At 46.7% G+C, this 72,089-nt stretch overlaps 1 protein-coding gene across 1 annotated transcript; it reads left to right on the top strand.

Moving 5' to 3' along the window:
* The first annotated feature begins 41,139 nt into the window (after positions 1 to 41,139).
* On the top strand, positions 41,140 to 49,757 carry LOC127340127 (uncharacterized). The gene is made up of 7 exons (XM_051365905.1): positions 41,140 to 41,315; positions 41,536 to 41,591; positions 42,837 to 43,022; positions 47,046 to 48,102; positions 48,207 to 48,634; positions 48,737 to 48,909; positions 48,990 to 49,757. The coding sequence occupies exons 1-7, from the start codon at positions 41,140 to 41,142 to the stop codon at positions 49,755 to 49,757; spliced, it is 2,844 nt and encodes a 947-aa protein (XP_051221865.1).
* The last annotated feature ends 22,332 nt before the right edge of the window (positions 49,758 to 72,089 follow it).

Raw genomic sequence — 72,089 nt, 5'->3', positions numbered from 1 at the left:
CCAGTGGACAAGCTCAATCTCCCGGCTATCCCGCATCCCCAACCGCGGTGAGCTCCTCCACCCACGCCTCTGCTCCGGCCTCCATCGGCCGAGCTAGAACTCCCGCGCCCAAGCCCGAATCCCCTACTACACCCGGACGGGCGTGCGCGCAGATAGCAGAGATTGAGTGCGGCGGTTTGAATTGGGGAGAAAGAGGCCGCGTTGCCGCGCAAGTTCTCGTCCGCTACGGCGCTTCCATCCACAACACAGCCCGGATTGTGAGGAGGGGGACGGGACCAGAGTACCAGACCCACTTCGCCATCTGCAAGGCCACGCGCCGGCGAGGGGCGAGAACGACGTGCGCTGCCTCGCGCCGCCACGGCGCAAGCGGCTTCAACCACGGCGGCCAGGACCTCGCTCGGCCGCCCGCGACGGTGCAGCAAGAGGGGGAGGAGCAGCTGAGCGTGGTGAGAGGAGGGAGCTCCGGCGATACAGAGGCCCTGGCAACGGAAGGCGCGGCCGCCGGCGCTCGCCGACGAAGTTGCGTGCTTCTGTATTGTTTTTTTTCTGACATCCTGCTTTTGCATTGTTTTTTTTTTTTTTGAGGTACCTGCTTCTGCATTGTTGATAAGGATAATAGGCATGGGGGCTATCTCTTTGTTAATCTTACAGTTTAGTCCTTTTTCTTATTTATTATTCGAATTAGTCTAACAGATGGGAGCGGCCTGCCATGCAGGGTCAACCACTTGCCGGTTGCCACTTGCCACGTCAGTAAATACATACCCACTGAGTGACCAACATGAGCCTCTGTGCGTATTCGTTGACCGTAAATCACGTGTCACTATGTACGATGACCAAAGTGAGTAACAGAGTCAAGTCCAATGACCTTTGATGCATTTTACTCGTATATATATTTGGATTACTCTCATATGTACGGTTAATACAGGTGTAGTTTCCCCATGAAAAGGATTATTGCATATCCTATATATGTATACGAGCGGTTTGTCAATATATGTATGCGTAGCTTATATATGAATATGTAGCTTATTATATTATTTAATTCATCTGTTCATAAAATATATTAAATATTTATATAAATTTGAATGTATCTTTATACTAAATAGTATCTAGATATATCTAAATTTATATAAACTTGTGAAATCATTTTATGGAGTGAGGTAGTTCTAAAAACAATATACGAGGGTTTGATAATCCAGATTTAAAAATATAAATAAAAACACATAAGCTCTCAGAAAACAAACTATAAATTTTCATTCAAATATTTATAATTACTTTGCAAAATATAAAATATGTACACAAATTTTGAAAAAAGGCTTTACGAGATATTTATTGCAAGAAAAAGTTGTAACATTGAGTGAATCATAATAAAGTCCATGTTAAACACTACTTAAAATGGGGCGTGTAAAAGTGTTCTATTCAAATTTAACTGGCTCTGAAGGGTAATGTACGAAGCAAAAATGTAAGAACTTTAATCATTGATTAACCTTTCAATACAAAGAAAATTCACTACCTTCTCGATGTAGTACGTGGTACAGATCAAAAATAGCACATGGTACACAAACACGCATGCCCAGCTATAACTGTTGTATAAGCGTGCATGAACGAATCTATAAAAAATTACCCAAATAAAAAGAATTGCTAAGTAAATTCAAAATTATGAGATAAATAACAAGTTCTCAAAAATTAAACTATAAATTTACTTTCAAATATTTCTAAATACAGCGGAAATTATGAAAAGATATACACAATTTTAGAGAAAAATAAATTATAACTTCCCATTGAAGTCGGCACATCCATAAATCAAAAACTTTGTAAATAATAGCAGTAATGTATAATTCATTTCTTTACCAATTTCGGTGTTAATACATTCATCAATCACCAGCATTAGTTTTCTTACGTAATAACTTTACAATTAATGAAAAATATATATATGAAAATATAAATACATATTACAAACATTCGCAAAACTAGAAAGCATCCTTTGACCGATCTAATGGGACATCTTTATAGCTGACTAATACGTAGGTCATCCTAAATAAATAAGTATAACATCCATAGGTACACATCATGTTAAATGTTAGCCTATATTAAACCATAATGCATGCAAAGGAAAATAATATGAAGCATGATATTGGTGAGGTAACATCACTTTTACCTCTAGATATATATATATATAGTATCACATACAAATGAGACATATAACCATTAGTGTGATATTATTGAAATGGCACTGCAATGATTCAATACAGAGTAAAGACGATTAAAGATTATAGATGTTACATGCATATGTGATACTCCCTCCATCCCAAAATATAAGATGTCTAAGGTTTAGCCAAAAGTCAACATCTTCTAAGTTTTACCAAGTTTATACGAAAAACTATAAATGTCTACAATATCAAATGAATATTTTGAGAAACTATACTTTATGGTGAATCTATTGATATTGATTTAGTTGTGACATGTTTATATTTTTACGTATAAATTTGGTCAAAAGTAAAATATGTTGACTTTTGACTGAAGCTTAGACGTTTTACATTTTGGAACAGAGGTAGTATTGTATTTGAATAGTATCTTTTGTAGCTACGAAACCATACAATACCATACCACACTGTTACTAATATTGATATACATGACTATAAATAATTTTAAAGCATATACTTGTGAATTTAAGAGTAAGGATGGTGCCCTCGTATTTTCGAGGGCCACGTTGCTAGTATACGATAAATTCAGGTTGGTTGTGGCGAGGTTAAAATAACAATACTAGCATTGGACTTAGACTTTGCAGTCAGAATCATGCAATACATTTGACATGAGAAGAAGACAGTAGCGCAGCAAACCTGCAGGTGTCCAGACACACGACGCAGTGACATGGCCATGACCAGGACCAACAGCAACAACAGCCTGGGCGCGACCTTTCTCGGCCATGACCAGGACCGGCAAGAAAACCGGCAGCTCCAGTAGGCTCTGGAGGTGGGCGGCGTGGGCGTGGCCGACCTCTCTGCGGCGCCCAGATGGGTGAAGCCCGCTACCTCGCAGGCCGGCATGCCCGCACCTCGATGTTGGCACGATGGATCTCCACGACGCGTGGAACAGCTTTATCACTCACGGCATCTTTAACAGGCGACGCATTTTGGATATAATTTATGTTTACGTCGGCATGAACACAAAAAAAGTTCACATGTCCGCATGTGTCTGTCCCTTCTCCAGCGGCAAGTACGTATTTATTTGACCGTAAGGGCCAGTCATGCATGAGAGAGGAAAAGATTTCATTTGTGTGGCTAGGAATGACTAGCACATGGGTCTGCCTACATTAAAGGAGGAAAGAGAGGTGCATGCAGACCAAACGAACGCAAACGAACGTGCGGACACGTTCACGCAGACGCATTCTTGACGCATATTTGGTCCATGTTTGCGTGAGAATGGACGTTGCGGTTATTTTGCGTCTAGCCGCTGGAGCGTGTTTTTTGTCCGCGCAGACGCAAACGGACGTTTTTAGTCCGTTTGCGTCGCCCCGTTGGAGATGCCCTCAGATGAATGCCAACCTGAGTGGGTGGAGGTGGTCAGCCTTCTCTCTGCCGCTGTTGTGCGTCGCCAACACGCGTTGCTCCATGGATCGAAGCGGACACGGTACTCCAGGAGGTCGAGGAAGAGGGTGCAGGCCACGGTCGGCGACGGACCAGGCCGGTGTTCCTTCTTCTCGCCGGCAGGCATGGCCGAACACCCCGCCCTCACGTGCCGCCACCGTGCTTCCCACAATCGCGTGTGGCTCGCTCTCCGGTGACGAGCTCGACGCACTCCGGCGCGCATCTCCCTCTCCAGCGACGAGATCGACACACCGCTCACCTCAATGATTTCTCCACTAAACCCTAGAGCGATTTGACATGGGAATGGGGAAAGAGAGGGAGGCGGCTGCGTCTCCAGACAAACAGGTATGTGGGACCACAGGCGAAAGGTGTCGGGAACCGGCGACGGGGGGGGGGGGGGGTGGGGACCCAGAGTCTTGAGGTGCTGCTTCTATGGAGGAGACTACATCGCGTCGAAATAATTTGCCTCTGCTCTTCCTCCGTCTCGGCGTCATTCTAACCGGCAGCGTCGTGGGGCAGGTGGCCTGGTCGTCTCGCCGGTCTCTGGATCTGGTGAGAATTGTGTCGGGTGGTTGGCGTTCGGCACTCTCGCGGGTGCTGGTCGCGACGACTACTATAGTTGTGTGTGGCGTCTTGCAGTTGGGCGCGTGGATGACAACAGCCCGATATAGCTTTTTGTATCTCTCTCCCCCGACCTAACCCTCCCCCGGGTGGCGGCGCCGCGCCACTCCGGGGAGTCCCTCCGGCCCGACCCTCCAGCCCCCTAAAGCCTCTCCCTCCCCTCGTCGTCGCCGCCGGAGATGTCGTCGGGCAAAGCCCGCGCGGCATGGCGGCGGGGGGAGGGGGTTGCAGATAGGCGCGATCATGGGGAGTGGGGGCGGCACTCTTGATCCCTCTGGTGGTGGTGGTGCGCGGCGTCGACGGCCGGAAGGCGAGGCGGCGGCGGTGGTGGCGTGGTCAGATCTTGGCCTTGGGGCCTGGAGGCGGCCGGCTGTTGGGATGCTACGTCCGCATCACATGGAAGCTAGGGCGGCGGCCCTGGGCATGGTGGGTGGACGGCCTCGTTGGGATCTGTGGTGGGGGATCTTGGGATCCCACACAGATCTCCGACGGTTAAGATCCAGTCGACGACGAGTTTTGGGTGACGGGGCAGTCGGTGAAAACCGTGCTTCGCTCTCGGGCTTGGCGGACAATGGCGGCGTCGCTTGGCGTCGTTACCTTGTCGAAGGCATCGTCTTTGCTTGTCTCGTCACTCCACTCGGCGAGTTGGAGATGTGCGGCTGCCGGTGAAAATCGTGCTCCGACCCTGGACGTGGCGGGCGATGGCGACGTTACGCATCGTTACCTTCTTGAAGGTATCGCCGTCGCAACATGCATCTACTCACTCGTGCTGCCCCCGGGGGAAACCATAGGTCTGGGTCTCCCGGATCGGATGATAGCGGCGCTACCTGCGTCGTTCTACCTCTTGGGGCATCGTCTTTGGAGCAGCTGTTGGATGTTGGCGGATGTTGGTGGAGTGGTATTCATCTACCACATTTTTGGCGCTGAGTCTTGGTGGCATGGTGCTGCAGGGTATCGACGACGGATGCGGGATGATGTTTGCGTGCAGGATTGTGGAGCCATCTCGCGTCATGGTGGTATCAACGGCAGGTCTTACAAGTTTAATGCGAGGATCTCTCTTGAAGTTGGATTCGAGGAAGATTTCGGTAGCAACTTCTGTGGCATGTGCGTTGGCATGCGCTGAGAGTCTGCTCGGCTGGATGTGCTTCTCACCTGCTATGGGTGGTTTGGGAAGGCATTTGGTTTTTTGGATGATGTGAGTTGGTGTATTGTCACCTCTTTCATCGCACCGTAGGTTTAGTAAGGTGGCTTCGAGGATGATCTTTTATATTGTTTTTGTAAGGTTTTGTGAATAATTTAATAAAAAAGTTGCACCCTTTAGATGCAAAAGCTGGGGTGATATCGAAAAAAAAGACAGCGGCAAGAAGCTTCCCACGTACATAGCCCGGTCCATATATAAATGCCGACTGCTCCCCTACGTGCCGGCCTCGTAGCTTCGGCCCGTTTGCTTCGAGAACGGAACCGACCCATTGTCGTCTTCAAATCGAAAAGGAAATAAACCCCAAGAGAGAATCGACATCATCATCAACAGCAAAAAAAGACACAATCTATCCGATGCAGATGCCGCCGGCGACGCTCCAGCCCTACGACCCCACGAGGGGCATGATATCATGCTTCACCGAGCACGGCCTCGCCGGGCCCGGTGACTCCATCTCTGCCGCCACGGGCCAGACCCTCTGCGACATCCTCCTCGACCACTACGAGGAAGCTTTCCGGCGGCTGCCCGTCGAAGACGTGCCGGATGGCGTTGACCTAGCTCATCTCGTCGACAGCGGAGGCCTCTGCCTCGGCCTCCTCGACCCCGTCACCAACATCGTCCTCAACACCCTCACCCTCCTTCCAAGCGGCTTCGAGACGAACCCTAGCGCCCCGGCTCGTTCCGGCGGTCCCGGGCGGCGCCAAGAGAGGGGCAGGGATTCATGGCGCTCCCTCGCGTGGACGTCGAGCACGTGCCTTCTCGAGTTCATGCGCACCTACTTCGGGCTGCTCACCCAGGAGCAGGCCGGGAGGTACCTCGTCTGGGCTCGCGCCGACCTCGCCATGGCTGTCCTACTCGTCGAGCACGAGCTCTACGCCGCCCGACCCATGCCTCCAGACCCTCGCTCCGGCAGGACGCGCAACTCCCTCCGGCTGGCTGCCACGCACGTTAACTACCCTTGGACGGACTACCTCGCCTGGCTCGCGACGGCATGGCTGCCACGGGAGCGCCTCGAGATGCTCGCCCCCGTTCTGCGACGCGAAGGCAGCATGAATAGGCTCAACATCGAGGATGTAAAGACCATCCTCTACGGGCTCCGCCAACAAGACGACATCTCGACCATGCCACCGTCGACGATGCTTGAAGAAGGCGTAGCACCTGTAGTCGAGCACACTACGAGCTACGCCGACCTTGGAGATGGCCGGATCGCCTACACCACCGTTACTGTCACCACCGTCCAACGAGCCGGTGACAACATCACGTCCCTGAGGCGTCCTCAAGACATGGAATCCGCGCTATCCTCCTACTCCACGCAATCCGCACCGCCGGCGCCGGGCACCACGACGACGAGGCCGCACCCGCACGACTCCCCCTGCGCGTCCGTCCGGTCGCCCGACGCGGACGCCGACACGTGCCCGTACATACGGTTGCTGGAGATGTCCCTCTATAGCACCATCCACGGGTTCTATCTCAAGGCGCTCGCCATGCTGCCCAGCCACGCCGCGCGCCACCACCTCCGCGGCGTACTGCTCGCCGGCCACTGCTACGGGCCCATGGACCCCGTCTCCAACATCATTATCGGCGCTGTCTGGTACGACGCCAACTTCCCGCTCCAAGACGCCGCCCGCCCCACCCAGGCGCACGACATCGTCAGCACACTCCCCATGCTCCGAACGGTGTCCCGTTCCCTGCACGGACTTGTCGCCCTCCTCCATGCCACCTCCGCCAAGAAGCTGCCGCTGCACGAGATCCTCAAGTACCTCTGCTACGCGCAGTGTGACCTCTCCGCCATGTTACATCCACATTTACACGGGCGACAGCTCGACGCCAATCGCAGCCCCTTCGCTGCTGCGGCCACCGCGGCTCAGCACCCGCAAGCGTCTGCCTTTGCAGGATTTCTCACGTCGTTGGCACCGACGAAGCTAGACCAGCTCCGGTCCTTGATGATGAGTGCCACCGCCAACGACGGTCCGCTGTCTCACAAGTCTTTGACCCAGATATATAGCATCCTCAGAGAAGAAACCTCGGCCACGATGATCCCATGGCGGCCACGCCCTCCCAAACTATGCAACGCGGCATTAAGCATTCTCACAAGGAAGAGGGAAGCATATGCTCAACAACAGAGCTTCATCCGCGGCAGGATCGAACAAATATTGCAGGATTATGCCTAGATACCTAAAATCCATTTTATTATGATCCACTGTTGCCCATCCATCCGAACCCAATTACGATCTGGATTTCATATATGGTGCAGCAATGGCTGATTACATGAATCGGCGTTACCATGTTAATTTCATGGCAGCTACGAAATCGGCGTTCAAGAACACACTCTTCTTTGCCGATTTCGGATGGGGGTATCAGCATCAGACAGACTCAGAACCAGCCATTTGCTGCCCTCTCTCCCAACCGTATGATATGGGTAAGCTACTCTTGCACTTGTTATCTTCAGACTTTGCCTCTATATATGTAAGCGTTGCTCATAATATATATTTTGGGGGTTGCAAATATCTTTGAACATTCGTTTTATGCTAATTTGGTCAGGTCGTTTCTACTATGGCCACGACGAGTCTGCACGTACCATCATGTATCCGGATCATTCCTTCGACTACTTCTCGAGCGACATCACTAGTGGTGGACTCGATGACACAGAAGGCGAACTAGACATTGACTTCATGTACTTTGACTCTAAGAGGGATGTGGAGCTTGCCAAGGTCTTGCAAAGGATGGCAAGGAAGGAAGAGGTCATGTAAAGGTCATTTAGCGGAAGTCGTGCTGAATGGGATGGAATGGCGTGCTGAATGAACCACTAGTTTCTATTAACGTTAGTGGCTCTGGATCAACTAGGTTACTTGGTCCATTTTTCTACTAGTACTTCCTCTAATCACATTTAAATCGACTTGGCGATCATAGGCTTGCATGCATACGTGTTTGTACCGTGTCTGTGTCGGCTAAACAATTACGAGCGATATTGTATTAAGTGAGAGTTCATTAGTAATTAGACTAAAACTTGAACTAATTATCCTGAACATAGTCTGAATTGTATTTTAAATTAATTTGTAAAATTGACATCCGTTATCTACCATGCGCTAGTCTTGTAATTGAGATAGAAACACTGTTAAATCTGACAAACAACTTTACGGACTGGTATGTATTGTTAAAGAATCAAGAAATGATTAAGTCCTATTGCAAACTTTTGGTAAACCTCAAATTTCTAAGAGTAATATTTTCAATTAGTACCTAAAATTATCTTGTCTCCATGAAACTTGATAGGTTCTGTTATAAAAGCGACAAGCAAATAACGAAGAACGAAACAAGAACACACGCAGGGGACACAAGATTTAACGTGGAAAACCCCTTCCAACACAGAAGGGGAAAAAACCACGGGCGCCAGCCAGCAAAACTTCACTATATCGGAAGGTGTTTACAAACGCCGTGGGTATTATAATCTGATAAACCCTAGCCGGCGGCTTACAAGATGTATATATAGGCGGTGCCAACGATCCGTACCGTACCGCGGGGGGCTGCCGCCCCCCGCACCCCCTCGCTCCGCTCGTCAGAAGTTAGCCTCCCTTTAGTATATGAATTTGGATCACAATACAACAAACTCCACCTTGAGACAAATTCCATCTTGTAGCATGAACTTCAACAATCTCCTGAACAACAAAGGAAAAATACTTGCTGGCGCCAACAGCCACTTGGGCTAAACAGTTATACCAACCAAGCTTGAGCAAAGCTCAAACTTGGAAACAGGAACTGGCTTTGTCATCATATCAGCAGGATTATCATGAGTACTTATCTTGCATACCTTCAGTTTACCTTGAGCAACAATGTCGCGAATATAATGGTACTTGATATCAATGTGCTTTGTCCTCTCATGGAACATTTGATCTTTAGTAAGGTATATTGCACTTTGACTGTCAGAAAACAAGTTAATGCAAAAATCATCTCCACAAAGCTCAGCATACAAACCTTTCAACCAAACAGACTCTTTACCAGCTTCATTAATTGCTATATATTCTGCTTCGGTTGTAGATTGGGCAACAACAGATTGTAACGTTGCCTTCCAACTCACAGCACATCCACCAACAGTGAACACATAACCTGTGAGGGATCTTCTCTTATCCAAATCGGCAGCAAAGTCTGAATCCACATAGCCTACGAGTCCCTCACCGGTCTTGCCAAACTTCAAGCAAGCTTTAGATGTGCCACGAAGGTACCTGAAAATCCACTTAACAGCTCTCCAATGTTCTTTACCAGGATTAGCTAGGTATAGACTAACCAAACTCATAGCATATGATAAATCAGGACGAGAACAAACCATGGCATACATCAAAGAACCAACAGCACTAGAATATGGAACTCGAGACATGTACTCAATATCTTCATCAGTACTAGGACATTGCAATGCTGACAATTTGAAGTGAGAAGCAATTGGTGTACTAACAGGCTTTGCATCATGCATATTAAAACGATGAAGAACTTTCTGAATGTAATTTTGCTGACTAAGAAATAACACACTAGATTTTCTGTCTCTTGTAATTTCCATACCTAGTATTTTCTTAGCAGCACCAAGATCCTTCATCTCAAACTCACTACTTAACTGTGACTTTAAAGTAGTGATCTCTTTCTTGCTCTTGGCAGCAATCAACATATCATCAACATATAACAGCAAGTATATTGGTGATCCATTAACAAACTTGATATAAACACAACTATCATACTTAGATCTCTTAAACTCATGTGCAAGCATAAACGAATCAAACCTTTTATACCACTGTCTTGGAGACTGTTTCAAACCATAAAGAGACCTCTTCAACTTGCAAACAAGATCCTCCTTACGAGGCACAACAAAACCTTCAGGCTGGTCCATGTATATCTCCTCCTCAAGCTCACCATGCAGAAAAGCAGTCTTTACATCTAGCTGCTCAAGCTCAAGATCACGCATAGCCACAATACCAAAGAATGCACGAATGGAACTATGCTTCACAACCGGAGAGAATACATCATTATAATCAATACCTGGAATTTGGCTAAAACCTTTTGCTACTAACCTTGCCTTATACCTCGGAGGCTCATTAGGAGACAAACCTTCCTTTCTTTTAAATATCCACTTACAGCGGACAACCTTCTTTTGTTTAGGCAAGGGCACAACATCCCATGTGCCATTCTTGTCAAGCGATTGCATCTCCTCTTGCATAGCAGAAATCCACTTCACGCGGTCAACGGATGCAACGGCCTCAGTATATGTAGCAGGTTCAGTATCATGCTCCACCTGTTCAGCACAACTCAAAGCATGATGAACAAGATTACATTCTTCAATTAAACGAGGACGTGGACCTTTGTTACGCCTCGGTCTATCAGCAGCAATGGAACTATTTGTTTGCTGCAAAACAGGTGGTGAGTGCTGAACAACAATGTTATCAATTTCAGCAACATCATTTTCTTTCTCCTCCACGTGCTCCACCTGCACGCTAATCCTCTGTTGTTCATCATCAGAATTATCAGAAAAGTCAACAGCATCAGTAACATCTGTAGATGAACTCTTATAAAACATAACAGCCTCATTAAAGACAACATTCCTGCTATGCAAAACTTTCTTAGTTTCAGGATTCCATAACTTGTATGCCTTAACTCCTGAACCATAACCAAGAAACACACACTTAACAGCCCTAGGCTCTAGCTTTCCATTATCAACATGAGCATAAGCAGTGCAACCGAAAACTCTCAACTGTGAATAATCAGCAGGTGAACCAGACCATACCTCAATAGGAGTTTTCTTATCAAGCGGAATACAAGGTGACATGTTTATCAAGTAACAGGCGGTGGAGGCTGCTTCAGCCCAGAAACGTTTATGCATACCAGCATTAGACAACATGCAGCGAGCCTTGGAGATGATGGTTATGTTCATCCTCTCCGCCACACCATTCTGCTGAGGAGTATATGGGATGGTGTGGTGCCTGACAATGCCTTCGTCACTGCAATAATCATTGAAAATAGTAGAACAAAACTCCATGCCATTGTCAGTACGAAGCAATTTAACTTTCTTTTCTGTTTGCTTCTCTACCATAACTTTCCACTTTCTAAAAGCATCAAACACATCAGATTTATGTTTCAGAAAGAAAGGCCACACTTTTCTGGAGTAATCATCTATGATAGTAAGCATGTAATTTGCACCACCAAGAGAAGTCTTGCGGGAAGGTCCCCACACATCAGCATGTACATAATCTAAAACCCCTTTAGTGGTATGAACGGAAGCATTGAATTTAACTCTTTTATGCTTACCAAAAATGCAGTGCTCACAGAACTTAAACTTACTCAAATTGCAGCCATCTAGCAGGTCTCTCCTGTGCAATTCTGTCATGCCATGTTCACTCATATGTCCAAGACGCATATGCCACAGATTAGTTTTACTAGGTTCATCAGGAATAACAGCAGCAGCAATACCAGACAAAGTGCTACCTCTAAGAACATATAACTTTGCAGAATTCATATCACCAATCATGTGAACGAGAGAACCTTTTGATACCTTCAGAACTCCGCGAGAACCGGAGTGTTTGTACCCGTCAACATCAAGGGTACTGAGAGAGATCAAATTTCTGGCCATGCCAGGTATGTGTCTCACATCTGTCAGAGTGCGTGTCATGCCATCATGCATCTTGATCTGAACGGAGCCAATGCCCACGATCTCACGTGGGTTGTTATCTCCCATACGCACAACATCTCCACTCTGCACAAACTCATAAGAACTGAACCAGTCTTTGTTACAGCAAATATGAAACGAACATGCAGAATCAAGGATCCACTCATCATTACCAGAAACACAACCAGCAAACACAACTAGGCAATCGCCATCAGAATTATCACTGGAAACAACAGTAGCCTTACCATCACCCTCAGATTTGTTTTTCGGTTGGTAAGTACCGTTTCTTTTCTCTTTGTTCTGCAACTTCCAACAATCATCAATATTGTGGCTAGTTTTCTTACAGTACTTGCAGAACTTACCATCTCGTCCCTTGGACTTTGAGCGATCTCTGTCGGTCTTGCTCTTATCTCTATTGTAGTTGTTGTAGTTGTTGTTTCTGTTCTCGGTCCTGCCTCGGACCTGCAGTGCTTCTGCCTTAGATGACGAACCCTCTGCCTGCACCATAGATTTCATCTTTTCCCTCTGCTGGAGGGCCTCATAAACTTCGGCAAGGGTTAGTTCATCACGACTGTATAACAAGGTGTCTCGAAAATTCGCAAAAGAATTAGGCAACGAGACTAACAGTATAAGAGCTAGATCCTCATCATCATATTTTACCTCCATGGATAGCAAATCAGAAACGATCTCTTTAAAGATCGATAGGTGATTCATCATTGACGCACCTTCTTGCAGCTTGTGCGAGAACAACTTCATCTTCACGTGCATCTTACTGGTTAGATCTTTGGACATGCAGATCGATTCCAGTTTCAACCACAGCGCCGCTGCGGATTTCTCAGCCAGCACTTCCTGCAAGATATTGTTGGATAGATGAAGCTGAATTAATGAAAAAGCCTTACGGTCTTTCCTCTTTTCATCGTCGGTCCAGGTCTTAGCATCTTTCTTGCCAAAACCATCAAGAGCTTCATCCAGATCAGAAGATTGGGTAAGTATCGCCCTCATCTTCTCTTGCCACAGAGAAAATCTCGTGGTGTAATCCAGCTGCGGTAGATCGAACTTCAAGGAAGACATGTCGCAAAACCCTAGATTGAAACACGGGCTCTGATACCACTTGTTATAAAAGCGACAAGCAAATAACGAAGAACGAAACAAGAACACACGCAGGGGACACAAGATTTAACGTGGAAAACCCCTTCCAACACAGAAGGGGAAAAAACCACGGGCGCCAGCCAGCAAAACTTCACTATATCGGGAGGTGTTTACAAACGCCGTGGGTTATCTTATAATATGATAAACCCTAGCCGGCGACGGGCCTCGCTCCACTCGTCAGAAGTTAGCCTCCCTTTAGTATATGAATTTGGATCACAATACAACAGGTTCTGTGACAAGCCAACGGGAGAAGGGTCAATGCATAGATTTCAATCGGTTAACGTTAATGTTCTGCCTAGTGATCAACTGCTACCTCCGTTTTGGTTTATAGGTCTTGCGCACATCCCTAGATCACCAATTTACTTAACATAGTACAAGGTATATAGTATAAAATATACCGAAAATCTAATTTGACTCATAGGTGTAGATGCACCTACTTTTCAAAATCATATTTTAAAATGTCTAAAAGTTCTGGAAAAAAATACCCGGGTGTACATCCACACATTCTATGTTCGGCACACGAAGTTTGAAGGAAAAATATTATTTGTTGTGGCTAGTGTTAAAAAACAATTTCTGAGGCTCCGAAATAGCTTTTAACGAGACATTTTTTAATCCTTTTTACATAGTGCAGTAGTGCACACAAAATGTTTTTTCCTGCCATACTTTTGTGAGCTATCATAGAATGTGAGGATGCACACTCAGGATTTTACTTCAAATTTTTTAAACATTTTAAAATAAATTTAAAATTCATTTTTTTATAATAGGTGCATCTAGACCTATGAAGCAAAGCACCATGTCACCGGACGATCAGTGCATAATAAAATTTATATGTTATACTTTTTAATGGTATAATTTTTATAATGTAAAACTTATGTTATACTAATGAAATTTACAATCTTGGGATATGTGTAGGCCCTCTAACAATTACAACCCCCTATTTAGTTAATAAAGTGCTAGCATGACAACATATTAACTTACGGAAGGCGCAAGGCTCATGTCACCGGATGATCGGTGCATAAATCTAGTGGTGTTATAACAATTACTAGTTTATAAGATAGTTTATAAGAGCAACTCTAACATATCTCATAAAACAGCTAAAACTGTGAAATTCCGGCGAGTTTACAATTTGGCTTGGTTTCGAACATCGATCAGATCCCGTAAAATATTCATGGACTTGTAAATGTTTTAGAGCATCTCTAACAGAACCCGTAAATCCCGCCGGAACCGAACTTTTCCGGCGGATTTACGGGTTCGGACCGAATGTGTCGCAGATCAGCGACCGAAAAGATGGGCCGGCCCGTAAAATAAGTTCAGGGGCCCGAATCGGTTCCCGAACGGCCCCTATTAAAAGGGTGCGCGGAGGGGAGTTCGGGTCGCAAACCCTACTCCCCTCCGCCGTTCCTCTCCCTCCGCCGCCGCCCCTGACCATTTCCGGCGAGAAATCCTGCTCGCCCCAGCCACCTATCGAAAGCCCGCCACCACGCGATGTCGTCCCGTGGAGGCTCCCAAGGCCGTGCCGCCGGATTGGGCGGCGGCGACTCACCGCCACGCCCGCCCGTCTTCCGCACCGACGCGGAGCGGCGGAAATGGAACCGGTCGGAGGGCGCGCGCAAGCGCAGCGCCCGCCGGTGGACGAACTGGGGGCTCACGCCCCCAGGGAAGCTCGCCAGGTAGGGGAACGCCGGTGAGGGCTCGTCCTCTGGCCAGTCAAGCCGCGTACCGCGGCTCCCCATCGCGGACAGCAGCGACGACGAGGATCTCATCCTCGCGCGGTCGTCCACCTTCTCCGCCGGGGACTATGTCCACGGCAGCGACGAGGAGGACGCCGTCCTCGCACAGACCAAGGCCATCGGCGAGGCGGAGGCTCGCGCGCGCTTCCGCCGGGAGGAGGCGGAAGCCGTCCGCCTCGTCCGTGAATACGAGGCGGCCCGCCGGGACGCCCGCGTCCGCCGCGTCAAGCTCGAAATAGTCGAGCTTGACGCCGACGACAAGTGAAGCTAGTCGACGATAGCGTCTGCGCCCTCTGCCGACGAACCGCTCCGCCACCACCGGCATCGCCGCAAGCGTAGGTCAATATAGTGGCCGCATTTTGCTTTAGCTAACTAGCGCTCGCCGGTGTACCAGTAACGTAGCTTTAATTTTATGAACAATGTATCTTTTGATGCTCAATCGGAGCATCAATTTGATGTCGAACTATGATCATCGCATAATTTACCTGCGCCATTTCAAATTCCGCTTTTCAGTTCCACTTTTTTGGTTTTTAATTTGCGCCACTGCCAATATCGAAGGAACTATCGTTTTCGAAAGACTGAAAACCACTTGTTCGGTTTGCACTTTTTCGGTTTCTGTTAGAGATGCTCTTAGAGACCACTGAAAATGCGAGCTTCCCACCATTATATATACAAATAAAAGGGTAGTGTATAGGCCCAAAACTGGCCAGATTTTTCATCTATACTCTCGCGCTGCCGTATGTTCAACCGCCTCCAACCGTCGATTCCTCGCAGCTTCGGCAAAATCATCTACCATTGCTCTAAGATTCCACCATTGAATTCCAATTCCGGCAAATAGTGGCAAATCCAGCCCATTTTTTTAGGGTGGGGCAGACCTTACTTGGGCTGGGATTTTTTTATTATTTCCTTATTTTCTATATAATACATATGGGTTGGGCCAAATCTTAGGGTGGGGCCACCCTATTGGCTCCGCCACAGTCGGCAAACTCCTGGCCAAAATCTGGCGAGTTGCGTCGATACTGGTCATTCGGGTGAGCTCCGGTGAGGCAGGCCACCATGCGTGGCGAGGCCACTGGCCAGGCGCGGGCGACGATGCATCCAGGAGGGCCCTGTCGTCGTGGTGAACAGACAGATGACATAGGATGGCTTAAATTGGGGCCGAATGTGCGCTAGAGGATTCGGGGGAGGGTTTTGGTAAAGATGGGATGAGTTCCGGATGAACTTGGCCTTGGCCAGAGGTTGAAGAAGAACACTACTAGCTCTCAATTTCTCAATGTCTATTACTTGGTTAACACACAGTACATTGCCTCTCTCGTATCACGTACCCGCACAAGGGGGTGCTCCCTCTCCTTATATAGGGGAGAGGGTGGCTTACAAGGGAAGAAACTCTAGGAAACCCTAATGGTATCTTTGACTAGATAAACTATTTTACAAAGCCACTTTGGCCCTGCCGGTACCGGCTAAGACTTTAATCAGGGGTGCTGACCTCCGCCGGTACCTTTTACATCATCATCATCTTTTGGCGTCAGGCCTTCATTTAAAGTTGAAGTGCTTCGCTCATCTTTGTCCTCTTGCTCTTGAGAGAATCTTTGACCAGTCTTACCGACGTGCTACAGTGTAGCCTGTACCGGTAATTCGGTACCTTCTTAGCCGGTTCCGGTATATCCCTCCTGGGATACCGGTATAGATTTACTTAGTCTCATGCTTAAGTGCTTAGCCCGGGACAACCTTTAAACCGGTACAGCGATAGCCTGCACAAGGCTTAGTTTGGCATGCCTTTGGCATACCGGGGGTCATCCCCCCAACATTAGTCCCCGAAGCAGGTATAGTCCGGTGGATCCTATCCAATGGAACATGCCAGGTTCCCGTCAGTCTTGGTACCGGTTTAAACCTTTCGACGCCTAGTTCAAGTTTTCCGGCGTCTCTGCCGAACTTATCTCTCCATACCGGGCTTTTCCGGTATCTTTGTCATTAAGACTCTCCTCGGTGAAGTCGAGAATTTCTTGGACACAGTGCCTGTCAGAGACATGCGCACTGTTTCTGGCGCAGCAGTGTCAGGGGTCACTTCCCTTCGACTTCTGTGCTAGCATTTATGGCGCCACACCGGATCCTCGCCACCGTTCCGGATCCGTGTGGCCTCCCTGTGGCTTTTTGTTATCTGCGCGTGTACCAGTGCGCCACATGGCGGCCCACGAAGCGAACCGCCGCGGACCAGCGGTTTCTGGCCCATGAAACCATCTCCCTATTTAAGGGCGAAGCGGTTCCTGCTCCTCTTCTTCTTCGCATTCACCACTTCTCACGCGCTCTGAGCCTTTGCCCCTTGCGCCCCCACCGCCGTCGTTCGCCGTCAGAGCTTCATTCTCCGATGAACCTACGAAGAAGCTCCGCTGGGCTCTGCTCCGCAGAGATTCACCGCGCAGCTTCGCCTTTCCAGCACTGAGCGCTTCGCGGCTCTCCCTCTACTTCTTCTCTGTTCATCGCCGCCGCACTCAGGTTCGCCCAATCTCCGGCGACCGTCGTCTTCGCCATTCACCGCCGCCCCGGGTTAGCCTCACAGACTCAGTTACTTCTTCCTCCTTCGTTGCATTGCTTCTGGGCCGGTAGAGTATTTATCTTTCTTTTTCTTTTGCTTTTTCTCTTACTCGTAGATCTTCTCAAGCGGATAGGTTTGGGGAAAACTGTTTGTGGGTAGATCTCGGAACCTTTTAGGACTGAATGTCTACCGAAGGGTACCTTTCCGAATCCACCGCCGGCAACCATCACAGCGAGACCCCCACCGCATCTACCGGGGAAGAAATCTCAGCCGACCAGGCCTCCGACGGGCTCGAGGCTGAACTCGCCCAGATGGATGCTTCATCATCCGCTCCGGAAGCCAGTACCGGAAGGGGCCAGGAGGCCAGCAGCTCCGGCCAAGGTTCCGGTGTGAACTTGGCCGCGCCTACCCGCGGTGCCTGGAAGGGCTCCGATGTGAAGCAACCGGAAATTGATTGGCTGTACCGCTCCCGCTGGATACCGGCACAGGTGTCTTGCCGGATTCCGGGCAACGAGCGGGAGCCCGCGCCCGAACCCGGAGAAGCCGTAGTCTTCACCGCTCACTTCGAGCGCGGATTCGGCCTACCGGCCGCTAACTTCTTCCGCCAGTTCCTCGATTTTTACGAACTCCAACCTCACCATCTTCCTGGCAACGCTATTTTTTACCTTTCTTGCTTTGTTTCCTTCATGGAGGCCTACATAGGTCTCCTCCCTACTCTTGAAGCTTTTGCTCGCTTCTTCTGTCTTCGGATCAACTCGGTCCAGGGCAAAAACATTCCCAAGCCCAAACCTCCGACTCAATGCGGCTCCTGCATCATCAGCGCGCGCCAGGGGAGCCCCTTCTTCAAATTCTCCGGTCTGGAGTCATGCCGGGCATGGCAACATACCTTCTTTTATGTGAAGAACAAGGGCGCCACTGATTTCATCAATCTACTGGCCTACCATCCAGGAACGCCATCGAGGGCCAACTGGAGGCACAATCCGGGGAATTCCCATATCGAAACCAACCGGATTGTCCGGTTTATGGAGCAGCTCATCAAGGACGCGGACATCTGTTCCGACGATATCATCCGCGCGTTCATCTCACGCCGGGTGCTCCCCCTCCAGCGCCGGGTTCACAAGATGAGCCAAATGTGCGGCCCCCGCGATCCCACTAAGATCACCAGTTGTGGCCTAATCAAAACGGACGTGGTCCTTAAGGCCAGGCAAATTTGCCAAACCGATATGCCGCTGGAGTGGTCCTAGGGCCTCCTTCCCCCTCAGCTCCACCAATCCTCCATCTGCCGAAGTAAGAGCTTAAGCAATCCGGATTGTTTTTCCGGTAGCCTCTGATGTGTAGCTAACTATCTTTTTTCTCTTTTTCAGGCCTGCGAGCGTTTTCCTCGCATTGCTGCGGAGGCACGAGGCCCTTGCCGCAAGCGCCCCTTGGATGAGGTGGACCCGGATCCTTACGTGGTCGGGAACAAACACAAGATGGGTCGGACCCATACCTCGCGCCCCGGTAAATTTTCAGCCAATGATTCCGGTTCTAATGATGAGGTCTCTATTCTTGAGGTATTTTGTTCTTTCGCTTCCTCATATATTTTCTCTCTGTAGATCTCCCCTCAGCCAGTGCCAACCCTCAGGTCGTGGAGCACGCTGCACCCCTGCAGGCTGAGGTTGGGCGGGAGTACCTGGACAACCTTACCTCGCGCGGCCGCAAGAACAAGGCTCCGGCCTCCGAGGCCGGCCCGAGCAAGGATCCACCCGCCAAGCGCCCCAAGAAGGGCGACGCCAGCAAGAAGGGCACCGTCAAGCGCTATCGGTCTCAGATGCCGGTTGCCTCCGGGTAATGTTCCGGTTTTTCTTACCTATTGCTTTTCGCTTGTCAGTTTGTTTGTCTTGTTGCTTTTTCTAACCTTCTTTCTCTTTTTCTTTTTCAGGCCTGCGCTGATCCTTACCCGGAGCGCACCGGGCATGAGGCCGGAAGCTCCTGAGGATGCTCCCAGGGCCTCTCCTCCTCATCAAGCAAGTCCGGTACCATCTGGTGCCGGCAAATCTCCTGCCTCCTCTCGGGGGGGCAACACAAGTGCGGGGCGCGTGGCCCCTGAACCTTCTGGTCACCGCGCGGAGGAGGATTTACCTTCCCCTCCAGAAGCTGAAGACACCGGCGCCAGCAACATCGGCATCGGTAGCGAAGAAACGGAATGGGTGGAACCTCTGGTTCCTCCCGTTCCCAAAAAGAAGAAGAAGAAGACAACTACCTCCCCCTCCAAGACTGTGCCGGAAACTTCCGCGCCGGCAAACTCACCTCCGGCAAAGGAAGCACCGGAAGCTCTTGCGCCACACAAGGACGCGCCAGCACCCACGACGGCCGTCCCTACCGGCCAGCCAGCCGCTGACAAGCCACCTCAACCAGAAGGTGCCAAGCTCACCACCCAGCAACTTGATGCAGTGGTCACGGCGGCAACTGCCCCTTCCTCCGGCTCGCGGTCCCTCGTACTGCATGCCGGCCGTGCCGCCGTTGCGGCCAGTGAGACGGCCTCAGCTCAGCTGGGCCGGATCACTGAGCTCAAACGCGGAGAGGCCGACCTGGGGCACCTACTTGACTACGCTGAGAAGTGGAATCAGGCGGATCTGTCTCCAGCGACCCGCGGCCTTGGAAAGGACAAGCTTCCGGTGGTCGACCCTGCCGGCCCTCGGAGCACTGGGAAACACTTCAGCCGGCTCCGGTGCGCGGTCAGAGAGTTTGACACCGCGTGGCACGATGCCAACAACAACGTGGTGGTAAGTTGCACAACCTCAAAGTTTCTTATATTCATGCCGGTTTCAATCTTATATATATATTCTCCCAGTCCCCGAGTTTCGGGTTGAGGCCGTAGTTCTTAGCGCGAAACTTCCTTAGAAACACAAAAAACCGGCACAGCCAGTCCCCGAGTTTCGGGTTGAGAACGCAACTTTTAGCGTGAAACTTGTTTCCATACCGGCATCTTCTTACCGGAATCTTTAACTTGAACAGGGCACGCTGGACGCCCGGAAGCAACTCTTCGAGGAGCTTTTGTGGGAGCACCGGTTCCTCTCCGAGGCCCATAGCAAGTGCCAAGGTTAGTTTCTGTGCCTCCGGCCTCTTTTTACCGGCTGTTTTTTCCTTCCCGTACTTACAAACTCTTTGCACACCAGCTCTTCCGGAAGCCTCCTTTGAGGACCTCACTACGCAGCTCTCCGCGCTCAAGGGTACGGATTTCTTTTCCGGTTGTCTTGCCTCTCTTTAATCTACCGGTTATTTTTCTATTAACATTTCTTTTCCGGATTCCAGCTGAAAAGGAGCACCTTGTCTCAGAGCACCGCAAAGCTCTGGATGCCCAGGAGGCTATCACCGCCGGGCTGAAGGACCAGCTCATGGAGGCTGAACTCTGGCATTCGCGGGAGCTCAAGGAGGCCCAGGCTGCAGCTGAGGCCAAGTTGGATGAGTCTCTGAAGGACTACACCAACGCGAGCGCGGTGCTGCAGACGGAGCTGGAGGAGGAGACCCAGGCGCGGAAAGAGGCGCAAGACCGGATCGCCACCCTCACCATAGATTAGGCTGAATATGACCGGTTAGTCATGCAGGCCAATGCCCTGGCCCTCAGTAAGCCATTCTTCTTTTCTCTTTCTCTTTCGCTTATAAGCTTTTTTCTTTCCGGCAATATTTTCTTATATCGGTTCCTTTCTTTCTTCCTTTTCTTTCCCCGCAGAGCTCTTCCCGGACTCGCAGCCACATGCGCATAAGAAGGTAGCAGAACGCAGGGCTGAGCAAGCTATGAGCAACCTGGATGCGCCCTGGGACGCTTATGACCACTTGGTCGCGCTTGCCGCCCGGATCTAGCACATGCGAGCTGTGGACCGGCATCTCGTTGAGCTACCGGAAAGGGCAATGCAGATCTTCAAGGTGCTGTGGCCTGGGGAACCCATTCCAAAAAATCTTACTCCCCTCTCCGACCGCCTCAAGGACGCCTACCGGAGGTTCCGGGAGTGGAGGTGCTCAACGGCCCGTGCCGGAGCTGACGCAGCGCTACGCGTTGCCTGCTCTTGGTACGTGGACCTGTACCTCGATGCCCTCCACAGTCTTCGCGGCGACACGCCCACTGATACGGACCCGCTCTTGACCGCAAAGCGCCAAGATCGCGTGTACCGGATTGCTGAGTTCGCCCGGTTCCGCACCTTCATCCCTCCTCCGGAAGATGTTAAAGACGAAGTCTCTGACAACGAGGAGGAAGGTTCCGGTGAGGGCGAGGAGGAGGATGCGGAAGAAGGTGAAGCGCCTCCAGAGCAAGCCCCGGAAGCTCCAGAAGCCGATCCTCAGCCCACCGTTGTTTGAATATATCTCAGTTCGTACTTGTCACACCTGGTTGTCTCAAAACAATGTTCATTAAATTCTACCCCGGTATGCCGGGGTCTTTGATGTAATATAATACTTGTCAGTTCCTTTTGGTTGTGCTACAACTCATTATGTCGGTATCTTGTATACCGGTAACTTATCAAGTTATGCTGTTGTGCTACTTTTAGCAATTTGCTTTCGTTGTTTGCTTTGATCTTGTACTGTGAAGATTCCGAAATTGTTTCGGCATCCAATCCGATGCACACTTGGTTCTTTTGCTTTGGCTCTGCCTACCTCTCTGGGTGTTTTGGCGTATGAGTCACAAAGTCCTTTTGCCAAGCAAGCACTTTCTTGAACTTAGAAATAACTCGAAATTTTTCACAAAAAATCGGTATACCCGGGGTTAGTTAAACTTTTTCCTGATTGTTTGTTCTCACTCCCTCTTTTCGTGTTTCACGTGCTTAGTTCCTTCCGGATTATCTTGCTTGCCATGAAGTCGGGTTGCGGACAGCAGCAAAGTCGAAGACTCCGGTAGGTTTAGCACGTTACTAAACTGGAAAGAAAAAACATCCAACAAGCAACCGGTAAACTGAAAAAATAAACACATTGCATGCAATTTCGGTAGAGGCAGTCCCCGAGATTCATTCGAGGTGTCGGCATCTTTTATTCATAGCATATAAGGTACAAAAAAGAATTCCTTACAGCACATCTTCAGGAATAAAAAGGACGCAGCAAAGCTATGTTCCATGGGCGCTTGGTCTCCTCTCCTGACCTGTCCGCCTTTCCCTTCTTTGATTCATGTGCATCGATCAAGTAGTAGGCATCATTGTGTAGAGCCTTGCTCACAATGAAGGGTCCTTCCCACGGAGGTGAGAGTTTGTGGAGCCCCTCAGTGCGCTGCCTTAGGCGTAGCACCAGGTCCCCTTCCCGGAACACTCTCGGATTAACCTTTCGGCTATGATAGCGTCTAAGGTTCTGCTAGTATATGGTTGTTCTTGCCAAAGCCAGCTCTCTTGCTTCTTCTAGCAAGTCCACATCATTTTCTCGGGCCTCTTTTACCTCTTCTTCGGTATAGAGTTGAACCCTTGGTGAATCATGAATGATATCGGTTGGTATCACGGCTTCCGCCCCATAAACCATGAAGAAAGGAGTGTATCCGGTAGACCGGTTCGGTGTTGTTTGTATGCTCCATAGCACAGATGGTAGCTCGTCGAGCCAACATCCCGGTGTCTTTTCAAGCGGTTCAATGAGCCTCGGCTTAATACCGGAAAGCACCAAAGCATTGGTTCTTTCCACTTGGCCATTGCCTTGCGGGTGTGCGACTAAGCACAGATCCAGCTGGATGTTGTTATCCTCACAAAATCTTTTGAACTCTCCTTGAGCAAAGTTTGTTCCATTGTCAGTGATAATGCTATGCGGGTAGCCGTACCGCAAGATTACATCTTTCAAGAATTTCACCGCCGTATGCCCATCACACTTTGTGATAGGTTTCACTTCAAGCCACTTGGTGAACTTATCCACCATCACTAGGATGTGGGTCATTTTTCCTCCTTCCATTTTGAATGGGCCAACCATGTCAAGGCACCACACAGCAAACGGCCAGGTTAACGGTATAGTTTTCAAACCGGATGCTGGGGTATGGTTTTTCTTGGCATACCGCTGGCACCCGTTGCATTTTCGTACCAAATCCTCAGCGTTTTACAGCGCCGTGGGCCAGTTGAACCCATGTCGGAACACTTTTGCCACTAGTACCCTTTATGAGGCATGGTGCCCGCACTCTCCTTGGTGAATTTCCACCAGCATTTCTTTTCTTTCTTCCGGCTCCACACATCTTTGGAGAACACCAGTAACACTTCTCTTGTAGACCTCTCCATTGATGATGGTGTAGGCCTTGGATCTCCTTTGGATTCTTTTTGACTCGTTTTCGTCAACTAGCAGGGTGCCGTTGATCAGGAATTCCTTAATAGGTTCAACCCAAGTTGGTGCTTCTCGAACCAGAAAGACCGGTACGTCTATTTCCATACTGTCCACCAGCATAGTCTCTTCCGGCTTAGATCCTGCAGTCCCCGGTTTACCGGTACAGTCCCCGGGTTTCTTTCATCAATTTCCATTGGCACAACATGTGACTCCGGTACGAAAATTGACTCCGATTCTGGACTTGGTTTGATCGATGGTATCCTTAGGTGTGCCAAAGCTATTCCGGGAGGAATTTCCTGCCTGGAAGAGCCAAGCTTCAAGAGCGTATCCGTGACTTCATTTTCCGCTCGCGGCACATGGTGAAACTCACACCCCTCAAAGAAGCCGGCAATCTTTTGCACATGAAACCGGTATGAGGCCATGTTGGCATCTTTTGCGTCCCAATCTCCAGAACATTGTTGCACCACAAGGTCTGAATCACCATAGCAAATGATCCGGTGTGCACCAATTTCCTTTGCGACCTTGAGCCCATGTATCAGAGCCTCATACTCAGCGACATTGTTCGATGCCCGGAAGTGTACTTGTAAAACATACCGGAGATGATCTCCTTTAGGTGAAGTAAGGACCACACCGGCACCTAGACCCTCTTTGAGCTTGGATCCGTCAAAGTGCATCTTCCAGTATTCTATTTTGTGTTCCGGCGGTTTGTATTGCATCTCCGCCCAATCGACTAGAAAATCAGCCAAGGCTTGCGATTTTATGGCATATCTTCTTTCATACACCGGTACGTACGGTGATAGCTGAATTGCCCATTTGGCGATCCTGCCACTGGCATCCTTGTTGCACATGATATCCGAAATGAGTGCCTCGCTCACCACTTTCATGGGGTGCTCTTCAAAGTAGTGCTTGAGCTTCGTGGCGGCCATGAACACACCGTAGGTCATTTTCTGGAAGTGAGGATAGTTTTGTTTTGAGAGGGAGAGCACCTCGCTCAGGTAGTATACCGACCTCTTCACGGTTTTTCCTCCCTCTTCTCTTTCAACCACAACCACAACACTCACAAGCCGGTTCGTTGCTGCTATGTACAACAGCATGGGCTCCCTTTCCAAAGGCGAAGCCAGTACCGGCGCAGTGGCTAGCATTGTTTTCAGCTCTTTAAACACTGCATCTGGCTGTGGGGTCCAGACGAAGGTATCGGATTTTTTCATCAAAGCATAGAGTGGCAGAGCCTTTTCTCCCAACCTGCTTATGAACTGGCTTAGCGATGCCAAGCTTCCGGTAAACTTTTTGAAGGAGATATGCCCAAGAGGCAATAATAAAAGTGGTTATTATATATCTTTATGTTTATGATAAATGTTTATATACCATGCTATAATTGTATTAACCGAAACATTGATACATGTGTGATATGTAAACAACAAAGAGTCCCTAGTATGCCTCTTAACTAGCTTGTTGATTAATGGATGATTAGTTTCATAATCATGAACATTGGATGTTATTAATAACAAGGTTATATCATTGTATGAATGATGTAATGGACACACCCAATTAAGCGTAGCATAAGATCACGTCATTAAGTTATTTGCTATAAGCTTTCGATACATAGTTACCTAGTCCTTATGACCATGAGATCATGTAAATCACTTATACCGGAAAGGTACTTTGATTATATCAAACGCCACTGCGTAAATGGGTGGTTATAAAGGTGGGATTAAGTATCCAGAAAGTATGAGTTGAGGCATATGGATCAACAGTGGGATTTGTCCATCCCGATGACGGATAGATATACTCTGGGCCCTCTCGGTGAAATGTCGTCTAATGTCTTGCAAGCATATGAATAAGTTCATAAGAGACCACATACCACGTTACGAGTAAAGAGTACTTGTCAGGAGACGAGGTTGAACAAGGTATAGAGTGATACCGATGATCAAACCTCGGACAAGTAAAATATCGCGTGACAAAGGGAATTGGTATCATATGTGAATGGTTCATTCGATCACTAAAGTCATCGTTGAATATGTGGGAGCCATTATGGATCTCCAGATCCCGCTATTGGTTATTGGTCGGAGTGAGTACTCAACCATGTCCGCATAGTTCGCGAACCGTAGGGTGACACACTTAAAGTTGGATGTTGAAATGGTAGAACTTGAATATGGAATGGAATTCGAATATTTGTTCGGAGTCCCGGATGAGATCCCGGACATCACGAGGAGTTCCGGAATGGTCCGGAGAATAAGATTCATATATAGGAAGTCATTTTATAAGATTTAAAATGATCCGGAAGGTTCTATGGAATGTTCTAGAAGGTTCTAGAAAAGTCCGGAAGAAACCACTTTGGAAGGCGGAGTCCCAAAGGAACTCCACCTCCATGGCCGGCCAACCCTAGAGGGGGAGGAGTCCAAAGTGGACTCCCCCAAAGGGGGCCGGCCAACCCCCCACATGGAAGAGGGGAATCCCACCGCAACTGGGATTCCCACCTTGGGTAGGTTTCCCTATCACATGGAAGGTTTTGGGTTCGGGTCTTATTCGGAGACTTGTAGTCCAACACTTGGGGCTTCCACCTATATAATGAGGGCCAAGGGGAGGGGGGCGGCCACCCCAACACCACAAGGTGGCCGCACCCCTCAAGTGGTCGGCGCCCCCCTCTCCCCAAACCCTAGCCGCCCCGCTCCTCCACTTCCCGCACGCTTAGCGAAGCTCCGCCGGGTTTCTCCACCACCACCGACACCACGCCGTCGTGCTGTCGGATTCAAGAGGAGCTACTACTTCCGCTGCCCGCTGGAACGGGGAGGTGGACGTCGTCTTCATCAACAACCGAACGTGTGACCGAGTACGGAGGTGCTGCCCGTTCGTGGCACCGTGATCAAGATCTTCTACGCGCTTTTGCAAGAGGCAAGTGAACGTCTACCGCAGCAACAAGAGCCTCATCTTGTAGGCTTTGGAATCTCTTCAAGGGTGAGACTCGATAATCCCCTCGTTGCTACCGTCTTCCAGATTGCATCTTGGCTTCGATTGCGTGTTCGCGGTAGGAAAAATTTTGTTTTCTATGCAACGAATCCCTACAGTGGTATCAGATCCGTGTCTATGCATAGATGGTTGCACGAGTAGAACACAATGGTTTTGTGGGCGTTGATGCTCTTGTTATCTTTAGTTGAGTACTTTGCATCTTTGTGGCATAGTGGGATGAAGCGGCTCGGACTAACTTTACATGACGGCGTTCATGAGACTTGTTCCTCGTTCGACATGCAACTTGTATTGCATAAGAGGCTTTGCGGGTGTCTGTCTCTCCTACTATAGTGAAGATTCAATTTACTCTTCTATTGACAACATTAGTATCAACGTTGTGGTTCATGTTCGTAGGTAGATTAGATCTCTATCGAAAACCCTAAACCACGTAAAATATGCAAACCAAATTAGAGACGTCTAACTTGTTTTTGCAGGGTTTGGTGATGTGATATGGCCATAATGTGATGATGAATATATATGAGATGATCATTATTGTATTGTGGCAACCGGCAGGAGCCTTATGGTTGTCTTTAAATTTCATGTTGAGTAGTATTTCAAAGTAGTTGTAATAGTTGCTACATGGAGGACAATCATGAAGACGGCGCCATTGACCTTGACGCTACGCCGACGATGATGGAGATCATGCCCGAAGATGATGGAGATCATGTCCGTGCTTTGGAGATGAAGATCAAAGGCGCAAAGACAAAAGGGCCATATCATATCACATATGAACTGCATGTGATGTTAATCCTTTTATGCATCTTATTTTGCTTAGATCGTGACGGTAGCATTATAAGATGATCCCTCACTAAAATCTCAAGATAATAAAGTGTTCATCCTTAGTAGCACCGTTGCCAAGACTTGTCGTTTCGAAGCATCTCGTGATGATCGGGTGTGATAGAATCAACAAGTGCATACAACGGGTGCAAGACAGTTTTGCACATGCGGATACTAAGGTGGCCTTGACGAGCCTAGCATGTACAGACATGGTCTCGGAACACGTGATACCGAAAGGTAGAGCATGAATCATATGGTTGATATGATGAACACTTTGAGTGTTCGCCATTGAAATCACACCTTGTCTCGTGATGATCGGACTTAGGTGCGGTGGATTTGGTTCGTGTGATCACTAAGACAATGCGAGGGATATTGTTTTGAGTGGGAGTTCACCTAGATTTTTAATTATGTTGAATTAAAATTTGAACTCAATTTGTCATAAACTTAGTCTAAACTTTTGCAAATATATGTTGTAGAGATGGCGTCCCCAATCAATTTTAACCAGTTCCTAGAGAAAGAAAAACTTAAGAGCAACGGTAGCAACTTCACCGACTGGTTCCGTCATGTGAGGATCTTCCTCTCTGGCGGAAATCTGCAATTTGTGCTTGATGCACCGCTAGGTGACCCTCCTGCAGAAACTGAAACCGATGAAGTAAAAGCTGTTTACGCGACTCGGAAAACTCGGTACTCTCAAGTTCAGTGTGCCCTCCTGTGCAGTCTGGAAGCCGATCTTCAAAAACTTTTGAGCACCACGATCCTCATGATTTGGTCAATGAGCTGAAAGCTATATTTGAGACTCATGCGGCCGTGGAATGCTATGAAGCATCGAAACACTTCTTCAGCTGCATGATGGAAGAAGGCAGCTCCGTTAGTGAGCACATGCTCGCCATGACCGGGCATGCGAAGAAACTTAGTGACTTGGGAATAGTGATTCCTAACAGACCGGGGATTAATCGTGTCCTTCAATCACTGCCACCAAGTTACAAGAACTTTGTGATGAACTACAATATGCAGAACATGAACAAGGAGTTACCTGAACTCTTTGGCATGCTAAAAGCTGCTGAGATTGAGATCAAGAAAGAGCACCAAGTGTTGATGGTCAACAAGACCACCAGTTTCAAGAAACAGGGCAAGTCTAAGGGAAAATTCAAGAAGGGTGGCAACAAAGCTGCCACGCCTCCTATGAAACCTAAGAACGGCCCTAAGCCTGATGCTGAGTGCTATTACTGCAAGGAGAAGGGACACTGGAAGCATAATTGCTCCAAGTATTTGGCTGATCTGAAGAGCGGCCTTGTCAAGAAAAAGAAAGATGGTATATCTGATATACATGTTATAGATGTTTATCTCACTGGTTCTCGTTCTAGTACCTGGGTATTTGATACTGGTTCGGTTGCTCATATTTGTAACTCGAAACAGGAACTAAAGAATAAACGAAGACTACTGAAAGATGAAGTGACGATGCGCGTTGGAAACGGATCCAAAGTCGATGTGATCGCTGTCGGCACACTTCCTCTACATCTACCTTCGGGATTAGTTTTAAGCCTAAATAATTGTTATTTTGTACCCGCGTTGAGCATGAACATTATATCTGGATCTTGTTTAATGCAAGACGGTTATTCATTCAAGTCTGAGAATAATGGTTGTTCTATTTTTATGAATAATATCTTTTATGGTCGAGCACCTGAAAAGAATGGCTTATTTCTGTTAGATCTCGATAGTAGTGATACGCATATACATAACATTGATGCTAAGCGAATTAAATTGAATGATAATTCTACTTATATGTGGCACTGTCGTCTTGGTCATATTGGAGTGAAATGCATGAAGAAACTCCATACCGATGGATTACTTGAATCACTTGACTTTGAGTCACTTGATAGATGCGAAGCATGTCTAATGGGAAAAATGACTAAGACTCCATTTTCTGGTATGATGGAGTGAGCTACTAACTTATTGGAAATCATACATACCGATGTGTGCGGACCAATGAGCGTAGCATCGCGCGGTGGTTATCGTTATGTTCTAACCTTCACAGATGATCTGAGTAGATATGGGTATATCTATTTCATGAAACATAAATCCGAAACTTTCGAGAAGTTTAAGGAATTTCAAAGTGAAGTAGAAAATCAACGTAACAAGAAGATTAAATTTCTACGATCTGATCGTGGAGGTGAATATCTGAGTTACGAGTTTGGCATGCATTTAAAGAAATGCGGAATACTTTCACAATTGACACCGCCGGGAACACCACAACGAAACGGTGTGTCCGAACGTCGTAATCGAACTCTCTTAGATATGGTTCATTCTATGATGTCTCTTACTGATTTGCCGTTATCATTTTGGAGTTATGCATTAGAGACAGCCGCATTCACTTTAAATAGAGCACCATCAAAATCCGTAGAAACGACACCGTATGAATTATGGTTTAATAAGAAACCTAAGCTGTCGTTCCTTAAAGTTTGGGGTTGCGAAGCCTATGTAAAAAAGTTACAACCGGACAAGCTAGAACCCAAAGCGGAGAAATGCATCTTCATAGGATACCCTAAGGAAACTATAGGGTACACTTTCTATCACAGATCCGAAGGCAAAATCTTTGTTGCTAAGAACGGAACCTTTCTTGAGAAAGAATTTCTCACTAAAAAAGTGACTGGAAGAAAAGTAGAACTCGACGAGATTGATGAATCTATACTCGTTGATCAGAGTAGCGCAGTACCGGAAGTTGTACCTGTACCGCCTACACCGGCAACAGAGGAAGCTAATGATAATGATCATGAAACTTCGAACGAGGAAACTACTGAACCTCGCAGATCGACAAGGGAACGTGCCACTCCTGATTGGTATGATCCTTGTCTAAATGTCATGATTGTGGATAACAATGATGAAGACCCTGCGACGTATGAAGAAGCAATGATGAGCCCAGATTCCAACAGATGGCAAGAAGCCATGAAATCCGAAATGGGATCCATGTATGATAACAAAGTATGGACTTTGGTAGACTTACCTGATAGCCGCAAGGCTGTCGAGAATAAATGGATCTTCAAGAGAAAAACAGATGCTGATGGTAATATTACTGTCTATAAAGCTCGACTTGTCGCAAAGGGTTTCCGAAAAATTCAAGGAGTTGACTACGATGAGACTTTCTCACCTATAGCGAAGCTAAAATCTGTGAGGATTTTGTTAGCAGTAGCTGCATTTTTCGATTATGAGATTTGGCAGATGGATGTCAAAACGGCGTTCCTTAATGGAGACATTGAGGAAGAGTTGTATATGGTACAACCCAAAGGTTTTGTCGATCCTAAAAATGCTGACAAAGTATGCAAACTTCAGCGTTCAATCTATGGACTGGAGCAAGCATCAAGAAGTTGGAACCGACGCTTTGATAAGGTGATCAAAGACTTCAGGTTTATACAGTGTCATGGAGAGGCCTGTATTTACAAGAAAGTGAGTGGGAGCTCTGTAGCATTCCTGATATTATATGTAGATGACATATTATTGATTGGGAATGATATAGAACTATTAAGCAGTGTAAAAGGTTATTTGAATAATAGTTTTTCAATGAAAGACCTTGGTGAAGCATCGTATATATTAGGCATCAAGATTTATAGAGATAGATCAAGACGCCTAATAGGGCTATCATAGAGTACATACCTGGACAAGATTCTAAAGAAGTTTAGAATGGACGAAAGTAAGAAAGGGTTCTTACCTATGTTACCAGGCAAGATCTTGAGTAAGACTCAAGGACCGGCTATGGCAGAAGAAAGAGAAAGGATGAGTAATATCCCCTATGCCTCGGCAGTAGGATCTATCATGTATGCCATGCTATGTACTAGACCGGATATAGCACATGCTGTTAGTTTGACTAGCAGATATCAAAGTGATCCAGGAATGGAACACTGGACAGCGGTCAAGAATATCCTGAAGTACTAGAAAAGAACTAAGGATATGTTTCTTTGTTATGGAGGTGACCAAGAGCTCGTTGTAAGTGGTTACACCGATGCAAGTTGGAACACTGATCCTGATGACTCTAAGTCACAGTCTTGGTACGTGTTTATATTGAATGGTGCTGCGATGGCCTGGGCAAGCTCGAAGCAGTGCACGGTGGCAAAGTCTTCAACAGAATCAGAGTACATAGCGGCTTCAGAGGCTTCATCAGAAGCGGTATGGATGAAGAGGTTCATTGTAGAGCTCGGTGTGGTTCCTAGTGCATTGGACCCACTAGTCATATACTGTGACAACATGGGCGCCATCGCCAATGCACAAGAACCAAGGTCACACAAGAGGCTGAAGCATATCAAGCTGCGTTACCACTCGATTCGCGAGTACATCGAAGATGGAGAAGTACAGATTTGCAAAGTACACACTGATCTGAATGTAGCAGATCCGTTGACTAAAGCTCTCCCTAGGGCAAAGCATGACCAACACCAGAATGCCATGGGTGTTAGGTACCTTACAATGTAATCTAGATTATTGACTCTAGTGCAAGTGGGAGACAGAAGGAGATATGCCCAAGAGGCAATAATAAAAGTGGTTATTATATATCTTTATGTTTATGATAAATGTTTATATACCATGCTATAATTGTATTAACCGAAACATTGATACATGTGTGATATGTAAACAACAAAGAGTCCCTAGTATGCCTCTTAACTAGCTTGTTGATTAATGGATGATTAGTTTCATAATCATGAATATTGGATGTTATTAATAACAAGGTTATATCATTGTATGAATGATGTAATGGACACACCCAATTAAGCGTAGCATAAGATCATGTCATTAAGTTATTTGCTATAAGCTTTCGATACATAGTTACCTAGTCCTTATGACCATGAGATCATGTAAATCACTTATACCAGAAAGGTACTTTGATTACATCAAACGCCACTGCGTAAATGGGTGGTTATAAAGGAGGGATTAAGTATCCGGAAAGTATGAGTTGAGGCATATGGATCAACAGTGGGATTTGTCCATCCCGATGACGGATAGATATACTCTGGGCCCTCTCGGTGAAATGTCGTCTAATGTCTTGCAAGCATATGAATAAGTTCATAAGAGACCACATACCACGTTACGAGTAAAGAGTACTTGTCAGAAGACGAGGTTGAACAAGGTATAGAGTGATACCGATGATCAAACCTCGGACAAGTAAAATATCGCGTGACAAAGGGAATTGGTATCATATGTGAATGGTTCATTCGATCACTAAAGTCATCGTTGAATATGTGGGAGCCATTATGGATCTCCAGATCCCGCTATTGGTTATTGGTCGGAGTGAGTACTCAACCATGTCCGCATAGTTCGCGAACCGTAGGGTGACACACTTAAAGTTGGATGTTGAAATGGTAGAACTTGAATATGGAATGGAATTCGAATATTTGTTCGGAGTCCCGGATGAGATCCCGGACATCACGAGGAGTTCCGGAATGGTCCGGAGAATAAGATTCATATATAGGAAGTCATTTTATAAGATTTAAAATGATCCGGAAGGTTCTATGGAAGGTTCTAGAAGGTTCTAGAAAAGTCCGGAAGAAACCACTTTGGAAGGCGGAGTCCCAAAGGAACTCCACCTCCATGGCCGGCCAACCCTAGAGGGGGAGGAGTCCAAAGTGGACTCCCCCAAAGGGGGCCGGCCAACCCCCCACATGGAAGGGGGGAATCCCACCCCAAGTGGGATTCCCACCTTGGGTAGGTTTCCCTATCACATGGAAGGTTTTGGGTTCGGGTCTTATTCGGAGACTTGTAGTCCAACACTTGGGGCTTCCACCTATATAATGAGGGCCAAGGGGAGGGGGCCGGCCACCCCAACACCACAAGGTGGCCGCACCCCTCAAGTGGCCGGTGCCCCCCTCTCCCCAAACCCTAGCTGCCCCGCTCCTCCACTTCCCGCACGCTTAGCGAAGCTCCGCCGGGTTTCTCCACCACCACCGACACCACACCGTCGTGCTGTCAGATTCAAGAGGAGCTACTACTTCCGCTGCCCGCTGGAACGGGGAGGTGGACGTCGTCTTCATCAACAACCGAACGTGTGACCGAGTACGGAGGTGCTGCCCGTTCGTGGCGCCGTGATCAAGATCTTCTACGCGCTTTTGCAAGCGGCAAGTGAACGTCTACCGCAGCAACAAGAGCCTCATCTTGTAGGCTTTGGAATCTCTTCAAGGGTGAGACTCGATAATCCCCTTGTTGCTACCGTCTTCTAGATTGCATCTTGGCTTGGATTGCGTGTTCGCGGTAGGAAATTTTTTGTTTTCTATGCAACGAATCCCTACACTTTTGCACATCTTCGAGATCTTGCAGTATAGTCATTCTTTCAATGGCCCGGATTTTTACCGGATTAACCTCTATACCCCGGCTTGATACGAGAAAGCCAAGCAGTTTGCCGGCAGGAACACCAAAGGTGCATTTTGCCGGATTGAGTTTCATCCGGAATCTCCTCAAGTTGTCAAACGTTTGCCTCAGATCATCGATCAAGGTTTCCTTGACCTTAGTCTTTATCACGACATCGTCCACATAGATTTGTACATTTTTTCCAATTTGATCAAACAAACACTTTTGCATACAGCGCTGGTGCGTTGCACCAGCGTTGCACAAACCGAAAGGCATAGTGACATAGCAATAAGCCCCGTGCGGGGTAATGAACGCAATTTTTATTTGATCTTCCTTTTTCAGGGGAATCTGATGAAAACCGGAATAAGCATCCAGAAAAGACAATAGCTCACAGCCCGCGGTAGAATCAATCACTTGATCGATCCGGGGTAGGGGGGAAGGATCTTTTGGGCAAGTCTTGTTCGGGTTGGTGTAGTCGATGCACATGCGCCACACCTTTGGAGCTTTGGGGTCTTCCTCTTTTTTCTTCTCGACCAGCACCGGATTGGTTAGCCACTCAGTATGCAGTACCACCACGATGAAACCGGCAACCAGCAACTTTGTCACCTTTTCTCCAATGATCTTTCTTCTGTCTTCAGCGAACCGGCGTAACGGCTGCCTTACCGGTCTTGCATCTTTCCGGACATTCAGAGAGTGCTCAGCCAACTCCCTCGGAACACCTACCAAGTCATCAGTAGATCAGGCAAATATATTCCGATTCTCACGGAGGAAGTTGACGACCGCGCTTTCCTATGCCTCACTCAAGCCAGCACCGATACGAACGGTACGCTCAAGGTAAGCCGGGTCCAGCACAATGTCTTTTGTTTCCTTGGTTGGCTTGGATGCCGGTGTGCCCAAGTTGCCACTCATTGCCGCTAAGCTCAACTGTGAGGACTGAGCCAGCGCAACTGCAGTTTGCATCCTTCTTTTTTCCTCTGCAATCACCAGCGATTTAGCCAGGTTTGATCCGGCGGAAGCGGTTGATGATGTGTGAAGCACACGTCCGTTGGGAACCCCAAGAGGAAGGTGCGATGCGTACAACAGCAGCAAGTTTTCCCTCAGTAAGAAACCAAGGTTATCGAACCAGTAGGAGATGAAGGCCACGTGAAGGTTGTTGGTGAAGGAGTGTAGTGCGGTGCAACACCAGGGATTCCGGCGCCAACGTGGAACATGCACAACACAATCAAGATACTTTGCCCCAACTTAACAGTGAGGTTGTCAATCTCACCGGCTTGCTGTAAACAAAGGATTAAACGTATGGTGTGGAGAATGATGTTTGCTTGCAAAGAACAACAGAGAACAATGATTGCAGTAGGTTGTATTTCAGATGTGAAAGAATGGACCGGGGTCCACAGTTCACTAGTGGTGTCTCTCCAATAAGATAAATAACATGTTGGGTGAACAAATTACAGTTGGGCAATTGACAAATAAAGAGGGCATAACAATGCACATACATATCATGATGACTACTATGAGATTTACTTAGGGCATTACGACAAAGAACATAGACCGCTATCCAGCATGCATCTATGCCTAAAAAGTCCACCTTCGGGTTAGCATCCGCACCTCTTCCAGTATTAAATTGCAAACAACAGACAATTGCATTAAGTACTGTGCGTAATGTAAACAATACAAATATCCTTAGACAAAGCATTGATGTTTTATCCCTAGTGGCAACAGCACATCCACAACCTTAGGGGTTGCTGTCACTCCCCCAGATTCAGTGGAGACATGAACCCACTATCGAGCATAAATACTCCCTCTTGCAGTTACAAGTATCAACTTGGCCAGAGCCTCTACTAGCAACGGAGAGCATGCAAGATCATAAACAACACATATATGATAGATCGATAATCAACTTGACATAGTATTCCATATTCATCGGATCCCAACAAACACAACATGTAGCATTACAAATAGATGATCTTGATCATGATAGGCAGCTCACAAGATCTAAACATGATAGCACAAGAGGAGAAGACAACCATCTAGCTACTGATATGGACCCATAGTCCAAGGATGAACTACTCACGCATCAGTCCGGAGGCGGGCATGGTGATGTAGAGCCCTCCGGTGATGATTCCCCTCTCCGGCAGGGTGCCGGAGGCGATCTTCAGAACCCCCCGAGATGGGGTTATATAGGCGAAGGGGCAGAGTCGGGGGACGCCCGAGGGGCCCACCCCATATGGCGGCGCGGCCAGGGGTGGGGCCGCGCCCCCCTATGGTGTGGCCGCCTCGTGGGCCCTCTTCGTCTCCTCTTCGGTGTTCTGGAAGACTCCGTGGAAAATAAGACCGTGGGCTTTTGTTTCGTCCAATTCCGAGAATATTTCCTGTGTAGGATTTCTGAAACCAAAAACAGCAGAAAACAGGAACTGGCGCTTCAGCATGTTGTTAATAGGTTAGTGCCGAAAAATGCATAAAAATGATATAAAGTGTATATAAAACATGTGAGTATTTTTATAAAACTAGCATGGAACATAAGAAATTATAGATACGTTTGAGACGTATCATCAGTTTCTAGCGAGATCTTATAGTTTCCCACCACGGTCAAGGGTCCACAAGGTGCCGGCATCTTCATCTTGAGATACGCCCTATGAGTCGAGGCCATGAATGCCGCCAATGCCGATCTCCCTAATAGTGCATGGTAAGGACTGTCTAGGTCCACCACTTCAAACAGGAGGTTTTCCACCCGGCAATTGTCGCGTCCTCCAAACGACATATCCACCCGGACTTTTCCCATGGGCGAGCAGGACAAACCCGGAACGATTCCGTGGAACGTAGTGTGAGTTGGCTGTAGCATGTTTTCGGGTATTCCCAGCGTATGCATGGTGTGCCGGTACATAATGTTTATGCTGCTCCCATTGTCTATCAGCACTTTGCTGAACTTGACCCAAGTCGTTGGCCCATGCATGATTGGGTCTACAACGAGAGCGTAGCCACCCGGATTCGGCATTATCTTAGGGTGATCCTTGAATGACTAGGTGATTTCCTGATCTGACCACAACATGTATTTTGGAACTGCCGGCATCACTGCGTTCACTTCCATGGAATGGCGACGCACACTTTGCTTGTCCGTTGGCTCTGTAACGAACACAACACAGCACACGTCCGGATCCTGGTAAACATTCCGGCCCAAAGGTGCCGACGGTGGCAGTTGGCCATTGTCATCTTCCACCTGATGAACTTGTTGGTATTGCTGCCGGTTTGGCTGAGGCTGTACCGGTAGAGCGTTTGCTCCGGTAAGCGGTGGTGGTGGTGGTAGCTATTGCTGCGAGAGGTCTTGCGATGGTGGCAGCATCGTAGTACAGCCTTGTGCTTGCGCATCTTTTACTGCACCTTTCAACATCAGGTACTTGGTCCAAGAACAATCATTTGTCAAATGGTTTGCCGGCTTCGCCGGATTCGGGGTGTGCCACCGGCACGGTTGCTCCATTGCTGATTCCATAGTGTACTTTGCATGATCTTGCCAATTCTTTTTCTCTCCCCACGGCTTCTTTTCAACCCATTGTTTTTTAGGACCCGCTCATGGCTGCGATCCGGTTTTTTGCCTCTGGCTTCCGCTGGTGCCGGAGTTATCCTGCACCGCGGCTACTTGCTGCGGACCGTACCTCCGATCCGGAAAATCTTCCCTTCTTTTGTTGTGCCAGTTATCCCGGTATTGATCTTGGCGTGGTTGGCTTGTTTGCGCCGGATCGGCTTGTACTGCTGGTTGCTGGTTGTTGCATTGGGTCTCCCAATGCGTAGCTATCTGCCACACGTATCATTTCTGCCAAAGTTGTTGGCATGTTTCTCGGTAGCTTTTGCCACAGCGGTGAACCTCTTCTGCATCCATTGCAAAATTAAGCAATGGCTTGTGCCTCGATCACTCCTTCACAGGAGTTCCTTGTGGAATTCCACCGGGTCAGGTAATCCCGGTCTGTTTCATTGGAGCGCTGCACGCACAGGGCGAGCTGTTGTGGCCTGTTTGGTCTCCGGTATCTACTGCTGAAGTTACTCACGAAAGCTTCCTCAAAGTCCAACCAGCCATTTATGCTTCCTGCCGGCAAGTTGTTAAGCCAAATGCGTGCCGGTCCTACCAGGAAAGATGGTACAATTCTCATGGCCCAGCGCCGGTTTCCTCCGCCTTTTACGGTTCCTCCGCCACCAGCAACATAAACTGCGGTCACGTAGTCCGCAAGCCAGTCTTTTGGCTAGTGGTGCCATCATATGTTTTTGCGTCACGGGGTAACTGGAAGTTGCGAACCGGTGGTTCCTCTCTCATGATTCGTGGGCCAAAGCATTTTGGGCCCGGAGGACCTTCTGCCTCGATCATTTCAGACAAGTACACTCTGTCCAGCCTGTGCCTCGCATCCCGGTCTAGTAGGCATCTTTCTCCTAACCGTTCCCCCAAAGGGTTCCGGTAGGCTGCAATTCTTTCAGTTCCTGAATCAGCTTCATCGTAACGTTCCGGTACCGGTACCGCAGCCCTTGCCTGCCGGTACCTTGGTGGAGGCATTTCCTCCTCCACATACGCTGCTCTTGCTGCGCGATAGTTTTGTCCGCTTCCTTTTCTACCTGCATAATCATTTCCGGCGTAGCCCTTTCTGGCATAACCGCGTACTACCCCTTGGTTTTTTCTACCGGCCTCGTGTCGCCCGGCTTGTTGTTTTCCGGCAAGTACCGGATCGTACATAGTCATTTGCTGCGCATTCACTTCTTTTTTCTTTTCTCATGTCCAGATGGGGGGACGATGCCTGCCCATGGGACTTACTTCCGGCATTCTTTGTAGAACGCACAGATTTTGAAGCCGCAGCTTTGTTTACCTTAGCTAGCTGCTCAGCATTTTGTTCCTGAATCATGTCAAGCAATTCCCTAACACGCTCTTGCTGTTTTGCTAAAGCATCTCCGGTAAGTGATTCAAACAGCTCTACTGCAGCCCTAGCAGCTTTTATGGTTTTATCGGGACTGCTGTACTTCGGTTTCTCTACGATGCTCAGCGATGCAGAGACACTTTTTCCGGCGAGAACTTCCTTACGGAGATCCTGATCTAGATTGCAAGCTCTAAGCCGGTTTTCCGGTACTCTTGCAGCCTGAGCGCTAATAGAAGCAAAGCCATGGGCAGCGTTATACTCACGTAGGGTTGGGTTCAGCTCGCGCTGCGCCCGGAGGATGTCTGTGCCCCCATAGAGTAACTTCTGGCGTTGTGCCTCCAGCTCCACCTGAGCCGCTGCCTGATCGATGTTCTGTGCGATGGGCGTCGCCAGCATACTCATGGCCGCTTGAAGTGGAGTCTCCGGTGGCGCTGTAGATGCACCCGCAACCTCCTGGTTGCGCTCGGTCGGCGGCTTGGCCGTGCGCGTGGACTTCGTCTGTCCTGCGCCTTCCACCGCAGCTCCCTTGCCGGCGTCAGCCGTGCCAACCACCAGCACTTCGACGCTGCTGGCAGCGTGGCCACTGCGAAGCGCAGACCTTGGCGGGTCCGGAGCCACCAGCACCGGCGAGAGGCACTGGCGCTCAGGGACGGTGCCGTAGTAGACGCGGAAGCTCCCGAACTCGATGACGCGGCCATTCTTGGGGAACTTACCTCCGTTGGTGAAGCAGCCTGTGTTGTCGTTGATGAAGTCCATGGAGAAGACGCGGTCGATGAGCGCGGTGACGACACGCTCGTCGGCGATGGTGAGGAGGCCCACCCGAATATGAACTCCAGCAAGCGCAGCTGCTGGCCCCACGGTGGGCGCCAACTATCGTCGTGCTGAACAGACAGATGTCATAGGATGGCTTAAATTGGGGCCGAATGTGCGCTAGAGGATTCTGGGGAGGGTTTTGGTAAAGATGGGATGAGTTCCGGATGAACTTGGCCTTGGCCAGAGGTTGAAGAAGAACACTACTAGCTCTCAATTGCTCAATGTCTATTACTTGGTTAACACACAGTACATTGCCTCTCTCGTATCACGTACCCGCACAAGGGGGTGCTCCCTCTCCTTATATAGGGGAGAGGGTGGCTTACAAGGGAAGAAACCCTAGGAAACCCTAATGGTATCTTTGACTAGACAAACTATTTTACAAAGCCACTTTGGCTCTACCGGTACCGGCTAAGACTTTAATCAGGGGTGCTGACCTCCGCCGGTACCTTTTACTTCATCATCTTCTTTTGGCGTCAGGCCTTCGTTTAAAGCTGAAGTGCTTCGCTCATCTTTGTCCTCTTGCTCTTGAGAAAATCTTTGACCAGTCTTGCCGACGTGCTACAGTGTAGCCTGTACCGGTAATCCGGTACCTTCTTAGCCGGTTCTGGTATACCCCTCCTGGGATACCGGTATAGATTTACTTAGTCTCATGCTTAAGTGCTTAGCCCGGAACAACCTTTAAACCGGTACAGCGATAGCCTGCACAAGGCTTAGTTTGGCATGCCTTTGGCATACCGGGGGTCATCCCCCCAACAGGCCCCAAGCACGGGCGGCGCAGCACCATGTGCGGGTGATGCCTATAACTATAGGGAATATATAGGGGATCCTTGAAATCTTTGATAGAAAGTATTACCCAATAAGTTCGACTCAAGGGAAACACAAAAATATCAATAATATTTTAGCAATTGAGATGCCACTCTCAACCACACATGTATATCAATAAACTCACAAAGCAAGTGGTGATATATAATAGTTGATTCAAAGCAATAGAACAAGTAGTAAACAATAACAGCAGATTTCCAGATTTCACCGGAAGTAGTGATGTGTAACTATCAGTGGCTAAAAGCATATGCATGAGGTCATAGTGGGGTGTTGCATGAATGATATTGATCATATAATGTAATCCTAATATCATAGTATTCATCTCTAATCCAGCTATGTGTAGGTGTGTGATCCTAATATAGTTATGCATAATAAAAAAAGATAATTTGCATAACAACTTTTGTCATGCGTGCCCATTTCACCGGGGCCAACTTGGAACTACATGCAATTAAGGTATATCATTTCAAATATCCCGGAACAAAGCATTAACACTTCATGAACACACAATATCCTCAAACTACCACATATTTCCATTATTTTTTCCTAACATGCACTTTAGGGTTCGCAGGTTCAACATAATAATGAGTAATACACTCTGCATATAAATACCAAACTCATACATATGACAGGGAAATAAAAGTTTTGTACTGAAATCTTGTCACCCGAGCCCTGGCAACAAGCATTAAATATAGCAAAGGTATACCAACACTCATACATGAATATACTCAAGACAAATATCCCAAATCTCGATACTCATCAAATCCCCATTCACCTCACGTGCCTACAGAGAACTACTCACACATGGTGATGGAGAGTGAGCACATGGTTGTTGGTGATGACGTTGGTGGCGGTGATGGTGAAGAAGACCTCGAAATCCCCCTCTTCGGCGTGGAGACTAGGACCAATCTAACCCACGAAACAAAGATCGTAGATGTGGCGGCGCTCTGTTTTGCGAAAAGCTTCGTGCTCTTGGCCAGGTAGGTTTGTAGGGTATATAAGGGGGTACGTGAAAGAAGGAGGTGAGGGGACACTCGAGGGCCAAGATAGCCCAGGTGGCACGCCCTATGCAGTGGGGCGCACCACTGGTTCTCTTTTGGGCCTCGTGGCCCCTCTCGTGTGATTCCAAAGCTCCAGGCCCCTTGTTTTGGTGAAAAACTTCTGTGGTATTTTCCTCGATTTTATTTCCTGTGAAAACAGACTGAAAAAACGTTTGCTAAAAACAGCGTCAGATTCAGCAGCTTTACCCAAGTTTGGTGAGCAATGCCACAAAGGCCTAGCTCACTTGTCTACTAAGGGACTTCCTCAAGGCGGAAATTGGGCCTTTACAAGGTTTCTGGAGCACACATCCACACTTGAATTGGAGGCTCCCAATAGCTGTAACAACACAACAACAACAACAACAACAACAACAAGATCAAACCAAGTCACGACAACTAGGGTTTCCAAAATAAACACTAGCAATGGTGCCCTTAAACAAATGAGGGGCAAATGTAAATCGCTTCGGTGAAGATGTAGATAGGGGTCATCTCCTTCGATTCTCCAAAAATTAACAACTTTGGGTGGTTGAGGGAGGAGATCAATTTATTTTGGTGAATCGGCTCGAGGTGAAGAACATGAACAGGTCGAGCAACCTCAGCTTGGGGAAGAAGAGGGTATTTATATGCCCCTCGAAATCAAGTCGTTGGAGAAGAAATGGGGTGGAAATTCCTGTGTAAGTTGAGGCCGGAATATCCCCCCACACCCGGAATTTCCGGCTTCGACTGAAATTTTTGGGGGCCGTCGAGGGACCCTTAAGTCCTTAGCCGTTTTTTGGGGCCCGGAATTTCTTGCCTGGCATTTTTCTGTTTCTTCCTTTATTCTTCCTTTTCACCAATTGAACATTCCTTTTTGTTTCTTCTCATCATGTAAACAAACTAGATAACATCTGCACCACTTAAACGCATTAGAGTATCACACGTGTTGTTATCAAACACACAAAACCATAATGGTGGAGAGATGTTCTTTCAATCTCCCCTTTTTGGTGTTTGATGACAACATACAGATTTGCAATAAATCACTAGCATAAACAACATGTTGCCAAAGAGATAGAGGTACTCCCCCTAGATGTGTGCATATAAGTAATTTGCATTTTAATACAAATGCAACACACATAGGTTCGAGTGGCCTCGAAACATAAAATAGGCAACATGAAAACAACAACTACCCGAGACATAATATCACATATAGTTGATATATTGAGATATAGATCATACCAATATGGTGAAATAGAATACCGAATACCATAAATCAAGGGCGCTCATTTCCCCCTCCCCTGCTCTCGGTTAGCTACAGTCCCTACTCTCCTCCTTATCCAAACCGGGCCGCTCCTTCCTCCTCTCCGCCGGAATAGCCGGCCGGAGATGGAGAGGAGAAGGCGCCGGGGTAGATCTTAGGTGTAGGAGTAGGTTTTTCGGCTTCTTGCCGGGTTTTTGGAGTTTGGCATCTGGATCTCCGGGCAGGATCTGGTGCTTCTGGTGGTGGCTTGGCGGCGGCGAGCTCCAATAGTGGGAGCAACCGCGGCGGGCCTTATGCTCCAGAATCTCCTTCAATAAATGGCCCAGTAGATGCTTTCTTCTTTGCAAGGTGTGCGGTGACTGCTCTGCTCCTCCTGGATGGCCGTGGTGGTAGGGGGGAGAAGCACGGCGGTGCTTAAGGTCTCAGCAAGGTTTTTTCCCTGGCCGGCCATGGTGGTGAGGGGGGAACTGCCTTGCTTTCCCCTGCAAAGTTTGGAGCTAGTAGGGCTAGCTGGTGCTATCTGCTGAAGGGCAGCATAGCCCTGTCTCTTTCTCTGTCCGGCCATGGTGGCGAGGGGAGAAGAGGGGGCGATGCGGTGTTTTCGACCAGGCGGCACCAGCTCTATCTTTGGTGGTTCTTCGTCAAGCGCAACTACGCAGTCGGCACCATGGCCGCTGCGATCTACAGCCGGCAAGGCGGCTGTTTCTCAACCTCCGTGACGGAGGTTTCTCCCTGTCCCTGTTGGAGCTCGACGCCTCCTCGCTGCCAAGTGATTCGTTCCCGGCGGCTTGGAGGTAGCCAGCGGGGGTGGGTTCTCGCCGGAAGGAAGAGTTCGAGCAGCTTCTCTCCATTCCTTGGCGGCGACGCTTCGAGGATGCCGGCGAGCGGTGGCGGTGAAACTCCATGACCTGATTGCTTTTTCAACTTTTGTTTTGGGGTGTGTTTTGTAAATTTGCAGGCCTTATCCTCAAATACTGGGTTCTTTAGGGCGAGTGTTGTAAAGGGCATGTCTGCAATTTGTACCCGTCACGTGTCACTTTAATGGAATACCACCTTCTATTTCAAAAAAAATACCATAAATCACACACCATATAATAATGCATAGTCTCAAAATATAGAATATCGAAATCCATGTCTCCCATGACCATACTACAATCCCAAACAACATAGTTCAACATAACCAACATAATGAAAACACAAATGTTCAAAAAATGAAAGGACACAAGCTCTCAAAGAGTGGTAAATGCATATGCTTGTGCCCGCCCATGCAAATCCTGGAGAATACCTACATAAAACTACTTCTCCCTCTTTGGCATTGAAACGCCAAAAAAGGGAAAAGAGAGATGCTACGCGCCCCAAGGGAATCACTCGAGCATGACTCAAAACTCATAGTCGTCTGCACTCTCCTCTGCGGCTGGAGGAGAGACGCGAGAGATGTTGCTCCTCATAAGACTCTGCTCAATCAGACTAGTGAACCTGAGAGGAGTGCCATCTGCTGTAGGTATGATGGACAGGAGGTCGAGGAGGAGAACCTTGCTCACCACTGAATTTGTGTAGAATGACCGCATGTGTATGCTGGATGTCGGCACGCTCACGACTTGCCTAGAAGTTCTCCTTTTGGACCTCAACGTTCATGCACAGAGCATTCCTCTTGAACCATTTCAACTTCTTCACCTCCTTCTGAATGAAAGGAGAAGAATCCGAACGACCCGTGGGCGGTGCCACTAGAACGAGCATCTCAAATAAAAGAACCAGCAGTAGGAGCAGCAGGGGCAGCAACCTTCCTCTTCACATAAGTCTTCCTGACCTTATGGTCCACTCGAGGATACTAACTCAAGTCCCCAGTCACGATTGTGTTGTCAATGAGAAGCTGGATAAATGGGGCATATCTATACCCCTATATAATGTGCCAGTTTTGAACCGTTGTTCACCTACATCTGGCGGTTGAGGGTAGCTAGATTCCTCCACCTTCTTCCAGAACCATCGCGACCCTCTGGACCGAAAAATAGCTCATGTGCGATGACTGGCCACCACTAATCGCTCCCTCTTCAGTCCTCACCGTCTACTACTGCCGCTTCACATGCTCACCACTACCATGGCCCCTACTACCACCAACGCTCCTCCCTGACATTTCCTGCCATGCTCACCCTTTCCACCAATTACTACAAGCTCCCATTCCCTCAGCTCACAGGTTGCTTGCTAACGCTTCCAATCCATATTGTTTGAACTCAGCCCCCCCCCCCCCCCCCTCGCCTCTCCCTTTGGTTCTAGGGGTGCCGCATGCCTGAAATTCCAGTTCCTTCGCCTCTCCGTGCATGGGTTGCACTTACAAGCAGCTATAAGGGTGTGTTTGGTTTCAGCCTAAGTTAGCCCAACCAAAATTTTGGCATGATCAAAATGAGGGCATGAACAAAAAATTGGTCTATTGTCGTTTGGATCATGACCATTGTTTTTGGCAAAAGATTGATTAGGTGTATTTGGTTTGTAACCTACAAAAGTCCTTCGTTGCCTGTTATCAGTTTGTGCTAAACATGATTAGTATGCAACAGATTAAACTTATTGTCACGTAGCAAGGAAAGGAAAATCACACTGATACGCTACGCTCTACTCCTAGCTGACATTAATGTTTAATTAATCCACCGCACTGCATAGGGTCCAAGGATCCCACCAAAGTTTGCAGGCCGACAGCCTTGCCAATGTTTTGGCTGACCATTTTGGCGCTAGCAGCTGGCCAACGTGCGGGCGGAAATTGAACGAGCATGCCGATGGTGACGCGGGCTAGCCAAAATCCTGGTACCAATTAGGGTACGTTTGGTTCTTGCCCATGGTTGCCCCACCAAATATTTGGCTAGGCAAAATTTTGGTTGACCTTTTGGTTGCCCATGAGTTGGCCAACATTGGCAAGAAAACTGAACTAGATTAGGCAAGTAGCCATTGGCATGCCAAATAATTGGCAACCATCCAAACAAAAACCAAAGTTTTGGCTATGCCCAAAATATTGGCAGGGTAACTTTTGGCCACAATCCAAACATGCCCTTAATCCAAACGACAGCCAAATACCATGGGCTAGCCAACTTTTTGGTTTGGTTGCCATTGGTTGCAAACCAAATACACCCTAACATACCAGTGCAGGCCGACCGGGCAACAACGTCTTGAACACATTATCCGCAACCGTACACACATAATTTTGAGATGCAATATGTGATCTCTGAAAGTTGCTAAGTAGACTAAGTTCTTTTATGATCTATACATTATACTTTCCTGTAAACTATACGGAGAAAAAACTAAGTCCTATATCAGTATTTCAAGGAAAAAACAAGGAGCAAGTCACAGGCTATTTGTGACCGCCAGGTGTTTGTGTTTATGTCTACAATTTTTTTTCTATCCATTCTAATTGTGACTATTTTAACAAATACACGGTGATTTTGATTATTCAAGTGAACCATCTTCGGGTGACCAGTGAATTTGTTCCTTCGTAACATGTAAAAAAGGTGTTTATAATAGCATTAAGAAGCAACAAAGTTTATTCACAAAAAGGTGAAGTTTATGAAAATTAGCTTTTATCGAATATTTATAGGCAGTTAGTCCTACAACAAGATCCACCTATATGCAAGGAGCCAAGGACGGAGTCCATCTCAAGATATTACAGATGTTTCTGATTCACGGGGTTCATCAGATGGGAAACAGGGTGTGTCTTTGATATTTCTATTCACCAAATTTTAAACAAAATTGTTCGCTGTTAACTTTGTTATCATTACCAAGATCTAATTTCCTTTTTGTATATCTTATGATTACTGGAACTAAATGCATTAAAACTTCATCTGTCATATCCGCAGTGGCGAGGCTCCCGGTAGGGCAAGGTGTGGCGCCCGCCCTACCTAAGCCAGCGACAAAAAAAATTGTATACCTATGCTACATATACGATACTGTATCGATCGAGAGCAGGACAGGCTACGCAGCTGAGCGGACCTGATCGAGGGCATCGTTCGATTGGCTAATTGGGCCGTGAGTTGCCGCGTCCTAGCCTGCTGGGCCTGTCCCCGAAGCCACACAAGCAATACTGCGAGTCTGCGAGCGACGACTCTTGTTCCTGGACACGATCGACTCCTCGTCGTCCTCGACTTCGTCCAACCGAAACGGATCGACTCCTCAATTTACGCAGGTCGCGATCGGGAGAATTTCAGCGCTGGCGGCTGCAGTCTTGGGCGGCTGACCTCTGGGTAGCACGCGACGGGCCGACCGCCGACGGCAACGGCAACTGCTGCCTGCTGGCGTGCTGTTGAGGTAGATTGAAGCCTAAGGTCGAGATGAATAAGAAAGGGAAGGGGCCAGCAAAGGGGGGGAATAGGAAAGGTAGAGTGGTTCTGAAATTTTGTATTTCGGTATAGCAAGTGCTGGTTCTTTTTGCTGAATTTATGAATTGTCAATTGCAGATTTGACAAGGTATTTTGTGCCACTTTCAAGTGGCAGCAACTCTAAACCAAGCGCAGATGAGAGTGAAAATGTTATGGACATTGTGGTACATCAAGAGAAAGAGCAAGATGTAGGCAAAGAGACGGAAAATTCCACGGCTGCCGAACAAGTGGAAGAAGCTAATGGAGATTCTAGGACTGCCGAACAAGTGGAAGTGGAAGATATTGATGTGAATGAGAATGTTGATGTTCAACAAGATGAAGGTATACAATATTTTGGTCTAGATGACATCAAATTTGATCCAGGACTTCGCATTCCAATTGATCAATTTCATCCCAATATTAGAGATGATGTTAAATTTGCATATCTAGAGAAAGGTCCAACTCAACCAACTCGTCATAAATTCCGTAGAGATAGAGATGATAGAAGCTTTCGGCCAAATTGGTATAAGGAATTTAATTGGTTGGAATATAGTGTGGACAAGGATAAGGCATATTGCTTCTACTGCTATCTTTTTAAAAATGACCAGATGCATGAAAAATTTGGTTATGATGTATTCACCAAATCTGGCTATGACCATTGGAAAAATGCGGTGGCTGCATTCCGTAAGCATGTTGGTGGGGCATGTAGCATTCATAATAATTCAAGGACAGCTTGTGTAGATTTTCAGAATCAAAGGGCAAGTTTGAAAAGCAAAGTTATAACTTATAGCAAAGACTCACTAGTCAAGTATGAAACCCGCGTGGATACATCTTTGGGTATTGTGAGTCATCTAGCATTGCAAGGTGAACCATTTCGTGGACACGATGAGTCCTCCTCTTCTTTGAACAAAGGCAATTTTTTGGAAATGCTTGATTGGTATAAAGAAAGGAATAGAGAAGTGAAACTTGCATTTGATGAGTTGTGTCCTAAAAATGCAAAGATGATTTCCTCAGATATTCAGAAAATACTTGCCAGACATTGTGCGGAAGCGGTCACCAAACGCATCAAAGAGGAGATGGATGGTTGTCTTTTCACCGTTCTTATTGATGAATCTCGTGATATATCGGTCAAAGAACAAATGGCCGTGGTTGTGAGGTATGTATACAAGCAGTAATGTATAGAAGTATGTTAAGTATTTATTTGTTTTACTTTTCTAAAATGTAGTGTATTTCAACTAACTGTATCTCATTTTCTTGTAGGTATGTGAACAAAAGTGGAGAGATTATTGAAAGATTTTTGTGCATTAAGCATGTCCCAAACACAACATCGGCAGCTCTAAAGGAGGCACTTTTGGATGTATTTGGTAAACATGGTCTACTCATTGCAAGACTACGAGGGCAAGGGTATGATGGAGCATCTAATATGAGAGGACAATTTAATGGCCTTCAGAAGTTAATTCGTGATGAGAACCCATATGCTTTCTATATTCATTGCTTTGCCCACCAGTTGCAGTTGATAGTTGTTGCTTTATCGAGATGTTGCAAAGGTCTTGAAGATTTCTTTGACGATGCGTCTAGTATTGCCAATCTTTGTAGTTCATCTTGCAGGAAGATGGATATATTGCTTGATAAGCATAAAGAGATTCTTCTGGCTAAGATCAAGAACGGTGATATGCCCACGGGAAGAGGTAAAAATCAAGAAACACACTTGTGCCGACCTGGAGATACGAGATGGGGTTCTCACTACACAACCCTATCCCGTATTAACTCAATGTGGGATGCGGTGATAGAAGTTTTGGGCATTGTTGAGGATGACGCGCGTAATCCAACTAAGGCAGGAGGTTATGTTCATAAAATGGAGACATTTAACTTTGTGTTCATCATGAAGATGATGTTAAAACTACTTCGTATGACAAATGATGTCTCTTTTCTATTGCAAAAGAAGGATCAAAATATTGTTGAGGTATGTGATGGATAAATTTTACATTTCTACTTTCAATATGTATATTTTGTTGATCGAAATTTCTAATTGTATCATTTCAGGCAATCTCTTTGGTTACGGATGTGAGAACACGTTTGGTCAATTGGAGGAATCATGGTTGGGAGTCACTCTTTGAAGAGGTCAAATCATTTTGCATTGAAAATGAAGTCATAATCCCAAGTATGGATACCATGGTAACAAGATGGGGTAAAACAAGAAAAGGAGGAAAATACCAGGTCACCACTGATCATTTTTATCGTGTTGACACCTTCTATGTTGCTATAGACTCTATTGTCACTGAGTTTGATCATCGTTTTAATGAGGCATCTTCAGAGGTTCTTCAAAACTTTTCTTGTCTTGATCCACGAGACTCATTTGCCAGGTTTAATGTGAATAAGCTTGCTCGCCTTACAGAGATTTATTATGAGGATTTCTCTGATTATGAGCGTGAGCATATACAGGATGCCCTTGAGCTATTCCATGTTCATATGACGAGAGTTGAAGATTTTAGAGATTGTCTTGATATTGCAAGCCTAGCTAAAAGGATGGTTGAGCTTAAAAGGCACACCATGTTTCCTACTGTTTACCGCCTCATTGAGTTGGCAATGCTTTTACCGGTGGCGACGGCAACAGTTGAAAGAGCATTCTCAGCTATGAAGATTATCAAGACAGAGTTGCGCAACAAGATGTCCGATGGTTGGCTTAATGATTTGATGGTGTGCTACATCGAGCGAGGGATATTCAAAAGTCTTGATCTTTCTGAAATTAAAAAAGATTTTCAGAAGGAAGGTAGGGCTCTGCCATTGCCTGGGACTTCAAGACGACACTAAAGCTTCATATGGTACGCTTTGTAGTTTCTGATTCTGTCAAAGTATATTTTCATTACCATTGTACTAAGTATTATGCTAAAGACCGTACAAGATATTATTATATCGATAAATTTTAGTTTTTTTGCATCAATCTTTTTTATGCTTTAAGTTCGCCCGACCTCAAAATCTTTTCGTCCTTCTGATGGACATAAAGGTACTGTACTGAGAAACTTTGTCAACACATTTGGAGCCACATATTATCGATAGTATATTAATAAGTGTGTTTCTAAGGGCACTAACTTGAAACTTTGTCAACACATTTGGAGCCACATATTATCGATAGTATATTAATGTAACCACTGTAATTTGGACGTACGGAATTTGTTTGCAGTAACTGTGGATATTTGAGTTAAATTGGATCTAGATTTTTCTTACGTTGTTTTGCTTGGTCAGGGACGTGCAAAGCCCGTGCAATTTACTAGTTATGACATAGAAGTCCGATTCACCATCACATCGAATATCTCATGGAAGATATAATCTATAACATCAACAGTATAATATGTGTTCTCTTCATCTTCAGCGCACTCACCAGCAAGAGCAACAAGGTCCACCAGTGCACCACAAATAGCATCACGATTCCCTCCACTTGAAGCAATGTTGTCCCGGAAGAGACGAAGAAGCTAATAATAAAGTGGAAGAAGACCTGTAGTAGTGCCAACCACTCGATGAGTCCTGTGTGTAGAGATCATAAAGAAAATCCTTATTGGAGCTGTTTGGACGATGGACACGGTGACCACCACTGAAAGGGTACCCAAGCATCTCAGCAAACATGTGTAAGTTGGCTTCACAAGAAGTAGAGCCAGTCATCCACATCATAGTGTGGGTTTCATTCTTCTTGAAGGCAAGTGTGGCATAAAACTTCTGAATGAGCGGAATACTGTAGTAGTGCTTGTGCAGCCCCATATGTTCTGTCACCCAAACAACATCCTAGAAGTGATCCTTCTCAGCAAGAGTATCCAAATATATAGGATTCATGGGTCTCACTTTCTCCATCTTTTCATAAATGTCCTTGAAGATGAACATCTGCTCCATACACCAAATCCCCTTCCTCATCCTCGTACGAGTTCTTCTGCCAGAGCATAGTCAATAGAATACATATCCTTGTAGTTGATCCTAGTATCCTTGCCTTTCCGTTGCATGGTGGCAGACTTTCTTGGAGCAGACTGGCTAGCGTACTCACTAGAATGGTCTTTGCGAGCACGGCGTCTCGGGTGCGAACTATCTGTGATAAGAGATAGATGGATAGCACAAGAAGAGTAAACACACAAGTCAAAACATAGACATGCAGTATACACTAATACCAATATAGGTTCGTGACTATTGTGTACATATTTGTTCAAAGAGGGTGCAGCAGACAGAGTTCCCAGGATGGAAATTCTGGTGGTTTCCAGGGCCGAAAATTCCGCCATGGCCGGAAATTTCGGTTTGCATCGGGCCCGAAAATTCCGCCCTAGCCGGAAATTCCGGTCTGCGTCGGGCCTGAAAATTCCGCCATGACGAACAACACTCAATTTGAGCAAAATTACGTCTAACCAAAAGATCGGCACACTAAATTGATGCTACTATCTACGACAACCATTTACAACCACTAGGGAACCAATTTCTCCAAGCAAAAAGGCACCAAAATTTGAAACACCTAAAAGGAGAGATTGCAATCTTTACCGGAGTCCATTTACGAAATGGCTTGGAGGAAAACGTTCCTATGAATGAGGAGAAGGAGCCCCGGCCAACAACCGCGGAAGGGGGCGGCCGGAGATGCTTTGGCGAGGCTAGGACGTCGGCGACGGCTGTGAGAGACATTGAGAGGCGCGGGGATGGGTAACTGGTTGCTGGGCAACTTCCCACCCCGCGTTCCCTAAGTCATCCCTCGCAACACGCCCAGGCTGGAAATTGCAGCCCAAGTTACGGGAGTAAATTCCGGCCTCCAGCAAGGCCGGATATTCCGGTTTTCTGAAGAATTTCAGAAAGTCGAAATATCTGACCCATCAAGATTACTTATTTGCACGCACCCATATATGAGATTATACAATGGGTATCATGACATGTATAAGTGGAAAATTTACTAACTAGATGGGGAAGCCAACAATTTCCGTCCAACGGGCCTTCCGAACCAAGTTTTAGCAAAAATGACTTGTGTGCAATATGGAAATGGTTATAGATGAGGATAGGCTTGGGTTTAGAGGTCTCAAACTGTAGATGGTACATGATCACTTAAGTTTGCAAGATTTAGCAAATAAATGTCAAACATGAGTGATTTCCCATAAGAACACAAAGATGGCAAATAAAGCCTGATGAATCCAAATAACATCAAGTCTTAACAAACAAGAGGGCGATGGCCTAGGCCACCAAGTATGCGTGTTATGGTATGGCACCGAGAAGATATATCTTGGCTCCAAAACCAATACTCGTCATTGAATCTCACATATCAACACATGATATAAAGAGAATGGTGTCTTACTATTGGCATTATGGGGGGAGGTATAGCTCAATAATTTAAACTGCACTCCCCCTATCTCCATGCCCACATCCAAACCAAATAGAGTTTTGAGAAGAAGTTGTGTTTGTAAGACGGTCAAGCTATACTCCTCAAATCAATGATATTTAGCTCATTCCTCAAATAGCAAAACCTTGCTTCATCAAGAGGCTTCGTGAATATATCGGCGAGTTGGTCTTTGGTTGGAACATAGCATAGCTCAATATCACCACATGCAACATGATCCCCTATGAGATTCCGGATCTCAATATGCTTCGGTCTTGAATGTTGCACCAGATTATAGGCAATCTTGATGGCACTTTCATTGTCACATAAAAGAGGCATTTTATCACAAGTGACACTGTGTTCCTTTAAAGTTTGCTTCATCCATAACAAGTGAGTGCATCCACTTGCAGCGGCAACATATTCGGCTTGGGCGGTGGAGAGAGATATACAAATTTGCTTCTTAGAAGACCAACACACCAAGGACATACCAAAAAATTGGCATACCCCGGAAGTAGATTTCATATCATCCTTATCCCCCACCCAATCCGCATCTATGCATCCATTAAGATAGAAACTTGAGCCTTTAGGATACAAAAGACCATGTCTTGGGGTATCAACCAAATATCAAAAGATTCTTTTGAGAGCCATCTTGTGGCTCTCATTAGGAGAAGTTTGATACCTTGCACACACACCAACACTCAACACTATGTCCAGTCTAGATGCGCAAAGGTAAAGAAAGGATCCAATCATGGAGTGATATACCTTTTGATCCACCTCTTTGCCATTGGGATCAAGTGCAAGATGACATTTGATAACCATTGGAGAGGCTACACCTTTCATGTCCTTCATCTTGAACCTTTTGAGCATGTCTTGGAGATATTTTGATTGATTGATTGAAGTCCCTTCTCTCAATTGCTTGATCTCTAAACCAAGAAAGAACCTCATCTCTCCCGTCATAGACATCTCAAACCTATCGGTCATAAGCTTCGAAAATTCATCATTGAAAGCTTTGTTAGTAGTGCCAAAGATAATATCATCAGCATATAATTGGCAAACGAAAAGCTCCCCATTGTAAAAAGAGTAGGATCGATTTGCCCAACATCAAACCTATGGTCGAACAACAATTCTTTAAGATGCTCGTACCAAGCTCTAGGAGATTGTTTGAGACCATAAAGTGCTTTATCTAGCTTATAGACATGGTTAGGGAAGTTGGGATCCTCAAACCCCGAGGGTTGCTTAACATAAACCTCTTCATGCAAAGGACCATTAACACTTTTCACGTCCATTTGTTGCAACTTAAAATTATGTCGTGATGCATATGCAAGAAGGATACGGATGGACTCAAGGAGAGCCACGGGATCATAAGTTTCACCAAAGTCAATTCCTTCAATTTGGGAGAAATCTTGAGCTACCAATCTTGCCTTGTTCCTCACAATAATTCCATTCTCATCTGGCTTGGTCTTGAATATCCATTTAGTGCATATAACATTGCGACACTCTTTTGGCTTCTCTACTAAGGTCCACACTTTGTTTCGCTTGAAGTTGTTGAGTGCATCATGCATAGCTCCAACCAATCTAGATCTTCAAGAGCTTCAAATACTTTGGTTCCACCAAGGAGATATAAGCATGATGATTGCTAAAGTTATTCAATTGCCTCCTTGTGGACACTCTTCCTCTTACATCACTTAGAACTTTCTCATGAGTGTGTTCAAGAATTTCCAAATTCCTTTCCCTTCTAGCAAGACGGCGGGCTTCAATCTATTCATGGGACCTTCTAGTCCTCGGAGGGATCACTTGATCAAATTGTTCGTTTGGTTCCCCATCTTGACCATCAACTTGAGCTTGCTTCCTTTCTTGAGTTTGCTCAAGATCATGAGCTTGATCCTCGACATCATTTGGTGAGCAACAAATATCAAATGGATACTCATCATCATCATTCCTTGCTTGACCTTGTCCTTGATATTTCCCACTGGAGGAAGGGTCTTGTGCTTGTTCTTTGGTTGGTGCATCATTAGCTTCAAGAGTTGGAGCTTGTTGGGGTTGTGAGTATGAGGGCTCCACAATAGTAGAGCATAGTACTTCCCGAGACGCCATAACGTGTCCCAATATGGGGCAGAAAAATCCCACACCCATTCTTACTATGGCTTCTTGAGATATTTCATCATCTGCACAAACATCAACTTGCCCCACTTGGGAGCCATCATTTTCTACGAACTCCACACTACAAGATTCAATGATTAGCCCGGAGGCTTTGTCAAAGACTCTATAAGTATGGGATTTAGCACCGTAACCAAAAAATATACCCTCCAAAGCTTTAGGTTCAAATTTAGACAAACAAACTCTTTTGATTTAATAGAAACACTTACACCCGAACACCTTGAAGTAGGAGATATTAGACTTGTTCCTGGTGAGAATCTCATATGGAGTCTTGTTCAAGCCCTTACGGAGATAGAGCCGGTTTGAAGAATGACATGCGTTGGAGATGGCTTCGGCCCAAAAGTTATAGCGGGATTTATACTCCGCCATAATAGACATTGCCATATCCATAAGAGTCTAGTTCTTCCTCTCCGCAACACCATTTTGTTGAGAGGTGTATGCAGCGGAATATTGAAGTCTTATCCCCTCATCACTAACAAAATCATTGAGTGTGTAGTTCTTAAACTCGGAGCCGTTGTCACTTCTTATTGCCAATATAGGAACATTGTGTTGACGTTGCACTTCGGTGGCAAAGTCGATGAAGATTTGTTGAGTCTCATCCTTCCTCTTGAGGAAATAAACCCAAGTACATCTCGAATAGTTATCAACAATTACCAAACAATATTTCTTCGCACCAAGACTTGCATGAGTCGAGGACCAAAGAGATCCACATGAAGGAGCTCCAAAATTCTCATGGAAGAGATAATAGTCTTGCTTGGATGCGGAAAGTCATGATTTTTTCCTTCAACACAAGCCTTGCAAACACGATATTTGGCAAAAGAAACAGTGTCGTTTAGTCCCACAGTATGGTTTCCCTTGTGAATACTTTGCAAAGTTCTCATGTTGACATGGGCCAAGCGGCGATGCCACATCGCATTTGAAGTGGTGGCCCCCGAAAATTCCACCACATACAAGTTGTTTTCGCGATACCCAACGAAAGCGAATTTTAGAGTCTTGCTCCACAAGAGGACCACAATACCTTTATCAATAAAGACGGTGAAACCCATCTTTCCAAGGGTGGAAACAGACAACAAATTAAAACCAAGGGTTTTGACAAGCATGACATCCACAAGAGTAATGTTGTGTGCAACCACAACCTTGTCAAAACTCAATACCTCGGATATTGAATTATCTCCAAAGGAGACGGCGATTTAATGAATGTTGGGCCTCAACTCCTTAACGAGATCCTTGACGTCGGTCATATGACTTGTCCATCCACTATCAAGCACTCATTTTAACCCTCCGGCGGCATAGTCCTACATGAGATCAATTATTGGATTTAGGTACCCATTTTTCAATAGGTCCTCTTCTTTTAGCAAAAGGGCCTTTGGGACCCAAATAGACCAAGCAATATAACTGACATAGGCATCCCCAATGGGCCTGCCGAAGATAGTACCCGGGGTTTACTGAAGGCCCACTACCCGAAGAATAAGAAGATTCGGAAGCCCAAGATATTATTAAGGAAAGCTAGAGTTGTAATAGGAAGCATTATTTGTAATCTTGCGGGATGAGTTAGAAACCTTCCCGGACTATGTAACTTGTACAATACGAATCCCTCGGCTCCGCCTCCTATATAAGGGGGAGTCGAGGGACAAAGAAAGCATCGAATCATTGTTTCTCAAACCCTAGTTTCATAATCGTCGAGTACTTTTCGGCTGAAACCTTCGAGATCTACTTGCTCTCTACTTCCAACTAAACCCTAGTCTACAACCCATAGCATTGACAAGTTAATACCTTGTCAATTGGCGCCATCAGTGGGAACTAGAGGCGTCAAGGATCTGATCTCGATGGCACGTTCAAGATCGTCGACTTCATCAACCGCAAGCAACGCAATGGATCGAGGTAAACAGATCGCAACTGGTCTTGTCGATTTTGTTCCTCACCCGCCCTCCCGTTTGGATGCATATGCGTATCTGGAGGAGCCTATGGAGATGACGTTCGGAAGATTTCACTTTCGCGTCGAGAAAGAGGGATCGTATCGTGTCGAAATTCCGATTTCGTCGGGATCATCGGCGGTCGATTCCAATTTTTCAAACTATACATCGTCAACCGAATCAGGAGAGGAAGAAACTTCGTCGTCACGCTTCATCAGCACCAGGGCAAGAGAAAAACTTGCCAAGATCTTCAGCGACATGTCGTTTGAGTCATCTGCGGACTCCTATATAAGCGATGGCTCAAGCAGTGTCGACAGCTACGACTTCATCGACAAATCTACTACAGTGGGCAAGGTCTTCGCCAATCTTCATGATGGTGTCACCAAACCTAGCATAGATCTGAATACAAAGTATCATCAGATTTATGTCATCGGAGAGCCAAGTCGTGATCAGGAGGAAACATCTGAGGCTTTCGACGATTTGGGAAATCCATACGTCGATCCCTCTGATTTGCGACGAGGCCTAGGCAATAAATATATCGGGCCACAGCTGCGAGACAGAGTCCAACTTCCGCAAGCAGCATGGGATAGAGCCGCAAGGGCTATGGATGGCTCAGAACCAATGGCCACCACAGCCACGCCAGAAGAATTACAAGCATATCAATATAGGCTCGCACGAGCTGCAAGGGAATTGGAAAAGCAGACAGCTGAGTTAAACAGAAGAAAGGAGGCAGCCTTTGCATCAAGTAGGCGCAGGGCAGAGCTGAGTCGACAATCTAGAACTTCGGGTGATAGCCACAGGGAAGCTTGGAACAAAGCAAGATCAAGGCTACAAAACGTACCTGAAGGAGAAAGAGAGCACTTGGTTCAAAACCTCGACATGTCTTTTATGTCGATAGACACGAGAGGAAACATCATCCCCAAGACACCAGAAGCTGGGTATATGGCAACACAAGCTTTCATCCTTGCATCCAGACCACCCCCAGGAGATCCAAGGGAGGCATTGTACAATATGGCAATGGCGGGAGTTGGAGCCATGGGGACGGCGTTTGTATCAACACCTCCCGAAGGAACGGCTAGGCAAAATAGTCCACGACCTGCGGCAGCAACAGCAGCAGCGCCCGAAGGACCAAGTGGAGCAAGGGACACGGCAGCACAAGCAAGGGTTGATAGAGCGCGACAAAGCAGAAGGGAACATCGGCAGTCCCCAGAGTTAAACGACGAGGATATGTGTGGTTTGCCATGCTTCACAAGGAGAGTTCGAAAAACTCGAGTCCCTTCAGGATTCAAGTTACCCGATAACTTCAAGAAATTCGACGGCCTTCAAGATCCAGAGGATTGGCTAGTTGATTATCTCGAAACGGTGAAACTCACAGGAGGAACCAGAGCAACAGCTATGCAAAGCATCCAGGTGCATTTGAGTGGAGCCGCACGATCTTGGATAAAGAAACTTCCTCCAGGATCTATCGACAGCTGGGATAGCTTTGAGGACGTGTTCGTCAAGAACTTCCGGTCCACATGTAAAAAACCCGCATCGTTAGAGGAATTGAGAGCGTGCCGACAAAAGCCAGACGAGCCAATGAGAAAGTATATCCAAAGGTGGAATATCATCAAAAATTCGGCAGAAAATATATCTGACGAGAGAGCAATAGATGTGTTTGTCGCAGGAATCAGGCGTGGAGATTTTGTCGAGGATTTGGGGAGGACCAATCCAAAGACAGTATCCGCACTAATGGAAATAGAAAATAGATGGGCAGATGGGGAAGATGTTGTTCACAACAAACGGCACAGGTCGCCAGAGGAAGACCGCGGTCGAAATTATCAACCAAGGCAACGATTTCCTCGGCAGTACTCGAGCTATGATGCTCCAGGACAAATCTCAGCTGGTTTCCGAGCAAGCGCAGGAGGAAACAACAGAGATGAGTACCAGAGAAGCAACGAGTAACGAGGCGACAATAGAGATGACTCTCGAAACAATAGGCAAAATAGCGGGCCAAGGTTCCAGAGGCCTTTCGTGTCTCCCGAAGAGATGATGAACGGGCCGTGTCAGATGCATTTTTTCCTCGACAGCAACGGAAAAAGACAGTCAGGACATCTGCAGAAGGATTGTAGAAATTTCCAGGCAATGCTAAGGTATGCAGGGCATGCTAATGCTCAGGCAGCACAGAGAAATCCTCGAGAACCCAGGAGTGAGATTCACTTGCCACCTCCTCCCGCGATTACGGACGACAATCGACATCAGCTCAGAATAGCGGCAGCACCAGCACCACCGCCTTACGTTGATCCTAACTCTAACGGAGTGGTCTCGATGATTCAGAAGGGAAGGCCATCCAATAGAGCTCAGAAAGTAATCTCGCGGCAGGTGTTCATGGCAGAAAAAATGCCTCCACCAACAGTCGAGTACCTTAATTGGTCAGGGCAAGACATTGGCTACACCATAGCGGATCATCCACAGCAAGTTCCTCGACCAGGGCAGTCAGCACTCATACTACCAGCGGTCATCGCAGGATTTGACGTATCTCACGTGTTTATAGATGGCGGCAGCAGCTTAAACCTTATGTACGCAGATACATTAAGGAAGATGAACATATCCCTAGCAAATCTGAAGCCAACAGACACGAGATTCCACGGTATCACACCAGAGAAGCCAAGTTATCCACTGGGGAAGATTAATCTCGACGTTCAGTTTGGGACCCTAGAAAATTACAGAATCGAGAACTTGGAGTTTGAAGTCGTCGATTTTCCGTCACAGTACCACGCTCTGTTGGGACGGCCAGCATATGCTAGATTTATGGCAGTGCCACATTACACATACCTGTTGTGGAGGATGCCTGGACCTAAGGGACCAATCACGATCAAAGGAAGCTTCGCCCTAGCCGATAAATGTGATAAGGATTTTCATCGAATATCAGAAACTTTCGGGATGCAAGCTGAGTATTTGGCGTCAAGGCTTATGACTGACTACGACGTGCTGCCAGACGTCGGAAGGCCAAATAAAGAATCAACTTTCAACACTGAGAAAAATTCTAAGGAGGTGCAAATTCACCCGACGGATCCAAAAAAGACGACATCCATCGCAAACGACATGGACCTCGCATAGGAAAGCGCGCTCGTCGAGTTCCTCCGTGAGAACTGGAAAATCTTCGCATGGTGTCCAGCTGACATGCCAGGAGTACCCAGGGAACTTGCCGAGCATCACCTAAACTTGGATCCATTAGCGAGACCAATCAAACAACCTTTGCGACGTTTTTCGAAACCAAACCGCAAGGCTATGCTGTCAGAAATTGATCGACTGAGAGAAGCTGGTTTTATCAAGGAGCTGCACACAGAGGCCACATGGGTAGCAAATCCAGTGTTGGTGCCGAAGAAAAACACTAAGGTCCTTCGCATGTGCGTCGACTTTACGTGTCTCAATAAACATTGTCCAAAGGATCACTTTCCCCTCCCGAGGATCGACCAAATTATCGACTCCACGGCAGGATGTGAACGTCTTTCCTTTTTGGATGCATATTCTGGTTATAACCAGATCGGGTTAAAATAAGAAGATGAAGTAAAAACAGCGTTCATCATACCTTACGGCGTGTTCTGCTATAGAACAATGCCCTTTGGTTTGAAAAACGCGGGAGCAACATATCAGAGGATGATGCAGAAGTGTTTGGCGACACAGATTGGAAAAAATGTGCAAGTGTACATCGATGATGTCGTCATAACGTCAAAAAAGGGGACGACGCTGATCGAGGATCTCAAGGAAACCTTCGACAACCTCGACAAATTCTGCCTCAAGCTGAACCCGACGAAGTGCTCCTTCGGCGTCCCAGCAGGAGAACTTCTTGGGTTTCTAGTTTCAGCAAGAGGGATTGAAGCAAATCCCGACAAAATACAAGCTATCGTAATAATGAGGAAGCCAACAAAGTTGAAAGAAATACAGCAATTAACTGGGCGAGTCGCAGCTTTAAGCAGATTCATCGCCAGGCTGGGAGAAAAAGTGTTACCGTTCTACGCCTTAATAAAGCAAGGGGAAAAATTCCAGTGGAACGAAGAAGCCGATAGAGCTTTCGAGGATCTAAAACGCACAATCTCGACACCACCAATTTTGGTGGCGCCGAAGGAAAAGGAACCTCTCCTGCTGTACATTGCAGCCATACCCCAGGTGGTTAGCACGGTGCTAGTCGTCGAAAGAGAAGAAGAAGGGAAACTCCATGGAGTGCAAAGGCCGGTATATTTCATCAGTGAAGTTTTATCGCCTTCCAAACAGCGGTACCCGCAGTACCAGAAACTAGCATATGGAGTGATTACAACGGCAAGAAAGTTGCGCCACTATTTTTCGGCACACCCGATAATAGTGGTCAATGAAGCACCTCTTTCAAATATACTGAACAATCCAGAAGCTACAGGGCGTGTCTCCCTTTGGGGAATAGAACTTTCCCCTCGGGACATCACGTATGAAAAAAGAAAGGCAATCAAGTCGCAAGTTTTGCCAGATTTCATTGCAGAGTGGATGGAGCTGCAAAACACGGGACCCCCAGATTTGTCGAGAACTTGGACCATGAACTTTGACGGATCCAAGAGAGTAGAAGGAGCTGGTGCAGGAGTGATACTTATATCACCTGAAGGCGACAAGTTAAAATATGTCCTACGGATGACGTTCCCAAACGCATCCAACAATGAAGCAGAATACGAAGCCCTCATACACGGGATGAAGATGGCGAAAGCTTGCGGCGCAACTCGACTAAAAATCTTTGGCGACTCACAATTGGTGGCTCAGCAAGTTATGAACCAATGTGATGCAGTCAATGATAGCATGATAGCATACAAGGAGGTGTACAATGAGCTTGAGAAGTTGTTTGATGGATGCGAGGTAAATCACATCAGTAGGTTGAGCAATGATGAAGCCGACGTTCTCGCAAACATCGGGTCGCAGTGCCTCCCAATCCCGCCAGGTGTATTTTGGGAAGAAATAGCGGAGAGATCCACAAAGCCGAAGAAAACGCAGAAAAAAGCAAAGGAGGAAAAAACTTCGGCGCCCCTCAAAGAAGCCGGGGATGACGAAGAAAACCAAGAGCTTGTGATGATGGTAGAAGTTCCTTGGATGCAAGCGTACATATCGTATATCCTTAGGAAAGAAATACCCGACGATCCAGTTGTGGCAAGGCGAATTATTCGGCGATCCAAAGCTTTCACAGTGGTCAAAGGGGAGTTATACAAGCGAAGTATTTCAGGCGTCCTGCAAAGGTGCGTCACACCCGAAGAAGGAAGGATAATCCTAAAGGATGTACATGAAGGAATATGTGGTCACCACGCGAGCAGCCGAGCTATTGCGGCCAAGGTTTTTCGGGCAGGATTTTACTGGTTGACAGCAATTGAGGATGCAAAAGAGATAGTAAGAACCTGCGATGCGTGCCAGAGATTCGCCACAAAACCTCACTCTCCGGCAGCAGAGCTGATGCCAATACCATTGTCGTGGCCCTTTGCCCAATGGGGACTTGATATGGTGGGCAAGTTGCATAAAGCTTCGCCAGGAGGATACGAGTACCTGTTGGTTGCTGTCGACAAATTCACCAAGTGGGTAGAAGCAAAGCCAATAAATTCACCAGATGCAGCATCGGCAATAAAATTTGTGAAGGGCCTCGTTTTTCGGTTTGGAGTGCCTCATAGCATTGTCACAGACAACGGTACTAACTTTACAGCTAAGGAGTTCAAGGCATACTGCGTAGAAGTAGGCATCAAATTACACTTTGCGTCAGTTGGACACCCGCAAACCAATGGCCAAGTCGAAAAAGCCAATGGTATCATCTGCAACGGCATTAAAAACCGCCTACTAGGACCGCTCGAAAATGCTCGACATACCTGGCCAGAAGAATTGCCAAGTGTTTTGTGGAGCATCCGAACAACACCAAATACGGCGACACAAGAAACTCCATTTTTTCTCGACCACGGAGCCGAAGCAGTACTACCAATCGAAATAGAGCATGATTCTCCAAGAGTAACAGAGTATGACGAGGAAACATCACGAAAAGCTCGGGAGGACGATATGGATGCACTCGATGAAGCTCGAGATGAAGTACTATCACGAGTTACCAAGTACCAAAGAGACTGAAAAACTACCACAGTCGACGATTGCGGCCCAGATCTTTCCAGGTCGGCGATTTGGTCTTACGGCTTAACCAGCAAAGTACTGAAAAGCTCGAGTCACCATGGTTGGGGCCTTACGTTGTCACGGAAGTCATCGACGGAGGAGCATACAGGATCAAGGACAAGAAGACAGGGGTTCCCGAGAAAAACCCCTGGAACGTGGCGCAGCTCAGGCGGTTTTACGCTTAGAGTCGAAATATAGTCCTCCTCTGTAAAAATACAATGTACTGAAACGCCCGCGAGTTTTCAGACGCACTCTTTTCCTTTTCGGGGCACCGAGTGGGGCCAGAAAGGTTTTTAATGAGGCGGGCTCGCGGTGCTGCAATATAATAAAGATAGTGGAGATATACTTCTTATTCTTCGACACGCTCGGGGGCTCAATGCCTTCAAGTTACAAAATATATACAAGATAGATAAACTAGACTTACCAAAATATTTTGCCTTGGTACAAGAATACCTCGCTAAATAGAACATCGGGAAGCTAATAACTATAAATATAGTATACTCGTCAAAATTCTATTGCTTTGGTCTGAAAACCTCGCAACAAAAATATAGAACTTCGCCACCATGACACTCGGTTTGTAACCCATCGACAGAAAAATAAATATATCTTCTTGCAACAAGAGAAAAATCTTCGAGAGAGTAAAACAGTATAAACTCCAGCCAGAGGCTCGGGGGCTCCAACAATATAGGCCACTTTACAATATAAACAAGTTCTTCGGAGCAAAAAGAGATCAACAAGATATAGACACAATTTCTCGCAATATAGTACAGTTCAGTTAAGGCCTAAAATACTATCTATGGATAAACCTCTGGTTGTTTTGTGTTCAGCATAGGTCCCCTTGACAAAGAATTCTGAATCCATCCAAAGAAGTTCATCCATCATCGACTCGGCCACAGGGGTCACCATGTCATTGATTGTGTCAAGATCATTTTTTCGCCGCGATTTCTTGGCCAAGCAATCAGCAACAATCTTTGTCAGGTCCAACTTGGGATGGCAAATGTGTATCATAATCATGGCGAACCTTGCTCCAGCAGTTAATTGAGCTCGCACAAAGTTATGAATGCGAGGGGCATCTCTAAATTTCTCCATCAGTCCAAGAAGAGTTTCGGGAGCCTCATCTCGAGGAAATCAAGTCTTGTAAACAAGGGTTAAGGTTCTCGTGCAGAAATTGAGAAATTCGCGCACCTGACAAGCACGATCTTGGAACCTGACAATTTGCTGGGTTCGCTCAGGGGTGGCCCAGAACAGACAGCCATGGTTAAGAGAAAGATTGACGAGGAGATTCGTTCTGACATTCACTCTTTCATCTTCAGCGGCAGCATCGAGAACAGAGCCTATCAAGCGACAAAGCAAGAAATCTAAGGGGAGGAACAGTAAAAAGAAGAAGCAGTATGAAGTTGGAAAAACATACCTAGCATATCCACGCTAGCTTCAGACATTAGCTCGAGCATGCTATTTTCTCGAGTAGTGGCTTTCTCAGCTTCCGACACAGCAGCATCCTTGGCAGCTATGGCCTCTTTGGCTTGTTGGAGAGCAATCTTCTCTCTTTCGGATGCTTTTCGAGATTGTTCCATCATTGCCAGAGTCTGTTTTTTCATGGATTGAAGTTGTTGACGAAGTTCTTGCAAATCTTGCGACAATGTTTGCTTGAAGAACCTTCGATGAGGTTATCATCGACCAGTGTTTTCTTCGAGAAGGAGGAAGCAGGAGAAGTATCGGCAGGATGAGGATTGGCAGACTAGTTATCAAATATCAACTGGAAAAGAAAATTTCAATATCAAATGATTGCACAAAGACAGAATTCCATTGATCTTCAGGAAATTTACATGGATATTACAGAAGGAGTTCTTGAAAGGGACTGCTAAGGTAATTGTCGCCAAAGCTAATATGGCGACAATAGCAAGAGAAACTGAAAAAACAAAGAAAGAAAAAGAAGGGGCATTCAACTAGACCTCCGGCTTCGACGAGATAGGAGTCGAAGTTGGCTTGATTCCAAGATAGGCAAGAATTTTCTTCGTATTGGGCTTTGCCGCCCTGATCAGTGCCCGCCACTTTGTGGTCTCCATCTGTTCGGTGTCGCCGACCTTCATCCAATCGATAGTTTGATGGTTGTCAGCGACCAAGGCAATAGTGCTTTCGACGGCAATCTTCATGTTTTCTTGGCGCATCTTCAGTCCAAGATCCTCTGGGGGATTGAAGTCCTTGGCAAGAGCAAGGAAAGTCTTGGGTTCCGCTTTCTTCGGGAAGAAGTAGGGGAACAGCCGCGATAATCCTGCGTTAGCATGTTCAATGCCTTCGCGAGCTTCGGTTCTATGAAACTCAAGGATAGAGAGTGCGTCAAGAAGAGGATCGTTGTCGGGATCTTCAAGCTCAAATTCTTGGTTTGTTTTACCTGTCGCAGAAAATATATGTTGGTCGACAGCAAGTAAAAAAAGCAGGTCTAAAAAATATATACATATATATAGAATGGATCGACAAAATTACCGACAAAGCGCTGATTCTGCGTGTTCAAGCGCTTGATGATCGCCTTTTCACGAGTAGCCTGCGCGGCTTTATGCTCGTTCAAAGCAGTTTCGGCATCATTAAGTCTTTTTTGCAGATCTTCGACACCAGCAGCTTTTGCCTTGGCCTTATCAGCCTCTGCTTTAGCTTTGCCAGCATCAAGTTCAGCCTTCTTGCGAGCCGCTTCACTTTGCTCTAATTTCTGAGCAAGCGTATCGACAAGCTTGCTGGCTTCCGCAAGTTTTTCTGCCAAAATAGTTAAGAATCATCAAAATTGCGACAAAACAGGAGCAAGAAGTTATAAACAAGGGCCAGCAAAGAGTTATTACCTTCAGTCTTGCTGGCATACTCACGATACCCGATGAATTGGGCACCGATGCGAATAAGCTCTTTGATCATAGGCTGTCAAAGAAGGACAAAGAAAGAAAACGTCGGTATGGGAAAAAGATGATGGCATATCATCCAAGAGAGGACTAGAGGAGCTACCCAATTGGAGGGTAGGCTCAGGGATTGTTTCAACCCTTGTCCTTTTTGGTGAAGGGACAAGAGGACTTGCAGGAGGAGTGGGAGCGCCAACGTTTTGTTGAGGAGGCGAGGATTCCTCTCCTTCGACTGGCGTCTCCGAAACAACTAGAGTATGTGACGTACTCGTTCGAGCAGCCACATCAAAAGCTGGTACTTCTTCCTCATCATCACTGCGATTAAATGTCGGCAGCATAAAAAGAAAGATAGACAAAAATCTTCGAGTACAAAAATAAAGGGAAATAAAAGGTAACTTACGAGCTGATGAGGGCCTCAAGCTATGGATCATAAGCTGCCTTCTGACGTGAAGGAACAGCTTCTTCGGCTTTGGAGGTGCCGGAATCTTCGACATCATCCCTTTTCCTTTTGTTCCTTGGAGAAACAGCAGGAGGAGGAGATTGTGCCGATGCAGTGCCTTCGGAGGCAGCCTCCTTTTCAGAAGATCCCGCAGATTTTTGAGAATCTACGGGTTCATTCACAAAAGAGGGGGCATCTTGGTTGTCGTCAGTAACAACGGCCCTGTCATCGACTTCTCCACCTTCAGGAAGGGGAGGAAGCGAGACAAGATTTGGATGGTTCTATACAAAAAACAGGGGAAGATGTCAAAAAAGGAGTTACAAAAAGATAGCAAGGCAATAACAAATCAATCGACAAAGGTTACCTTGGGAAGCGCATTGGTGGCGCTATATGGTTTTACACGGCAAGAAGAAGGGACATGATCTTTTTTGCTGAGGGAGGAGATTTTTCGGACAAGCTTCTCTAAGTCCTTGACCTCTAAATCCGCCGACAACCGATCTGCGTCCTTGTCGCCAGCGTACTTCCAGAGAGGGTATTTGCGATCCTGAAGAGGCTGCACTCTGGTTCTAAGAAAATACGCCGTGATTTGAATACCTGACAGCTCTTTGCCGCGAGTATTCTGCAACTCATGGATGCGAGTCATCAGGGCTTCTGTCGATATTTTTTCTTCCTCGGTAGCCTCTGCATCCCAGGAGCGGCGGCGAAGGATTTTCTCGGCACCATCAAAAGTAGGGATGTTGTCTTCAGCACATCCATGGTTCTCCTCCTGAATGTACAACCACTTCTTGCGCCACCCTTGAACTGAGTCAGGGAGTTTGACGTCGAAGTAATCGACTGTGGGGCAAACGGAAATAACAACGCCGCCTATATTATAGGCGACATTGGGAGAGCCATTGCGGCGACAAAAGAAAATGCGCTTCCATAGCGCCCAGTTAGGCTGGACACCAAGGAAGACCTCGCAGAGGGTGATGAAAATGGAAATATGGAGGATAGAATTGGGCGTGAGGTGGTGAAGTTGCAGACCATAAACAAAAAGCAATCCGCGGAGGAAAGGATGAATGGGGGCGGAAAGACCGTGGATGAGATGGTCGACGAAACTTACCCGATACCCCATTGGAGGGGTTGGGTAGCTTTCTTCACTAGGAAAGCACAGCGCCTTGGGCTTCTTGCTGATCCCCAGCTTCTTCAAGAGATTGATGCCCTGGGTGGAAATTTTGGACCTTTCCCACTCCGCGCTTCCCAGATCTACGGCAGCCATTGACGACTCCGGCGTGCTGTGTTTGGTCAACCGACGCGGTGGCATCAACAATGGCGCGGGAATGCAGCTTGGAGAAGATGAGCTCAGGGAGTTGTGGGGCGCAGGAGGAAGTTTTGCAGAGGAAAGCAGGGGAACGGCGCGAGCGGAAGTGCTCGAGGAAGAAGAAGGGGATCTTATATAGAGGTGCGGCGAAGCGGCGGACCGTTGGATGGAAAAAGTGTGCGGCAGATGATAACCACGTGGAAACAGGGGTAAAAAAAGTATTTTAACATTGGAGAAGTTACGGTACGTGCGCCAGGAAAAGCGGAGGACGTGTGTCCCCCACCTGCACGACGTGTCAAGATAATGGATAAATTGGGCCCGCAAGGCAGTGGGAGAGGACTTCTCGCGATTTTCGGACTTGCAATCGTGGCTATCGTCAGCAATAACGTCACTTTAGCAGGATAAAAATTCGACTCAACAGCTACATAAAAAGGCGAAATGCAAAAATATTGGAGAGCCTTTGATCAAATACAAGTTTTTGATCAAATGCTCGGGGGCTACTTTGAAAAAATGAAAAGATCAAGAAAGACAAAATAGAAATGGCGTGAGCCTATGATCAAATACAAATATTTGCTCATAGCCTCGGGGGCTACTCCCATCGAGAGCGCTGTTCGCGCACCCGAGAAATTATAAAACTTCGGGAGAGAAAGAAAATATAGCAGCATAAGGCGTGGAGCCTACACCCAAGCACAAGTCCTTGGCTGTAGCCTCGGGGGCTACTCCCATCGGGAACGCTGTTCGCGTGCCCGATGAAATTATAAAAAAGAAAGAAAGAACGGGAAGAAGAAAGATAGAAGAGCAAAAGAGTATATTTCGAGTTATAAATAACTCTGCATATACTCCCATCGGGAGAGCAATATAAGTCATCTGTTGACTCAATAAAATGTGCCATTCCAACAGCCGAATAAGCACTCGACAATATATTCTCAGAACGCCAAAGTTGCGATCAATTTCTGAATGCCGCAAAACTTTGCGAAGGTAAGACCCCAGATCCGTTCTGTGTGGCGTGGCGCCGTCTCTGACGTCGGTTTGCTACTTTTATCCGTATCAACAGATACGAAGAAAAATCCTAACGGACGCGTTAGGTACCCGATAAATATGACTGGGACTCGACAGAATGGTAAGACCTTAAGCGGCACCTGTCGAAGTTTACACCAGTATCCCAAGATCATGTCCAGGGACGTGATCTTGAAGTAGGTTTTTGCGGATTGCCACTAGAGCAGTTAACTAGTACCTGATCCGTCAGATGAACTAGCCCCAACTACCATTATCCCTGTACAATATAGAAATTTATGTGAAGAAATATAGAAAGGTTTTAAGTTGTCGAGTAAAAATAAACAGTGGAGATTTTCCCTGACTCTACGATTCAAGCAAAATCTCGGGGGCTACTGACATAGGCATCCCCAATGGGCCTGCCGAAGATAGTACCCGGGGTTTACTAAAGGCCCACTACCCGAAGAATAAGAAGATTCGGAAGCCCAAGATATTATTAAGGAAAGCTAGAGTTGTAATAGGAAGCATTATTTGTAATCTTGCGGGATGAGTTAGAAACCTTCCCGGACTCTGTAACTTGTACAATACGAATCCCTCGGCTCCGCCTCCTATATAAGGGGGAGTCGAGGGACAAAGAAAGCATCGAATCATTGTTTCTCAAACCCTAGTTTCATAATCTTCGAGTACTTTTCAGCTGAAACCTTCGAGATCTACTTGCCCTCTACTTCCAACTAAACCCTAGTCTACAACCCGTAGGCATTGACAAGTTAATACCTTGTCAATAACCATCATAAGGACCAATATATTTTGCATAAACATCACCATAATAATCTTTAAATAGAACATAGTGAGGGTTAGCAATTCCTGCATGATCATAATTAATGGCTTTGCCCCTTAAGGCATCACCACCAGTGACCACCTTCTTCTTTTCTTGTACGGGACTAACCTTATTCTTGTTTTCCTTACTTGCATTGGCACTATTGCCAATGCCCTCCTTCCCATTTTTTGACCTTTGCTTACTCAAGAGGTCATCCTAAGATTGCTTACTTTGGGAAGAGGAGGACTTGGCAAGTTCATCCTTTAACCTAGCATTTTCCTCAATAATATTTGCATGATCACAAGTAGAGGTATAAGAACTAGACACATCATATATAGCAATCCTAATTTGAAGTTTCTCATTTGACTTGGTGAGGAGAGAGTGTTCACTCTTCAAGGCCTTGTGAGCCTTGTCTAGATCTAGATCCTTAACAAGTTTCTCATGATCAACGCCAAATTTGGCCATTTCCTTTTTAAGCACTTTTATCTTAGCCCTAGCAAGATCTCTTTCCTTGGTGAGTTTGGCAATTTCATCTTGGGAATCCTCAAGTGTTTAAGTTTCTCTTCAAGAGAGGCTATGGTTTCTTGTTCTTCCCCAATAGAATTTTTTAAGAGGCAATTTCAACAGAATCCTCTCTCTCGATTTGACTTTTTTATCAAGGATATCTTATAGTTGTGTGCTAGACGAGACATGAGAGCTCCAACATGCTTTTTTGTAAACTTTCAAGTTAAATATGAACTCATCGAACTCAAGCATTTCTTGTTTAATTTTTAAGCTAGCATGATCAACCCCTAGAGTATTTGGCATGTTAGGCATAGAGGGGTTAGGGGATGATACCTCGGAAGATTTAGCCATGAAGCAATTTTCTTCCTTGATGTGAATATCCTCATTGAGAGATTCAATTGGTGGTGAAGAGGCGTTGGAGATGGAAGCAAGAGCAACCAACCCATTGGTAGTTTCTGAACGGATCGTAGCGAACAAGAGGGGGGTGAATGGCGCTACGGCAAATTTTAGTATTTTTCAAATTTTATGCAACGGAAGGTAAAGGTGTGACTTTTAGCAATGGAGGTGATCCTACAATGAAGCTAGAACATGTGCAACATGTAAAGGAATCAACAAGATAACAAAAGTGAGGAGCGAGACAACCGGGGGGCGCGAGGCGAGTCGAGGTTTGTTTCCCGCAGTTCCCTCCACTAAAGGAGGTAAGTCTGCGTTGAGGAGGTGCTAGTCTCACACAAGAGACTAGGCGGCCACACCACGAAGTAAGGCCTCACCCTCTTCCTCGAGAGAGATCCACGGAGCTGCTCTCCCTCTTCCACTAAGGCACCGGTCGAGGCGGTGATTCCTTCACAAGGTTGGGGCGAGCTCCACACACACAAGGATACTCCCAACACCCTATGGAGCTAGTACATCACCAAGCTAGACTCCATAGATGCACATCTCCAATGCTCCACCATAGGAACCCATCACCAATGCTCCACCATAGGAACTCTTCCAATGCTCCACCAAGAAACTCTCCAAGGCTCCACCAAGAAACTCTCCAAGGCTCCACCAAGAAACTCTCCAAGGCTCCACCAAAGGAACTCCCCAATGATCCACCAAAGGAACTCTTCTCCAAGATCCACCAAAGGAACCCTACCACCAAGATCCACTAAGGAATAGCTAGTATTTGTGAAATCTCTCTTGGTAGAACTATAGATCGGGGTCTCCTCCACCTATCCTCAAAATTAGGGCAAGATTGGTTGGAGGGGGAAGGAGATCCACAAGGATTAAGCTCAGCAACAATGGAGGAGAGAGAAGGGGAAGAGATAAAATCGGGTGGGGAAGAAGGAGCCCTTAAATAGGCTCCTCCAAATCCAACCGTTATGCCCAGATTTGGCCTAAGCGGTACTACCACTTTGGAGTAAGCGGTACTACCGCCCTGAGTTCGAAATCACCCCAGATCTGGTCAAAGGACCCAGAGTGGTACTACCGCCCGTGGTACCGCTCGTGGTACCGCAATAGGGTCCAGACCTTACTGGATCCAGAGCGGTACCAGGGCGGTACCGGAGCGGTACGACCGTAACGCGTTACGGTACCTCAAGCGGTACCGTGAGCGGTACTACCGCTCGTGAGCGGTACTACCGCCCCAGGTACTGTAGGGGTACCGCAACTTGTTCTGGGGGACGAATTCAGCACAGACTCAGAGCGGTACCGAGGGCGGTACCTATAGGGGTAGCGGTACTACCTCTATAGGTACCGGTAGTACCGGCCTGGCTAAATCTGGTTTTCTTCCCTTTTTCTCTCCAACTTTGTTACCTCGCTAAACACACACGAAACCGGAAAACCTATCAACTACGCTTCAGTCTTCCGATCTTGACGCGTCCGGCGAGGTCACCGTGTACTTGCAAATCTAACAATGATACTCAAGGCACACGGTGAGATTACTCAAGTGTTGTCATCAAACACACAAAACATGGGATATGAATTTTGCTCTTACAATCTCCCCCTTTTTGGTGTTTGATGACAACACAAGAGTTGACAACAACATATGATATTATGATGAGAACATTAGATTTGCAAAAACTAGATGGAGCTCCCCCTACACATGTGCATATCATGAATATGTATTTGAATACAAATGCACATGTTATAGAGACATCGCTCCCCCTAGTTTTTACAAACCAAGCACATATGCAACATAGATAGATGACATGTTCAAGAGGCATATGCACAATATGGAGGCAACATAAGATCATATACGGAGATTTGGGTGAAGTTATCATACCATAGCCTTGAGAATACCCAAACTCACAATAGGATGCCTCCATGGGGTTGTTGATGTAGCCGAGAGACAAGATAAGCAACTAGAACCAAACGGATACAAACAACAAAGGTCTCCATCCACCTAGGAACTTCTCCCCCTTTGGCATCGGAACACCAAAAAGGAGGGTAACGAAACTAGAGAGATGGAGAAAAAGAACATACAACCAAGCTTGCAAAAATCACGAGAAAACAAGCTTGGAGGAGGTTCTCAAAAACAAAAAGAAGAAAGCAAAGAAGAAAGACAAAACAAGGTCACGAAGAACCGAAAAACCCACAAAGAGGGGGTGTTGGTGGCCGAAGCCACCGTGTAAGAGTATAGTAGTTGTGAGGTCGCGTAGATATATCTAGGACTCACGGACTACAACTCAATATG

Source organism: Lolium perenne, chromosome 3 (genome assembly GCF_019359855.2).
Source record: "Lolium perenne isolate Kyuss_39 chromosome 3, Kyuss_2.0, whole genome shotgun sequence".
NCBI lineage: Eukaryota > Viridiplantae > Streptophyta > Magnoliopsida > Poales > Poaceae > Lolium > Lolium perenne.
The sequence above is the reverse complement of the archived record's forward strand: the minus strand, read 5'-3'. Positions and strand labels throughout refer to the sequence as shown.

Excerpts from the sequence above, each read along its gene's own strand:
- LOC127340127 (XM_051365905.1), top strand. The coding sequence starts at position 41,140 with ATGGTGATGGAGAGTGAGCACATGGTTGTTGGTGATGACGTTGGTGGC. Across the intron at positions 43,023-47,045 it reads TAGGGGGGAGAAGCACGGCG|ATTTGACAAGGTATTTTGTG; the intron begins GTGCTTAAGGTC and ends TGTCAATTGCAG. Across the intron at positions 48,910-48,989 it reads AGGATCAAAATATTGTTGAG|GCAATCTCTTTGGTTACGGA; the intron begins GTATGTGATGGA and ends GTATCATTTCAG.